Below are 72089 nucleotides of genomic sequence, written 5' to 3'. Positions count from 1 at the left end.
CTATTGTGAATACTGCTGCAATAAACATACAAGTGCAGGTATCTTTTTAATATAATGATTTTTTTTTTTTAGGGAGATACCTAGTAGTGGGATTGCTGGATTGAAGGGTAGTTCTATTTTTAGTTCTTTGAGAAATCTCCATATTGTTTTCCATGGAGGCTGTACTAATTTACATTCCCACAAGCAGTGTGTAAGTGTTCCCTTTTCTCCATGTCCCCACCAACATCTGTTATATTTTGACTTTTTAAAATACTCATTCTGACTGATGTAAGACAGTATCTCGTTGTGGTTTTAATTTGCATTTCTCTGGTGATTAGTAATGTTGAGCAATTTTTTAGGATGCTTGTTGGCCATTTGTATGTCTTCTTTTGAAAAAATCTATTTATGTCTTTTCCCCACATTTTAATGGGGCTATTTGTTGGTTTTTGAGTTGTTTTAGTTCCTTGTGAATTCTAAATATCCATCCTCTGTCAGATGCATAGGTTTCAAATATTTTCCCCCATCCTGCAGGTTGTCTGTCTACTCTGTTGATTTTTTCTTTTGCTCCTTCTACTCAATCTTTTGTCCTTGTTTTGATACATTTTTATTGTGATATGCTTAGAAACATAGGAACTTTGTTCATTTAAGGGAAAATAATATAATATCAGCAATAGGTTAATACCTGGAATTACAGGATAAGATATTGCCAATATTTCTAAATTCTTATGTTAAAAATAAACCTTTCCGGCCAATAAAAGCATAATATTTTTAATTACTACAATGCAAAAATTAAACATGTTTGCTTTTCCTTTTTTTAATTCTAAGATACAGTAACTGTGGTGGATTGTCACAGTAGTGGCCCCCAGTGGATCTTGCTTTTCTGTATTCCTGCACAAGTATAGTTTGCCTTTACTGACTCTGGGCTTTGTCCATGTGTCTTACTTTGGTTAGTGAAACATCAGCAAATGTAAAACAAGAAGAAACTTGAAGAGCATTTCCTGATTACAGCTTGATTACTTGAAAGGCCTTTTAGAGAAGCCAGGTATTACAAGAGAAAGATGACCCAGATATTAGTGTGAGGCACCATAGACCATAGAGCTCCACTTGAGCCATCAAGTAACTGCAGCCATATGGTTGTCCCAAGTAAGATCAACAGAAAGCCACCCAGCTGAGCCCAGCCAAATTTAATAAGCCACAGTATTGAAAGTAAATAACATGGTTGTCATTAAACTAATACATTTTGGAATTGGAATTGATTTTTTAAATCCATCTTCAAGTTCACCAGCTCTCCTCTGTCATAATCATTCAGCTCTTAATCTCATGTACTAAACTATTTTATTTCAGACTTTTTTTAGTTAGCAAATTACAATTGGATTCTTTAAAATTTTTTTCTATTTGTTGAGGTTTCCTATTTTTAAATTAATTACAGTCATTTTTACCTTTACTCATAATAACTCATAAATAGTCCATTTCAGATAATTCAAAATTCAGGGTAATCTTAGGGTCAGGCCCAGTTTATTGTCTTTTCTCTTGATAATCATCCATACATTTATCTCTCATGTTGCATAAATTTGGTTTGTATTATAATCATTGAAATACTATGTGGTGGGGACTCTAGATTCGCAGAGTTATCCAAAAAGTGATGATGATATTTTACTTTAGTGCACAATAAGTTTAGTTAGACTCAAAGTGCTCATTGCCTCTTGTCTGTGGTGGTAACAGCTCAAATATTATTTTAAATGGCTTCCAATCTACTTGATACACATGTAGTTCAAGGACTAGGGTAGAGTATATGCACAAAGTTTCTGGTTTTCTTTAACTGGGTCTCTACTTTCTACTTTTCTCTTACTCCCTGTTGGTCCTAGTTACTTTGGTTTTGAAATCCTGATCTCAATGTTTTAAAATACATACCCAGAAGTGGGATTGCTGAATCATATGATAGTTCTATTTTTAATTTTTTGAGAAACTTCTATACTGGTTTTCATAATGTCTATAACAATTTACATTATCATCAACAGCATGTGCAAGGATCCCCCCTTCTCCACATCCTCACCAACAACTGTTATCTTTCATCTTTTTGGTAATAGACATATTGACAAGTGTGAGGTGATATCTCTAAGTGGTTTCAATTACATTTCCCAGATCATTAGTGAAGCAGAGCACCTTTGCATACATTTGTTAGTCATATGTATGTCTTCTTTTGGGAAAAAAATGTCTTTTCAGGTCCTTTTCCAATTTTGTAGCCAGATTATTAGTTTTCTGTTTTGTTTTGTTTTCCTATTGAGTTGTATGAATTCCTTGTTTAAAAGTAATGAAACTATTTCAAACACTTAATTGCTGCTTACCTGACTGTTTTTAATCTTCCTCCAACCTCTCATCTCTTTTACTACTGCCTTCATAATGCTTACGATATTTTACTACAACTAAAAATGTAATTGTTCTTTACCCATAAAACATTTTTTTTTCCTCTCACATGACATTCAAAGCTAGTCATATTTTGGAATCATCTTCCATTTCCCCAGTTTTCTTTCTTGCACAAATCTCCATAACTTATTTTAAATAAATTTATTATTTTTTCAACATTCCTATTTATATAACATCACTTTATAAAGCTGATAATAGAAAAAAGCACAAATATAGTGCAACTAAATTAATGCAGGATGAAATGAAAATCAAAGAAATAAAATAAATGAAGAAAAAGCGAAGGGAGGAGCCAAGATGGCCGAATAGGAACAGCTCCGGTCTACAGCTCCCAGCGTGAGCGACGCAGAAGACGGGTGATTTCTGCATTTCCATCTGAGGTACTGTGTTCATCTCACTAGGGAGTGCCAGACAGTGGGCGCAGGTCAGTGGGTGAGTGCACCGTGCACCAGCCGAAGCAGGGGCGAGGCATTGCCTAACTCAGGAAGCGCAAGGGGTCAGGGAGTTCCCTTTCCAGGGGTGACAGATGGCACCTGGAAAATCAGGCCACTCCCACCCAAATACTGTGCTTTTCCCACGGGCTTAGGAAACGGTGCTCCAGGAGATTACAGCCCGCACCTGGCTCAGAGGGTCCCTACGCCCACGGAGTCTCACTGATTGCTAGCACAGCAGTCTGAGATCAAACAGCAAGGCAGCAGCGAGGCTGGGGGAGGGGCACCCGCCATTGCCCAGGCTCGCTTAGGTAAACAAAGCAGCCTGGAAGCTTTAACTGGGTGGAGCCTACCACAGCTCAAGGAGGCCTGCCTGCCTCTATAGACTCCACCTCTGGGGGCAGGGCACAGAAAAACAAAAAGACAGCAGTAACCTCTGCAGACTTAAATGTCCCTGTCTGACAGCTTTGAGGAGAGCAGTGGTTCTCCCAGAACGCAGCTGGAGATCTGAGAACAGGCAGACTGCCTCCTCAAGTGGGTCCCTGACCCCTGAGCCCCGAGCAGCCTAACCGGGAGGCACCCCCCAGCAGGGACAGACTGACACCTCACACGGCCGGCCGGGTACTCCAACAGACCTACAGCTGAGGGTCCTGTCTGTTAGAAGGAAAACTAACAGAAAGGACATCCACTCCAAAAACCCATCTGTACATCACCATCATCAAAGACCAAAAGTAGATAAAACCACAAAGATGGGGAAGAAACAGAGCAGAAAAACTGGAAACTCTAAAAAGCAGAGTGCCTCTCCTCCTCCAAAGGAACGCAGCTCCTCACCAGCAACGGAACAAAGCTGGAGGGAGAATGACTTTGACGAGCTGAGAGAAGAAGGCTTCAGATGATCAAATTACTCCAAGCTACGGGAGGATATTCAAACCAAAGGCAAAGAAGTTGAAAACTTTGAAAAAAATTTAGAAGAATGTATAACTAGAATAACCAATACAGAGAAGTGCTTAAAGGAGCTGATGGAGCTGAAAACCAAGGCTCTAGAACTACGTGAAGAATGCAGAAGCCACAGGAGCCGATGCGATCAAATGGAAGAAAGGGTATCAGCCCTGGAAGATGAAATGAATGAAATGAAGCGAGAAGGGAAGTTTAGAGAAAAAAGAATAAAAAGAAATGAGCAAAGCCTCCAAGAAATGTGGGACTATGTGAAAAGTCCAAAACTACATCTGATTGGTGTACCTGAAAGTGACGGGGAGAATGCAATCAAGTTGGAAAACACTCTGCAGGATATTATCCAGGAGAACTTCCACAATCTAGCAAGGCAGGCCAACATTCAAATTCAGGAAATACAGAGAATGCCACAAAGATACTCCTCGAGAAGAGCAACTCCAAGACACATAATTGTCAGATTTACCAAAGTTGAAATGAAGGAAAAAATGTTAAGGGCAGCCAGAGAGAAAGGTCGGGTTACCCTCAAAGGGAAGCCCATCAGACTAACAGCGGTTCTCTCGGCAGAAACTCTACAAGCCAGAAGAGAGTGGGGGCCAATATTCAACATTCTTAAAGAAAAGAATTTTCAACCCAGAATTTCATATCCAGCCAAACTAAACTTCATAAGTGAAGGAGAAATAAAATACTTTACAGACAAGCAAATGCTGAGAGATTTTGTCACCACCAGGCCTGCCCTAAAAGAGCTCCTGAAGGAAGCGCTAAACATGGAAAGGCATAACCGGTACCAGCCACTGCAAAATCATGCCAAAATGTAAAGACCATCGAGACTAGGAAGAGACTGCATCAACTAACGAGCAAAATAAACAGCTAACATCATAATGACAGGATCAAATTCACACATAACAATATTAACTTTAAATGTAAATGGACTAAATGTTCCAATTAAAAGACACAGACTGGCAAATTGGATAAAGACTCAAGACCCATCAGTGTGCTGTATTCAGGAAACTCATCTCACATGCAGAGACACACATAGGCTCAAAATAAAAGGATGGAGGAAGATCTACCAAGCAAATGGAGAACAAAAAAAGGCAGGGGTTGCAATCCTAGTCTCTGATAAAACAGACTTTAAACCAACAAAGATCAAAAGAGACAAAGAAGGCCATTACATAATGGTAAAGGGATTAATTCAACAAGAAGAGCTAACTATCCTAAATATATATGCACCCAATACAGGAGCACCCAGATTCATAAAGCAAGTCCTGAGTGACCTACAAAGAGACTTAGACTCCCACACAATAATAATGGGAGACTTTAACACCCCACTGTCAACATTAGACAGATCAACGAGACAGAAAGTCAACAAGGATACCCAGGAATTGAACTCAGCTCTGCACCAAGTGGACCTAATAGACATCTACAGAACTCTCCACCCCAAATCAACAGAATATACATTTTTTTCAGCACCACACCACACTTATTCCAAAATTGACCACATACTTGGAAGTAAAGCTCTCCTTAGTAAATGTAAAAGAACAGAAATTATAACAAACTATCTCTCATATCACAGTACAATCAAGCTAGAACTCAGGATTAAGAATCTCACTCAAAACCGCTCAACTACATGGAAACTGAACAACCTGCTCCTGAACGACTACTGGGTACATAACAAAATGAAGGCAGAAATAAAGATGTTCTTTGAAACCAACGAGAACCAAGACACAACATACCAGAATCTCTGGGATGCATTCAAAGCAGTGTGTAGAGGGAAATTTATAGCACTAAATGCCCATAAGAGAAAGCAGGAAAGATCCAAAATTGACACCCTAACATTACAATTAAAAGAACTAGAAAAGCAAGAGCAAACACATTCAAAAGCTAGCAGAAGGCAAGAAATAACTAAAATCAGAGCAGAACTGAAGGAAATAGAGACACAAAAAACCCTTCAAAAAATTAATGAATCCAGGAGCTGGTTTTTTGAAAGGATCAACAAAATTGATAGACCGCTAGCAAGATTAATAAAGAAAAAAAGAGAGAAGAATCAAATAGATGCAATAAAAAATGATAAAGGGGATATCACCACCGATCCCACAGAAATACAAACTACCATCAGAGAATACTACAAACACCTCTACGCAAATAAACTAGAAAATCTAGAAGAAATGGATAAATTCCTCAACACATACACCCTCCCAAGACTAAACCAGGAAGAACTTGAATCTCTGAATAGACCAATAACAGGAGCTGAAATTGTGGCAATAATCAATAGCTTACCAACCAAAAAAAGTCCAGGACCAGATGGGTTCACAGCCGAATTCTACCAGAGGTACAAGGAGGAACTGATACTATTCCTTCTGAAACTATTCCAATCAATAGAAAAAGAGGGAATCCTCCCTAACTCATTTTATGAGGCCAGCATCATCCTGATACCAAAGCCAGGCAGAGACACAACCAAAAAAGAGAATTTTAGACCAATATCCTTGATGAACATTGATGCAAAAATCCTCAATAAAATACTGGCAAACCAAATCCAGCAGCACATCAAAAAGCTTATCCACCATGATCAAGTGGGGTTCATCCCTGGGATGCAAGTCTGGTTCAATATACGCAAATCAATAAATGTAATCCAGCATATAAACAGAACCAAAGACAAAAACCACATGATTATCTCAATAGATGCAGAAAAGGCCTTTGACAAAATTCAACAACCCTTCATGCTAAAAACTCTCAATAAATTAGGTATTGATGGGACGTATCTCAAAATAATAAGAGCTATCTATGACAAACTCACAGCCAATATCATACTGAATGGGCAAAAACTGGAAGCATTCCCTTTGAAAACTGGCACAAGACAGGGATGCCCTCTCTCACCACTTCTATTCAACAGAGTGTTGGAAGTTCTGGCCAGGGCAATTAGGCAGGAGAAGGAAATAAAGAGTATTCAATTAGGAAAAGAGGAAGTCAAATTGTCCCTGTTTGCAGACGATGTGATTGTATATCTAGAAAATCCCATTGTCTCAGCCCAAAATCTCCTTAAGCTGATAAGCAACTTCAGCAAAGTCTCAGGATACAAAATCAGTGTACAAAAATCACAAGCATTCTTATACACCAATAACAGACAAACAGAGAGCCAAATCATGAGTGAACTCCCATTCACAATTGCTTCAAAGAGAATAAAATACCTAGGAATCCAACTTACAAGGGATGTGAAGGACCTCTTCAAGGAGAACTACAAACCACTGCTCAAGGAAATAAAAGAGGATACAAACAAATGGAAGAACGTTCCATGCTCATGGGTAGGAAGAATCAATATCGTGAAAATGGCCATACTAACCAAGGTAATTTACAGATTCAATGCCATCCCCATCAAGCTACCAATGACTTTCTTCACAGAATTGGAAAAACTACTTTAAAGTTCATATGGAACCAAAAAAGAGCCCGCATCGCCAAGTCAATCCTAAGCCAAAAGAACAAAGCTGGAGGCATCACACTACCTGACTTCAAACTGTACTACAAGGCTACAGTAACCAAAACAGCATGGTACTGGTACCAAAACAGAGATATAGATCAATGGAACAGAACAGAGCCGTCAGAAATAGTGCCACATATCTACAACTATCTGATCTTTGACAAACCTGATAAAAACAAGAAATGGGCAAAGGATTCCCTATTTAATAAATGGTGCTGGGAAAACTGGCTAGCCATATGTAGAAAGCTGAAACTGGATCCTTTCCTTACACCTTATACAAAAATCAATTCAAGATGGATTAAAGACTTAAACGTTAGACATAAAACCATAAAAACCCTAGAAGAAAACCTAGGCATTACCATTCAGGACATAGGCATGGGCAAGGACTTCATGTCTAAAACACCAAAAGCAATGGCAACAAAAGCCAAAATTGACAAAAGGGATCTAATTAAACTAAAGAGCTTCTGCACAGCAAAGGAAACTACCATCAGAGTGAACAGGCAACCTACAAAATGGGAGAAAATTTTCGCAACCTACTCATCTGACAAAGGGCTAATATCCAGAATCTACAATGAACTCCAACAAATTTACAAGAAAAAAACAAACAAGCCCATCAAAAAGTGGGCGAAGGACATGAACAGACACTTCTCAAAAGAAGACATTTATGCAGCCAAAAAACACATGCAAAAATGCTCACCATCACTGGCCATCAGAGAAATGCAAATCAAAACCACAATGAGATACCATCTCACACTAGTTAGAATGGCAATCATTAAAAAGTCAGGAAACAACAGTTGCTGGAGAGGATGTGGAGAAATAGTAACAGTTTTACACTGTTGGTGGGACTGTAAACTAGTTCAACCCTTGTGGATGTCTGTGTGGCGATTCCTCAGGGATCTAGAACTAGAAATTCCATTTGACCCAGCCATCCCATTACTGGGTATATACCCAAAGGACTATAAATCATGCTGCTATAAAGACACATGCACACGTATGTTTATTGCGGCATTATTCACAATAGCAAAGACTTGGAACCAACCCAAATGTCCAACAATGATAGACTGGATTAAGAAAATGTGGCACATATACACCATGGAATACTATGCAGCCATAAAAAATGATGAGTTCATGTCCTTTGTAGGGACATGGATGAAACTGGAAGTCATCATTCTCAGTAAACTATCGCAAGAACAAAAAACCAAACACCGCGTATTCTCACTCATAGGTGGGAATTGAACAATAAGAACACATGGACACAGGAAGGGGAACATCACACTTCGGGGCCTGTTGTGGGGTGGGGGGAGGGGGGAGGGATAGCATTGGGAGATATACCTAATGCTAGATGACGAGTTAGTGGGTGCAGCGCACCAGCATGGCACATGTATACATATGTAACCAACCTGCACATTGCGCACATGTACCATAAAACCTAAAGTATAATAATAATAAAAATAAATAAATAAATAAAAAAGAAAAAGCTATGATAACCCAAATGTCCAACAATGATAGACTGGATTAAGAAAATGTGGCACATATACACCATGGAATACTATGCAGCCATAAAAAATGATGAGTTCATGTCCTTTGTAGGGACATGGATGAAATTGGATATCATCATTCTCAGTAAACTATCGCAAGAACAAAAAACCAAACACTGCATGTTCTCACTCATAGATGGGAATTGAACAATGAGAACACATGGACACAGGAAGGGGAACATCACACTCTGAGGACTGTTGTGGGATGGGGGGAGGGGGGAGGGATAGCATTGGGAGATATACCTAATGCTAAATGGCGAGTTAATGGGTGCAGCACACTAGCATGGCACATGTATACATATGTAACTAACCTGTACATTGTGCACATGTACCCTAAAACTTAAAGTATAATAATAATTAAAATAAATAAATAAATAAATAAATAAATAAAATAAAGGCCCTATCTCAAAAAAAAAAAAATCAGGGCTGAGGATAGATAATGTAATAGAATCCAAAATGTAACTCAGTTTTTTATCAAACATGCTAACAAAGGAAATATGATAGATCATACTTATTAGTTACTTATTAGTTACTAGTTGAAAGATTAAACTTTACATATACAATGATGACTTTTTTTCTCAAAACACTCTTTTTGCTTTCTTGAATTTGATTTTCAGAATTTTTACTTGGAGTCTCTCTCTCTCTTAAATCACTATTTATCAAGAACTAATCAATCCAGACCCTGCTGAAAATCTTCTCCCTGAAGCTTTACCCATTCCCATCAGGATAAATCTCTTCTTTCTTTTTCCAATTGTGTCTGTTTTTGCACTTATTCAACTGTTGTCATTTTTGGTAGTGTGTAGTGAATGCTTTTTTTGTCTTTGTTGTCATCCTTTGTAGGAATTCTCTTAGGGATAATCATAATGCTTTAGATAATATTGTTTTCATTGAATGCCCTCCCTTTAAATGTTAAAATCCTAAACGGATTCAAAACAATGAATATATGATTTATTTAAATTTTCCAAATCTTCAGGACCAGAGAAAATTAGAGAGAAAGAAGTCTTCAAATAAGTCAAATGGTGTGCAAAGACATTTCAGAGAAATTTTGTGTTCCTGAGATGGCATGCTATCTCTCTGAAGAATCATCTCCTACTAATCTGCAGACTCCTCTGTGGTGGTGGGGAGGAGGTGGAGAACAAAGGCCATCATGATCAGTACTGCCTAAAAATAGGCATATTTTGTGAAGGTCTAGTGACAAGTAATCCAAGATAATCATGCCAGCAATATTTTAAAAGACTAGTTTTCAGCTAGGGAGAAGGAGTAGTTGTTATGAGATTGCAGACACAAGATGTTAAAAAAAGAATATCTACCTAGAATAAGTCATATTTCTAAATCTACCTATGAAATTTTTCTAATCAAAACTCAAACTTCAGTGTCTGGGAAGATAATGATACATTGTTAGAAAATCCACAGAGCTTCTTGAGACGACAGACTCATCATCACTAGTTGATGTCTGACAAGGACTATTTGCATTTCCTGCCAATCTCCTACTCTGTTCCGTTTCATTCTTGGGAGGGTAGATCCTGGCTTAAAGAGATTGTGTAGAAGCTCCTTCTCTTCATCTACAGAGCTCCCTCCTATGCACTGCTACCAATATCATTTCCATCAGCCATGTATTAAGTATCTACAATGTGTAAGGCCCTTGGGATTCAAGAGACACTAACTGGTAATATACCAATAGGAAAGTCACCATTCATTATACCAATTAATGTTACAATTAGTAATTTATTCAGGAGTTTAGAGTGAGTAGGTCTTAGCTAGGTAGAAGGGGAGAAAACATTCTGAGTGAAAAAAGGGAATAAAGACTAAGTCAATATGCTGAACCCAATTTCATAGAATTAAATTGTCCATCTAGAGAAGTAAGGGAATACATCAATTAAAAACGATTAAAGGTAACATTTTACATAAACTTGGATTTTAGGTAAAGAGGTATAGATTTCATTCTGCAACAGGGGAATTATTAAATGTTTGAGGAAGGAGGTAGTATATAGAGTTGAAGTTAAAAATAAGGGAAGCCACAAATTTATTTATTTACCATGTATTTAACATAAACATGGCACCAAACTTCTAGAGATAGAAAAGTGAGTAGATTCACTACCTTCTATATGAACTTGGCATGGCAGAGAGTGATAAATTGTCACAAAACAGCTATAATACAGCATGTTTAGTGATACAGAAAAAAATATAAATATATTTTTTTCAATGCAGAGAAGTAGGAATGGTTTATTCTACTTCAAGGAAAGGAAAGCATTTATTCTACTTTAAGCAGGCGAGGCAATTATAAATAGGATTACTTTAGCCTAACCAAGAAGAGGATAAAGGCAATTTCAAGTGCAAAGAAAAGTGAGCTTAATGACACAGAATCCTAAATGGTTAGAAAATAGTAAGATGAGGCTGGGCACAGTGACTCATGCCTGTAATCCCAGCACTTTGAGAGGCTGAGGCAGGTAGATCACCTGAGGTCAGGAGTTCAAGACCAGCCTAGCCAACATGGTGAAACCTCATCTCTAAAAATAAATAAATAAATAAATAAATAAATAAATAAGGAAATACTGAGTAGGATGATATGATTGGAAGTGTATAAAAAGAGCTGAAACTCCCAGCACTGAAGCACAATTTTGCAATGTGTTGAAAGAGTTGAGGAGTTGAAGGGCTTGAAATTTTGGATATAAAGTAGTTGATTGCAGAGATTAAAAGCAGATGGTTGTGTCAACTCTACTCAAGTATAGAGTACAGTTAACCTACATATCTGTACAACTATAGTTGAATTAAGTCCAATTGAAATAAGAGTTCTTATTAGTTGTATACACTGTATGTGTCTGGCTCCTTGCTGAGCACTTTCAAATTATTTACATTCTGGGAAAGCCAGTTGACTGAAAGCTACTTCATTCTTTTTACAAAAATGTATTGAAGACTTGCTATATGTTAGGCTGTCTTAACAGCAGCGCAGGAAAAAAATTCCCTTTCACAAGTGATGCCTCCATACTGGATGGTACCATCTTCCTCACTCTAAGGGCTACACACGAGGTTTAGTGCAGGACAGTCAACTATGCACCTCTAGACAAAGACCACCTGGAAGACACCTGGAATCAACAAAATGGGTTCCTTATTTCTTGCAGTGAGAGAGACTCCACATCATGGAATACCTTGGAGCATCTCAGCGAGAGAGCGAGCCTTTCTAAAAAAGGAGTTACTATCAGATTGGCCCTTGGGATTCAGATTGGAGTGCATTAGGTCATCTTGGAGACAGTTCAAGAAGCCAAGAATTGGTTGTAGATTAGATGCTGTCAGAAAACGGAAAATTCTATGGAAGAACATCTCAGTAAATATTACCTAGAAGAGAACAGACTACAACAAGGCTATAGCATAATCGTAAAGAGACAGCAGTTCCTCATATTGGCTGGGAGAGATTGATACTTGGTATTTTGGTGATTCGTACCATTAAGAGACCTTTTTGTTTGTACTCTGAAATTTTTGGTTGATTTTTGTTTTTACTCGGAAAAAAATTGTGATAGGGTCTTGTTTTGCGTCTTACTTCATCGTAGTTGCAGAGTGACCTTGTCTGATGTTGGTGTTTTGTTAAATAACTTATCTCCAAAAGGAGAACAACATGATATAGCTGTTAGCACCAGGCCAGCTCCTAACAACACGAAGACTTATTTTTCCTGGATGTCAGAGGCTGCTCTCTCTTTCTCAGAATTTACTGTCAAGTTAAGATCTAATGTAATCATCCCCAAACTCCTGTCTCCTGATCACACAGGAAATAGCTCGCTTTTCTAACCTTGTTTAATTTCAGGCCTGGTATTGCTACTTTTCTGTGTCAAATTCTGTTTTCAATGGTATTGGTTGCCTTCTAGATGTATATTTATATGGTTTGGATCTGTGTCCCCACTCAAATCTCATGTTGAAATGTAATCCCCAGTGTTGGAGGAGGGACCTGGTGGGAGGTGATTGGCTCATGCGGGCGGGCTTCTCATAAATGGTTTAGCACCATCCTTTTGATGCTGTTCTTGTGATAGTGAATGAGTTCTCAGAAGATCTGATTGTTTAAAAGTATGTGGCACCTCCCTTTCTCTCCTCCTGCTCTGGCCATGTAAAAGTGCCTGCTCCCCCTTAGCCGTCTGCCATGGTTATAAGTTTCCTGAGGCTGCCCAAGAAGCTGAGCAGATGCTGCCATGTTTGTTGTATAGCCTATAAATCTGTGAGCTAATTAAACCTCTTTTCTTTATAAATTACTGAGTCTCAGATATTTCTTTATAGCAATGTGAGAACAGACTAATACATTGTCAACAAAAAGAGTAATAGTAATAATGGTATTAGTATTTGTTCTCATCTAGCTGACTGCAAGACTTTTCTGGTTATTTTAGAAAAACCTAATTCTTCTTTATAGTTTCAATTCCTCTCCACTGATAATTGAAACTATTGTTATTTTATTTTCAGGCATTGTCTTTGCAATTTCTTACTTGCAATTTGTCTTCCTAAGAAGATATTTGTTTAATCCTCAATGGCAAAAAGCATGTATTTTTAAATCAATTTTTCTTCCTGCATTAGCCCTGTACAGCCCATGCTGAAATCACACAAACCTCTGCAGCTCCAAGGCTACCCTCCCACCTGGACTGTTGGTGATATGAGGTTTAGGACCTCCTGCTGTGTGAGATGTCTGCACTAAATTGGCTATGCTGCCACACAGAGTCCTCTCACTCCTTTACCCCCTAGACTTTAATGGCAAAAACACAGAGCACATGTTCAACCAGTAGGGCTTCCCATTTAGCTGCTTCCCATCCCTCTAGCTTTTTTTTCCCCTACTTACCTTTCTTCTTCACTCACACTAGAGAAAACCATGGATCCCCACATTATTTTTTTCTGAGAAGAAAAATTCATATTCTGGGCATGCTTGGAAGACTGTCTTAAAGAGCTGACTCTTTTTTAGCATTTATATTTCTGTTTTATTTTTTTTTTCAAAAATTATCTGGTTCTCACACACTTATAGATGCCGTATTGCTGTAAAATGCTGTTGTGTTCTTAGCAGATGATCCCTTCTAATAATCTGCACTTTCCTGAACACTTTCTTGCCTGAATACATGTCAGTTTATATTGGAATTTGCTCCACTGAGTAATGGCAGTTGAATTGGTGTATATTGGTTTTGGTCGGGTCTTTTTGGGTTGTTTTTGTTGTTGTTTTCTGGAGAGACAGGGTTTTGCCATGTTTCCCAGGCTGATATGGAACTCCTGGGCTAAAGTAATCCACCCACTTCTGCCTCCCGAAGTGCGGAGATTACACAGTGAGCCACTGTGCCCAGCCCCAAATATTTTTTAAATGGAAAACCAAATGAGCTTGTGTTTAGATATTTTGTAGAATATTGGAGCATGTGAACACACAGACGGACACACACACACACACACACACACATACACACACACAGAGAGAGACAGAAGCCTCACAAGTTACATGGCAATAACTCAATATTATGTGTGATTTGGTGAATTGTGGTGCTAGCCTACTGTGTCTTTCTGAAGCCAGGCAGATCATGTGCGTGATCTCAGATATTCTCAAAGTCCTTAATTCCTTGAGGCATGTAGAAATGATTAAAAATTGTGTGATGGTTCTAAACATCCCTGTGATATTTGTCACAGATTCTCACGTTGTTTATATTGTGACTAGCTGTTTCAGTACACACTGTTTCAGTTCTTTTAAATCATCTTTTTTTGCCTCCTGCCTGGAGTATATTATGTAGTAAATGAGTATATTTGTTATTTTAAAATATGCTGATTTGCAGTTGTGAACACAACTGCTCTGGAGATTAGTTGATGCTCTGTTTGCAGAAAAAAAGTACAAAAGAGAAATCATATTGCTAAAAATATTTAAAAGCCTCAGTTTATATCTGTCCACTTTTCTGTTTGTTTGTATTTTCTCTAACTGTCTATTAACACCACTCCCCTGGAACAAGCATGTTGGCTATTTTCTTACAGACGAACTCTATGAACCCTGAGGATTTATTAACCATAAAGCAAAACAAAAAGAAAACATGCTGCCTAGATGAGAAACTGCTAAATTGGCTATAAAACTATTCAGAAAAACCCAATCTAACACCAGGGGCTCAGAAAACACAAACAAGGAAGCTCATGGTTCTATTTCCCTGTCTCATTTCACATTGAAAATTGCTTCATAAAAGACATTGGTAGCAGGTTAGGAATGTAAAAAATACTTTTTCTACCTTTTGAGACCGAAAATAGTCTTGCCTTCTTTATTACAAGAGATTCAAGTTTCATGATTTATGTTTCTGTTTTCTTAATTCTGCCTTATAAAAGATGCTGAACACCAGAAAAAAGGAAATGACCATCCTGGCATATGATACTTATAATGTCCCTGCTGAGCTTCATGTCCATACTGAGTGCAGTATTACAGTGTAGTCAAGGGTGTGCAATATATTTTTTAGCCTAAGTGTAGCATACACCAGTGGACAGAGATTGGAAAGGAAACCAAATTATCATGGTGACTAAAGGTAGAAAAGGCTTTCTTTGGCACAAGGAAATGTCAAAAGCAAATAGTAAATATATGGAAAAAAAAAAAGAACACTCAAGTTCCAAAGTACTGTGGCTCTCTGGTCACAAGATGTCCTTTCTATATACATCAATGAGGAATACAGTTTTTTTTTTCTTTTCTTGAAGGTTTAGACAGACAATCCTAAAAGGGAACAGACAAAAGAATTTTTTAAAAGAATGAGCAATTTTTATTATGTAATATTGTGTAAAATGTTGAAATATATATATAACATATAATTCAAAGATCAAATATATTTTTAAAACAAAAGTGAAAAGCTTTTTAAAAATTCAAAGATACAATTTAAATTAGAAAAACTATTTTAAAGATTAAAACCATTGAAAATTTGATTTTATATATAAATAAGCTATGAAATAAACTTTAAAGCTAAAGAAAGAAAATATAAAAGCTAAAAATTAGAAAAAATATATACAGATCACCTATTGGCATTAGTGTTTATTAGAGTTTAACTATTCATTTTTGTGTGTTTTGTTACTTCTTATTTAATTAAGATGTGTTTCTCTCATTAAAAGATACTTGTAACTTTGCATCAACATTTTCAGCATATACTGCTTTTGTTTTCAGATCACATTTGGGACCTTATTTGCTATGTCTCTTGTCTATGAGATTCCTATTTTCATCTTTTTCTTACATTTGCAGTCAGCACAGCTGTAAAATCTGAGGTCACCGTCTCCACACAAGACCTCTCTCACTTCCGACTTCAACCATAAGTTTAGTGGTGCCCCAAACCACCCTCAGTTCTGGTAATTCACTAGAAGTTTTCATGGATCTCATTGAAAGCTATTCTATTCATGGCTATCATATATTACAGAGATAGGATATGTTACCAGCCAAGAGAAGAGAGAGACACAGAGGACAAGGTACAGGAGAGCTCCAAATGCAAAGTTCTAGTGGCCAGAGTTTTTTGTTAGGGATTTATTGTATTGGCATAATTGATTGATTGATTATTCAACTCAGCAACTAGGTTACTGATACTGCTTGACCCAAAGCCCCTGCACTCTAATCACATGGCTAATCTTTCTGACATGGCCAGCTCTACCCTGAGACTGTTGGGTATGGCCAACAGTATCCTCAGACCCAGTGTGGCAAGCCCCCACCCTATCTGATACAAAGATATACGTATCAGATATAATATACATTACTTTCCAGAAGCCAAGGGCAAAAGCCTGACCTCCTCCTCTTTGGCACACTGACAAGGCCAAACTTTTTTTTTTTTTAATAAGAGATAGCATCTCACTTTGTTGCCCAGGCTATAGTACAGTGGCGCAATCATAGTCACTACAGCCTCAAACTCCTGGTCTCAAGACATCCTCCCACCTCAGCCTCCTGAGTAGCTGGAACCACAGGTGCACATTACCTCACCCACCTAATTTTAAAATTATTATTTTAAAAACAGAATCTCACTACATTGCCCAGGCTGGTCTCGAACTACTGGTTTCAGATAATCCTCCCACATAAGCCTCCCAAGTAGCTGGGATTATAGGCGCAAGCCACTGTGCTGGGCTCCAAGGCCAAACTTTTAACTAAACCAGCCAATGCTCTCTTACAGCCAAGCAGCATATGTCCAACATTTACAAAAACTAGTATGTTCTGGGGGCAGGAGGATTTTACCTCATTTTTCCAATACATTTGACCATCAGTACTGGTGTTATCATCTTACCAACACCACCAGTGTTATATCATGTCACAGTGTGGTTGATGTGACCTGAAAAATGAGATAGTGGTGTATTACCAGAGTCCCGCTCAGTCATCAATAATTAGTCCAGTCCATCATCACATAGAACCAAAATGTCCCAGACAGATTTCACTTAGTTTTGTTAGCTTTCTTTTGAACTTGTCAGATTGTGAGAACAGATATGATCTTGGGAACACGTGGCTTCCTCCTTTCAGGCATCTGGTATCATTGAGCTAAGAGATAACATTATCTCTTGCTCTGAGTGGCAATGTAATATTGGATTTCCCTTGGTGCATAATTCTTTTATTAATTCCTTTACCCTCAACTAGTGTTCCTCCTTCTCTCCACTTAATCATTTTATCCAAACTTTTTCACTCTTTAGAAGGAATGTTAAGTTTGACTACTGTGCTAGTCCATACTTCCAACAGCATTATTAGTCTACCAAGTGCCCCCCGCCAGTTCAGTCCATTTCCATTTAAATAGGGGAGGGCTATAGACATACAGAACCAGTGAGCTTTATTAACCACTGGGCAATCGACTGCATTTACTGTCAACTCCAATATTTCCAAATGGGGTGAAGACACAATTCACCCCATCAGGCCTTTACAAATTCTGACTTAAGGGTTTAACAATATAGTTATACTCTCTTTCTTAGAGATATTCCTGATTCTTGGACCTATAATTGCAGTCCTGGCCTTGAGACCACTAAATCAGGAAAGAAAAGGGAAAGTTGAGGTGATGTGGGGAAAAGAGGAAAAAGAATAGTCATACCAGCATTCCTTTCTACCCACTCCTTCCTAAATCCTCCAGTTAAGTGGAGGAATCTATCTTTCAGAAATGTTCCCTTGGCTGCTCTCATGTTAAGTGTAAGCATAGGCTCACGAAAGGAGGTTAGCCACCCCTCCTTGCCTCATCTCCCTTTCTTTTAGACAACAAATGTTCCACTTGTCTCTTTCAAGTCTATAACAAACTCTTACCCTAAGGAGGATAGCTCTCTATGCGCTGTTGGACATTATGGGCTGAAAAGTGTACTTCTTAGTCTGAAAAAATGTGACTCAAGGGGTCCAAATTGGTGCAATATTTTCTGCTCTGGTGCTTTTATAGTACTTTGACAATTTCTGTCTACCACTGGCTATGACAAGCCCAGTCTACACTAAGCTCCTGCCAGGACACATCTGTAGCCTCCCAGGGCTACCAATATCAGTCCCAGTTGCCAGCTATGTGTGATGCCTTCCACCCAGGGAACTTCCCCATAGCCATTTGCAGTCTTTGTCTCTCCAAATGGCAAACAGTATAATTTTATAGGCATTTTATTTGTTAGAGTGTGGGAGAGAAGTATGTCTAGATTCAGCTCATTTCAGCATTGCTATGGACCCCCAATGTCCACTCATTTAGTGGACCAAGATGTCCACCTCCAGCGAGCACATCAGAATATCTACTAACTGGTCCTAATCATCTTCCAGTCTTGGAAGGAAGTTCTTCTGATGGGCATTGACATGTCTAATCCACCCTCTAAATTCCTACAGTGATTTCCACAGTGCCAAGCTCCATGCGAGCTTCTATTTAATAGGCCCATTTCCCCTTGTCTTACCATACTACCCATGACTTGGTAAAAAGCAAACACAGGGACAAATAGCATACAATTCTGCCCCCTGATCTGATTTGCTTTTACCTTCCTCTACCAGAGCAGTGGCCTTTCAAACAGGATACTGTCCATTCACTTTGGAGCTACTCGTCCATATACCAAGTGGCTTTTTGTTGGTCAGTTGAGAACTGGTCATGGAGCACTGAACAAATAGCAATAAGCTCTGGCAGCTCTTCAGTTGGTTCCAAAGTCATCCCCAGGACAATGGAGGCTGCATGCTCATGAGTACCTCCTTGCACTCCTCTGGTAGCATGTTCCTGTACAAACCATTTCCATTTGTCATAGAATTCTTCTTGGCATTGTCTTATCCATTAGAATGCTTCTCTGACATCAACCAAGACATTATATGTATTTCAAGTTTCAAGATTAGTTCATGTCCTTCAGTTATAGGAGCAACTCAATTAAAGGCCAATAGCAAGCTCTTCATTGTCTCTCATTTGGAAATGTTCAGGTTCAAATTCTGACAGTATTCAGAAGCTACAATACAAAATGTCAATAGTTTCTATTTACATTAAAATTATTTTTATTTCTCTTATTAAGTCAAACTTCTTTTTTTGCAGAAATGTTTCACTGGAATTTTTGCAGATTTTGAGTCAGCTGCCTTGGACTATAACTGTTAAGAATACACAGTATAAATCTCAGATTTCAGTCCAATTATGTTACCTGATCAAATAGGTCTCATGGGACTTATTTAAATTAAAGTAATCATGCAGCTTTAAGCAGCTATGTGTAGCATTTTAGGGATCCAATGTACTCAGCAGAGTTTTTATAAATTAAAGATATTGTATAGCTTTAAGGAGCTATGTATAGCACTTTAGGCATCCAATGAACTCAACAGAGTTTTTAAAGTCTTAGTGTATTCTGGCAGGAAGTAGGCAGCATCCTCCATATTCTTTTGTGGTGACAACCTAGAAGGCTGTGAGTACTGTCCATGCATAGATAATGTTAAGGTTACTTAACCTCCCTTCTTTCATAAAGCCAGGCTCTAGAATGTAAAAATTCATTCTACATCCAGATTTTCCTGGTCCTATGAGATGTCCTGATTGTTAAGGATGAGCAAAGATTGACAGACTCAATTTTGAGACCTCAAGAGATTGTCACCCACACTATAAAATCTACAGCAAGTGTGGTCTCCATTATAAAGAAAATAAATTAAAATTTATGTTTATAAATCACATCTCTACCAAGATACTGTGTATCAGTTTTCCAAGGACTGATCAAGCATTCAATCTAGAATAAAGATCTAAGCCAGGAGAGCTGCTAAATCAACCCTAAGTAGAAATGACAGGTTTCAACATCTACTAAGAAATGCTAATTAGTTAATTACTAATTATATTTTGAAGAAAACTACTGATTTAGTTAGTACTAAAATTATCACTTATGTAACCATAGATAGTAGGTGAGTAGCTAGATAATTGATAGGTAAATAGATGATAGATATGTAAGTATAATAGTAAATGTGTGGTTATATTTCTTACAACTTTTCTCCCCTTGAAAATGCTATAAGATATGGAACATTTTTTATCAAGCCTGATGTTGGGAAGCTGGACCCTTGCCTGAGAAATGATGAAATACAAGAATAAAAATGTTAGGAGACTCTCTCACAAAGCAGTCCATGGAATAACACAAAGAAAATCCAGGTCTTCAGATTCCTCTCCAGGGTTAATGAGAGTTGCCTGGTTTTATTTTTCACCATGCAATCATTTTTTATGTCCCAAGAGGTGGAATATCAGAGCTTAATTTAAGGCTCTCATGTCTGGATGCAAGACTCGGCTTGAAATCAAAGCCAGCTCTACCATTCATTCACGGTAATGTCTTTTAAAAATTATTTAATAACCCCATTCCTCATTTTCCTCACTTGCAAAATAAGTGTATTAATAACAATTACCTCATTTGGCAGTTGTATTCACTTAGTTAGTATAGGATAATTTTTATATTCCTAACACAAAATAAGTATTATATTTGTAAAGTAATGCTATTAATGGAAGATTTACTATTAACTATTGACTATGCTCTATCAATACTGTTGACTATTGATTATGCTCAAGTCATGTTATAATTCCCTAAAGGTCATCTATAAATACATAACACAATTCCGAGTACTTCTTTATTGTAGCTTTATTGTAGCTCTCGTCCTAGTTTTAGTTAAATTAGTAATTTTAAAATTACTCTCAGTTGTTTCAGATACTATATAAGTTCCAACAGGGTAATGATTGTGTGTGTGTGTGTGCGTGTATGTGTGTGTGCTCATAGCAATACAACAGTGAGTAGTACAGTAGTTGAATAAAATAGATGCTTAATAAATCTTTGTGCTTAATAATTTACAGTTGAGGAATTGCAGGTTAAATGAGCTAAGTGACTTTCCTAAGGTCAAAGTTAATGATAAGTTAAGCTACATTTAGAAGCCAGGGCAAAGTTATAACAGACACTATCATCAGAGCTAATTTCATGCTTCTGTAGCTTGTGTAGTTGTACAGAGCCCCACACTAAGAAGCGGCCTGCACTTGGCTTAAAACTCAACTGTTGCTGCCTTGAAATTCCTAACACAGTAATTTTTGAGTAAGAGATCCGATATTTTGTTTTGCCCTGGGCCTTGCAAATTATGTGTCTGGCCTTGACCATCATGCAGTCTCCTGACTCAGCCCTCAAAACAGATTTGAGGATACTGGATTGAGAAATGCCTGCTCAGATTAATGCAGACTTTGGCCTACTCCACAAAATCAGCAAGACAAAAGGCTTCCTTTCCCTCCTGTCAGCTCTTCCCAGGGCCATAAGCATTCCTCTTTAGAGTGTTGGCAGGAAAAAATTGGGCAGAATGACAATTGCATTGCACTTGAAGGAATTACATTAGCAACCCCAACTCCAATGTGAATTGAGAGCACAATTGCTCTCATCAGACACCTGAGGTCATACGTGAAATTGTAACAGTCAGATAATAAATAACGTCATCCTGCACATAAAACTCAGAGTGACCTTCAGAAATTGTGGCACCCTCCAGTCTCTAAGTCTCTCTCCCCGCTAGCATAAAAATACTCTCTGGTGTCCTAGGGCCCCCTTCCACAAAACTTCACCAGGATTTGTCCATTTTGGAGAGTACCCCACACTCCAGGTTTCTGCTAGCTCCCTCCCACTGGTGTGATATCCTACCTTGTTTTAACCTGAATTGACTCTCCCTTAGCTGAGAAAGCCAGACAAACTCCATTTTGGCTCCTTCACTTACAGCCCCTTACCCACTTCCCCTTCCACAAGGACTTAACTTGTGCAAGCTGACTCCCAGCATATCCAAGAATACAATTACTGATAAGATACTGTGGCAAGCTATATCCGCAGTCCCCAGGAATTCGCCCTGTTGATAGTACCCACAGCGCCCATGTTTGTGTACAGCTGATAGCACCCAAAGACCCCACGTCTATCACCTTGTGATGGATATAAAGCTGCTGCTCCTGGAACTGTTTGTTTTTCTGTAACCATTTATCTTTTTAACTTTTTTTGCCTGTTTTGCTTCTGTAAGATTGCTTCAGCTAGGCTCCCTCTCCCCTTTCTAAAACAAAGCATAAAAGAAAATCTAGCCCCTTCTTCAGGGCCGAGAGAATTTTGAGCACTAGCCGTCTCTCGGTCGCCAGCAAATAAAGGACCCCTGAATTAGTCTCAAAGTGTGGCGTTTCTCTATAACTCGCTCAGTTACAACACTGGTACATCAAAATATTCTCCAACTGCTACTGAAAGTCTGAGAGTTACTGAGTAACTGAGAAGGTAAACTGATAGACTAGTTAAGATTCAAGTGTTCATAGTTGGAGACAAACCTGGCCTTAAAAGAGAAGCACAAATAACTGGCTGCATCCCCTTCTATTTCTGCCCATGTGATGTGTCAATTCCTGGGCCACAGACACTCTGGTCAACACGCCCACCCCAAATTTCTCTCTCAGAGATTGACTGACTGATATTTTCACAACTGGAAGTCTTTACAGGGCCCATAATATGAACCCCAAGTAAAATACAAATTATCAGAGCAAAAGGGCAGGCTAAGTTACACACCACTGCAGTCTCTTGCACTCCAGTGTAAGTTTATCAGATGTTTTCTGTAATCTAAATTTTGTAATGATTGCAGTGCTATAAGGAGCAGAGGAAAGGACAGGAAGGAAGAATTGAGCTCGCAATGCTTCCCTAGCAATTTAATTAAGTCTTTTCAGTTAGATCATTCCTCTTCTCTGAATATCTATTGCAAATGTCCTATAATTTCCTTGTATCACACACCCCTCCACCATGGCTTCCTCTCCTTCATTTTCAGCAGAAGATTGTGTTTCCCCATTACCCCCCGACCCAACCCAGGGAAAAGATAAGCTAACAGGCAGGTCTTCCTGTCACCAAATATACAGATCTACATTCAACTTCATCCTCCCAATCCAATGAAGACTTCATCTAATGTCTCTTCAGTATAAGTGCATGCTTCCTCCCTGGAACCTTCATACAGGTAATTAAATATTTCGAGCTTTTCTTTTTAAAAACGAAGTACTCATGGTGGCAACTATACCCTCACATCATAATATATGATCCTTTTTTTTTCAAATTAAATGAAAATAAAACCGCAATTTATTAAAATTTGTGGGATAATAGAAAATCCCAAATAATCTATGGGGGTGGGCACCACTCCTGGAACTAATGAGAATATATATAGCAAGGTTACAGGGTACAATGTCGATACACAAAAAAATTGATTTCCTATATGCCAGCAATGAACAATTAGAATTTCAAATTTTAGGAAAGCAATATTATTTTCAACAGCAACAAAACAATGAAATACTTAGGAATAAATATAACAAAATCTATACTGGACCCAAATCTAGAAAACTACAAAACACAGATTAAAGAAATCAAAGAAATCTATATGATCCTAAGGCCACTCTGTCTATTAAAATTAAGCACTCTAAAGATATATTTCCACCCACTTTGTCCACTTTCTGCCTTCCCACTGACCAGGTCCATTTTAACCTCCACCACTGGCTCTGCCCCATCTTCCACAGCATGGCTTCAGTAAGGTGGCCTCCATGCCAGTCAATATGATGGACACTTTCCAGTTTCCATTTAACCTGATTTTTGGGCACATTTTGACCTTGACTAGCAGACTCCACTTCTTGACATATTTTCTTCTTTTTTTTTCCTTACATTACTCTGGCCAGTGTCTGAGTCCCTTTTTCTAATTCTGCCTCCTTTACACTAAAGCGTTTGGAATTTTTCAGGGCTCAGCCCTAAGCATTATTCTCTTCTTATTTTATTTTTTCTGAGTAACTTTAGCACATATGCTCCTATGATTTTATTTACCTTCTTTTCTTTCTTTTTTTTTTTTTTTTTTTTTGAGACAGAGTCTCGCCCCGTTGCCCAAACTGGAATACACTGGCACGATCTCAGCTCAATTCAACCTCCGCCTCCTGGGTTCAAGCGATTCCTCATTCTCCTGCCTCATTATCTGGATATCTCCCCTCGAGTATCTGGGATTACAGATGCCCACCACCATGCCCGGCTAATTTTTGTATTTTCAGTAGAGCAGGGTTTCACCATGTTGGCCAGCCTGGTCTTGAACTCCTGACCTCAGGTGATCTGCCTGCCTCCGCCTCCCAAAGTGCTGGGATTACAGGCATGAGCCACTGCGCCTGGCCCAAATATTTCTTTTCAGAACAAACCTATCTTCTACATCCCAGGCTCATATGTAACTTTATAGATGTGTCCACTGAGAAGTCTCCAGAAACCTGAAACTCAGCGTCTAAAACTAACTTCTTTCCACGAATATCTGTTCCTCTTTTCCCTGCAGAATCACTTATTTCAGTAAATAATGCCACCGTTCACTTCATGGCTCATGCCAGAAAATATAAAAGTGACTCTTAACTCTTCCCACTCCTTCAACCCTCACTTCTAATCTATCACTAAATCATGGTGACTCTGACTTCCAAATAACTCTCAACGAGATTATACTATTTCTGTATTCACCATCGCCACCTTAGACTGTGACACCATCATTTTCACTTTGCCTATGGCAATAGCCTCTAACCAGCATCACACCCCTGCGATTTTATCCCTCCAACCCAATCTTTACTTACAAGTCAGCTACATCCTTTTCAAATGCTAATCTCCAACACTTCTCAATTTAGAACCTAACCTAATTTACCAGTATCCTGTTACTTTCGGTAATGGTCTGAAACCACAGTCCAGGCTGTAACTCCTTGCATAATACAGACTCAGTGCCTGCCTCAACTTGTGCCATTGTGGCCCTCAGTGCTCCAGAGGGTGAAACCTTGCAGATCACCTGCTGCTCTTCACTTTAGGGACTTTGCCATGCTCTTCTATTTGCTAAAACAAACAAACAGACAAACAAAACTCTTCATCCTAACTTTCACCTGGCCAGCAGATCACCTGCTGCTCTTCACCTTAGGGACTTTGTCATGCTCTTCTATTTGCTAAAACAGACAAACAAAACTCTTCATCCTAACCTTCACCTGGCCACATCGTATACATCCTAAAGAATGACACTTAAATATCACATCTGATAAGCCTACCTAGTTCTTCCTATAGGACTCATGCTATATATATTTACAATACCTTGTACTTCTCCCTTTATTACTTGCCACAGTTTTAATCATTTGCATAACATCGACCCCACTTACTATCCTTAGACAAAAGCTCCAAGAGACAAAGATTATGTCCATCTCGTTTATTTTTGACAGACTTTTACTTAGCCTTACATCATACACAAGGAAGAAATTTACTAAATATGTGTTAAGTGAATGAATGCATAAATGGAAACTGCAATTATTAAAACTCTACTCTTGGCCGGGCACAGTGGCTCACCCCTGTAATCCCAGCACTTTGGGAGGCTGAGATGGGTGGATCACCTGAAGTCAGGAGTTCAAGAGCAGTCTGGCCAACATGGTGAAACTCCATCTCTACTAAAAATACAAAAATTAGCTGGGTGTGGTGGCACATGCCTGTAATACTAGCTACTTGGGAGGCCGAGGCAGGAGAATCCCTTGAACCCAGGAGGCAGAGGTTGCAGCGAGCTGAGATCACGCCACTGCACTCCAGTCTGGGCAACAGAGTGAGACTTTGTCTCAAAAAATAAATAAAATAAAATCCCACTTTTGAATTTTGTAAGGTAAGACCACATGGTTGGCTTCAGACTGAGAGTTCAGCTCCTGGAAATAGCAGAGGAAGGATTACGTATGCCTAGGAGAAATGAAATATCTGGTTTTATAAAATTTTGTCAACTTAGAAATGGCCCTAGTTTCACACTTTAAATGTACATAGCTGTGCCGAGGGATCTCTCCAAAGACATGACTGTAATAAGTCTACAAGGCTCAGGCAGCCTCTGTGATGGCAAGTGTTTTGTTTCTAGGATGAATGGGTTTGCATTACTTTTATGCATGCCATGAAATTAAATCCCAAGACCTCACAAGCTCAGAATTCACCCTGTCAAATCACACACTGAGGAGGCTGAGCTTTCTTATCCACAATCCTTTCACTTATGATACACATTGCAGTTAGTTATATATATATTTTTCCATTAATTTGCTATTACATTTCTTTTCTCTGTTTTGTTTTTCACTCTTTTCCTTTGAAATTGGAGACAACATCACTTCCAAAGTGTACTAGTAATAAAAGAGCTTTTATTTTAAAAAGTAGAAACATTTCATTTCATGAAATTAGATGTTTATAGCATTGACTTCTCCTTTATACTTATTATACTATTTTCCTTCAGCTCTTTCTTAGAGGATTAATTATACATGGTATGGGGAATTTGCAAGTTTAACTGCATCAACCTGTTATCTGTGGTGTAATGATGGCAAAAAATGATAGGGAAATATGTTATTTTATAGTATTGCTTTGCCTCCAAAAAAGGAGAAGGATATGCAACATATTTCTTGGTCCTATATATAAAATGTCTCTGTTCCCAAATCAGTAAACTATAAATTAATGAAAATATGGGACTAAATTATGTGTGCTTATTAATTTAGATCACAATGCTTGTGTCCAAGAAAGTGCTAATTACTATTCTTGGCAGACGTAAATACTCAGATTATTGTCATGGAACAGAACACAGCAACATAGCTTATTAACAGCATTTTTCCAATTTTTTTTCTATATCCTTGCTTATTTCTCCTTTTATTTAGTGGAATTTTGCTTGTTTATGGTCATTTGTTTGACCATAACTATTGTTTGTTTTATAGTTATACTTATAAAAACTCAGGCAAAAATATCCCTTTCTCTGGTTACTTGTATCAGTGGTTCTGATCTTCTTACAAATACTTTAAAAAATTAGTGTTGACATTGACCCATTCAAAGTCTATAACACTGTCTTGCTTTTTTCTCATTTCTAGAAAGAATTGAGAAGCCACACGTAGTCTCAATTATGCAGGCATCTGTCTGCTTCCTCCAAGGAAGATTGAGACATCTTAAGATAATTTTCTACAGCATTGAAAGCACTTAGCATTTAATTATATATTTTGTTGCATTTTTCTTTGATTTCATAGCAGAAAATTGAACTATAGACAAGAGAAGGCAATTTATAAAAGGAACACGGAAAAAAATTGTATATATTGAATTGATGACTTCCCCAGTAATGAAGAATTATTAAGATAAATTTTATATCATTTTAAGCTATATATTGACAAATCTTAATGCAAATTATAAGGAAAGAACTTAGATAAAAGATAGGGATTCTGGAAATGTTTGGAGAAAGCATCATACTTTCTCTTCATTCTAAACAAGAATACCTCTGGCTCACCAGAGCTATTCTTGTAGCTCTGGCTACAAGAAATGGCTGAGAAAGGCAGTAGATTCCCAGATCGGACAGAAGTCTTTAGCTCTGCAGGTTGAGGAATCCTTAGGAAGAAACTTGTGAAGGGCTTTCCTGCCATGGGCTTGGTGAGATCGTGGTAAGGGAGCCTCTGAAAAAAGATTGTGGGGATATTGGAAAGGACTTGGTCTACAGAAATATGTGAACTGCTGGGGAATTGGGAAAACATTGAACCTGAGTGTGTGTGTGCGTGGGGGCGGGGGGGGGGGGGGTGGTGCACGCGCACATGCGTGCATGGGCCTTGTTTCCTTGGCCTTCGAAATACAAGTCAGAGCAGAAAAGTTGAATTGAGTTATCCCTACTCCAGAGGCTAAGAGAGTAGGAGAAATCCAGTTCACAGTCAGGAATTTTCCTCCTGCCCTCTTACTGCTATAGGTTTAGCCACAGAAGAAGATGGTGATTTAACTTCCGTTTCCTCTGAGAGTTCTTCCACTTAGGATGCTTCAGCAACCAAAGGTGATTCCTAAAGAGATCACAGGAAAACGTCATAATCACACATACTTGGAATCCAAGCAGCCAGCAAGGGGAGGTTAAATAGAGCCATCACGAGGCAAAAACCAATCAACAAATTCACCAGCCAACAAATAATCAACCAACTCACCAACCAACAAATAATCTCTGATGGAGACAGCTGAGGTTTCAAACAGTAATATATGACAACAATATGGTAAAAAAAAAAAAAAAAAAAAAAAAAAACAACTGCAATGATTGCAGCTCAGTACAAAATAAGACTTTCTAGAATAAAAATTTAATCTAATTTTTAAAAATCTATTTTTATTCATTTAGGGGTACAAGTACAGTTGTGTTACATGTATATATTGCATAGTGGTGAAGTGTGGGCTTTTAGCGTACCCATCACCAGAACCATATCTATTATACCCAATAGGTGGAAAATTCAGTAGGTGAGTTGAAATATGGAATGATTATTGTTAAGACTAAAACTAGTGGCCTGAAAAGGTGAACGAAAGAATATTATCTCAAAGTACAAACCAAAAATATGAAAAAAGAGAAAATTTGAAGGGAAAGCTATGAAATCTGGAGGATCCATTTCAGAAACTTAGCATCTAAGTCACAAGAGTTTTAGAAGGTGAAAAGGAAACGTTTTGTACAAAGGAAACTGTGATGGGAGATACACAATAACTATCTTAACAGCTGAAGGATACTTCCATTATCTGGAGAAAGATTGGCTTCTAGAGAATGGAAAACTGCATTAAGCTTCTTGAAGTAGTAATGAGAAAGATATATGCTAACAAGATTCTTGACCTCTTAAGGATAAAGAGAAAAATATATGGAAACTTCCAGATAGAAAATGTGAGCTCCTAAAAATAATTCAAATGGAATCAGACATGTTTTTGAACTATTGAAAAGTAAATGACAGTAAATTCCACTTGCAGATTGCTGAGTGAAAAGGATAATATCAAAAAAAGTATAACTATTAAAAGAAAGATATGTATGTGTGGTTAGATGTTGATTTCAACTAAACCACTTGAGAAAGCACATCAGTGAAAAGACAGGTAATTCATAGCTGAGAATTCAAGCTATCAGTAATTGAAGAAAATGGATTGCAATGAAAAGGAGATTATTATGATAGTCTAGAACAAATTGAACTATCTTGGGGAGACTTAAGAGTTGGGTTAAGGTGGAGGAGAAGATGTAAAATTATTTCACAGATCTCATCAACAGTAGAGAAGTTGAGGTGGAGTAAGAATATTGTAAGGCATCATCTTATTGTATGGGGTTAAATTGTGGTTTATAAGGAACATCTTGGTGGTTCTCCATTGCACAAATAGGCAGCATTGTGTTTTCACATAATAACAGAGAACTGTGTGTATGATTACAAATGATGGGGAAAGTAATTTCACTACTAAAGGAATGAAATAATAGAAGAGAACATACTAATTTAAAAGGGGAAAATGGAGTCATTGGCAACCACTAGAATGTAAATTCTAGAAGGGCAGATATTTTTGCCTTATTTGTTCTCTGATATATCTTAAGATTCTGGAAAATCTTGGCACATAGAGGAGACTCAATACACTTTTTTTAATGAAAAAGGGAAACTACAAATTAAGCCATGAAATAAGATCAAATGAATAAAATTAAGTATACTGTTTATTAAATTCCAATGATATATGTGTATATGTACACACACACACACACACACACACACACACACACACGAGACAAATAGATTGATTATAACTGTTAACCCAGCATTCCATACCCAGGAGAAACAAAATTATTTTTATTTTTATATAATACAAGGTAAAATATAATATTTTCAGATAAAATAACACCAAGGAAACTTTTCCTGAAATATGCACTACAAGAAGTGCCAAACTAAGTTCTTTAGAGTGAAGGGAAATATTGCCAAATGAAAACTCAGATCTTCAAGAAGTAATGAAAAGTATCAGAAATGATAAATATCTGGCATAAATTGTTATAGGCATTGTTACTATTCAGGTAGGCAAATTGATCAGTCTTTCCCTTATTATTTCTTCTATTTTTAGTTTTAGTTTTTAAGTAGATTCCATTACACAAAGATGTTTTAATATTAACTACACTTGCATCCTAAATTTTTGTGTCCATTTTGGTAAGTTGTGTTTTTCAGGGAGTTTATTTCTTTCATCTGCATTGTTGAATTTGCTGGCACACAATTGTTTTATAATATTCCTTTATTAACCTTTTATAATGCATGTAGTTACGTCCCTCTTTCTTTAGTATTGTTAATCTGTGTTTTTGTCTTTTTATTGATGTTTGGCTGGAAATTTATCAAGTTTATCAATTTATGTAAGAACCTACATTTAGTTTTGTTCATGTTGCTATTATTTGTCTATTTTATGTTTAATTTTAGTTGTTCTTATTTTTTTATTTCCTGTCTTTGATTGAATCTGTTTTGTTTCTTCTTGAGGTGGAAGCTTAGATAAATTATTTTAAACATTATCCTTTCTTAAATATGTGCATTTAAATCTATATATTTGTTTTAAGCACTGGCTTAACTTCATCCGATATATTCTAAAGTGGTTTGCCTTTTCTATTTTTCAATTCAAAATATTTAATAATTTTCATTGTGAATAAAACAATAGCTTTATTAAGATATATTTTACTCATAATAAAATTAATCTTTTTTGGTATAAAATGCCCAGAAGTACAATCATCATTAAATCTAATTTTAGAAGATTTTCATCACCCCAAAAGAAATCTTGTCCCAATTAGCAGTCATTTCCTATTCCTTCTTTCCTGCAAACCCTGGAAACTGCTAATCTCTTTCTGTTTCTATGGATTTGTCTATTCTGGACATTTTATATTAATGTAATCATACAATATGCACTGTTTTGTGACTGGCTTCTTTCACTTAGCACAATGTTTTTGAGGTTCATTCATGTTGTAGCATCTATCAGTACTTCATTTTTACTGCCAAATAATATTGCATTGTATATAGATAGCTCATATTTTCTTTATTCTTCAGCTGGAAGACATTTGGGGATTTCCTTTCTTGACTACCATAAATAATGCCGCTATGAACATGTATACACAGTTTTTTTGTGTGTGTGTTGGCCCACAGGGTTTTAGAAGTGTGTTGCCTAATTTACAAGCATCTGGGATATTTTTTGATTATCTTTTAGCTATTGATTTCTAGTTTAATTTCATTGTGATCAGAGATCAGATTATAGAAAACTTAAATATTTAAAATTTATTAAGTCTTAGCTCATTTTTTATTACTCTATGTGTGCCTGAAATTAATGTTTATTCTGTTATCTTTGAGAGTAGGGTTCTATAAGCATCAGTTAGTCGAAATTCGTTAATAGAGATGTCAAAATCTTTTACATATGTATATAATTTTTGCCTACTTATAGCAATTACTCCAACAGAATCAACTTTTTTCTCCAATTATTATTAGAGATTTATTTATATGCTTTTCTATTTTCTCAATTAATTTTTTGTTTTAGTATTTTTAGGCTATGTCACTAAATGTATAAAAACTTTTATTATCATATCTCCTTTATAGATTGACCTTTTTGATATTATAAAATGATCATTTTGAGTAATAGTCTTTATCCTGAAGTGTACTTTATCTGATACTAACATAGTCACACTGGCTTTCTTGTTATTAGATTTCCCCTACGATTAGTTTTTGCATGTTTTTTTTCCATGTTTTTACTTTCAACATATCTCCCTCTTTCTAGTTAAAGTGCATGTCTTGTAAACAGACTTTTTACAAGGCTGTTAACTCTTTTTCTTTTCAATGCAACCTGACAATCTCTACCTTCTAACTGAAATGTTTATCTACATGCACATATTGGTAATATATTGCTGTCTAACAAATTATCACAAACTAGTAGCTTAAGACAACACACATTTGTTATCTGTGTATGAGGAGTTTGTGTATGGCTTAGTCTGGTCTTCTGCTGAGGGCTTTACAAGGTTGTAGTCAAGGTGTCAGCAATGTTGCGTTCTCACCTGGAGGCTCAACTGGGAAAGAATCCACTTCTAAGCTTTCTCAAGGTGTTTGCAGAATTTGTTTGCTTGTAGTTACAGGAATGAGGGTTGTGGCTTTTTGTTGGTTGTTGATTGGAGGTTGCTCTAGCTCCTAGAGGTTTCTACTGGCTCCTTAACAAGTGAGCCTCCCAATATGGTCACTTGGTCTTCAAGCCTAGCTAGGGAGAGAGAGTCTGTAGAGCAAGTGTGCTAACAATAACAAGGTGGGTTTTTGTGTAACATAACATAATCATGGAAGTGGAACCTCATCGTCTTTGCGTATTAATTAGATGCAATTTATAGGTCTCCCACACTCAAGAAAGGGGTGGGAGGATCATACCAGGGCATGAACACCAGAAAGCAGGGAACATAGAGGTCATCAGAGAATCTACTATCACGTTAATGTAGTTACTGCAGTGACTTATTTACATCAACCAACTCACAACTCGTTTTCTCTTCCATATGTTCTTTCTTCTTTTCTTTGTCTTTTTCTATCTTTTTAGAATTTATTGGAAACTTTTCATATTTCATTTTATTTTCTCTATCGCATTGTTAGCTCTATTTCCTTGAATTCTTTTTTCAGAGATTATTTATGCTAGATATTAAAATATGTATTCTCTGTGGCTAGCAGCAGGGCTCACCAATTCATGCCTGGACATAATATAGGACTTGGGCACTCCAGCTAGCTCTTTTGGGTTGGAATCCATAACTTTTTGGTGTGTTTCAGTGGGAAGTATAAAGCAAGTATCTTGATTTCTAAACCCAGGAATTTTAGAATTGACCCCTACGTTCAAAGAATTTTGGAGCTTTATAAGACCTTCAGCAGTGGTGATCTCAAACCAATTATGATCTCCAAACTCCCTTCTCAGGTAACTGTTGGGAGCGATGGCATCCCAGTTTGTCCCTGGAATGGCTGGAAAGGGTACGAACTTGTGAATAGATCACTTAAAAAATTGTATTATTTGCTTATTAGCCCTGTATCTCTTTAAATTTCGTTTGTTTACAATGATGTGCTCTATTGGCCACAAATTCTTAGTTTGATGCTTCCCGACAGTGCCTTCAGTAGATTATTTTACAATCTATCCATCAATATATATCTTATAAATATATATTATATATATTGAATCCTGAGTTCATCACAGTATACCTTGAATTGATAGTTTACCATTTTACAAATAATGTAAGAAGTGCACAAAAGCCATCCTCCATTTCACCCCTCTCACTCTTTCTGTGAAGATTGGCATATATTTTTCTTCTAGTTATATTATAAGCCATACAATATTTTCCTACTATATTTTCTTTCTTTATTTCTCTTTCTTTCTTTCTCTTTTTTTTTTTTTTTGAGATGGAGTTTCCCTCTTGTTGCCCAGGCTGGAGTGCAGTGGCGCAATCTTGGCTCACTACAACCTCCGCCTCCGGGGTTCAAGCGATTCTCCTGCCTCAGCCTCCCAAGTAGGTGGGATTACATGCATGCACCACCACGCCTGGCTAATTTTTTGTATTTAATAGAGACAGGGTTTCACCATTTCGGTCAGGCTGGTCTCGAACTCCTGATCTCAGTTAATCCACCCACCTTGGCCTCCCAAAGTGCTGGGATTACAGGCATGCTGTATTTTCTTAAAAGAATCAATCATCTCTTAATGAAATTCTTAGAAAGCATTTTTACATGTATTTATTATTACTTTGGCTCTTCATTTCTTCTTTCAAAATTATTCTTCTGGAATCATCTCTCTTCAGACCTAACTTTGTTTAGTATTTATTATAGTGCACATTTCATGATGATGAGTTATTTCACCTTTTTCTGAAATATATTTTTTCACTTTTAGTTTCAGAAGATAATTTCACTGGTTATAGAATTCTAGTTATATGCTTCCTTTTCAGCACTTTAAAAACTTTATGCTATTGTCTCCTATGTTTTGTAATTTCTGATGATAAATATTCTTATTTTTGTTTCATTGAATGGAATTACCCTATTGTATCTGGCTAGTTTAAATATGTTGTCTTTATCTTTGGTTTTCAGCAGCTTGACTACAATGTAGTGAATTGTAGGGTTTTAAAATGTTTATTTGTTCTCCTGTCTCTGTGTCCTGATGTATTTTGTTAATTTTGTGAAATCTTCAGCTATTATTTCCTAAATATTGCCTCTGGACTATTCTTTTTTTGTCTCATTTTGGAACTCCCATAGAGCAAATATTAAAACACTTGATATTGTTCAACAAACTTCAGACTGTTTCTGTTTTTCCCTTTTCTATTTTTTTTCCCATTGTGTTTCATATTGGATAATTTGTGCTATGCTTTACTTAAATTCACTGACTCTTTCCTCTGCTGATGCATTCTGTTTTTAAGCCCACAGGCTGAATTGTTGCTCTCTACTTTATGATTTTTAAAATCTCCTTTTGGTTCATTTTTATGTTACTTCTCTCTGCTGAAAGTCCTCGGTTCATGCTTGTTATCTAACTTTTAGATGGGTTATTTTAAAGTTCTTTTCTGGTAATTTCAATAGCTGAGCCTTCTATACATCTCCTTATATGGGTGGTTTCTTTTTATGACTATAGGTTACATTTCCTTGCTTGTTCACCTGCCCGATAAACATTTTATTTTGTGGCAGACATTACACATTTTAAAAACCAGTAGAGACAGAAATAAATACTTTTTACCCCCATAGGCACCTATATTGAGGAACTTTTCTTTTGAATCTTAGCTGGAATTGAGCTGGGCGGGAACTGGGACACAGCTTTAATATTTTCTCTTTTCCTCTGATTTGAGCTATCGTGACTGTGAGGTCAGGATCCTTCCTCCCAAAGAGTTCTTCATCCCATGCTCCATGAAAATACAAGATGTCTTTCTGCTTTCTGGCCTCATCACTAGCAGCCACTTACTGTCATTGGTAGAATTAACTTTGCTTATGGGATGTTTTCACCCACACAGTCCTTAAAAGTTTGACTATACATATACATATACATATACATATACATATACATATACATATACATATATTTCTAGTCTTAGAAAAGTCTCCCTAACTATGGCAGCTGGTTTTATACCAATATTGGACCACTGCCCCATGGTACAAAAATTGCTATTGGTCTTTGCTTACCTAGAAGAAGCGCACATGTTTCTGGAATTTATATGCTCATCTATCTTTATGCTTGCACTGATAGCATATTGCTCAGTGATTGTGGTTTTAAGATAGTTTTAAATAACCAGTAGGCCATATTTCTTCTTTTTAAGATTACGTATATTAGTTAGTTTCATAGTCTACTTTTTTGGGGGGTATGATTATCTTATCCATATTATATTAAGCATATAATAATATAAAATGGCATTCTAATAATATTGAGTTATTCTGTCTAGGAATATAGCATTCTGTATTTGAATATTTTTGATTTCCAGTGTAGACAAACATCACGTGATATATATGGTTGTACTAGTACTTGATGAGAATTACTACAGCACAACTGTAAAGGACACGGACTCTGGAATAAGACTTAAGGGATCAAATCCCACCTCTACTTCCTTGCTACTCAATTTTGGATCATAGTAAGTCCTTCCTTCACATCACTGATAGGTTCTTGGAAACTGCAACTTTAACCAAACAATGTACACCCCATCCTCAAATAACATTGTTTCCTTTCGTGTTTTTTGTTATGACATAGATGAGAAAAACCATTGGTTGCATTATACCTCATTTCACCTAAAGTTGCAGTTTCTGAGAGCCTATCACTGACATGAAGTGAGGTCTTACTATAGTTAATGAATTCTAAGTTCCTCAAGTGTAAAATGTGCAGAATAATAGCACCCACTTCATACACAACCTGACTGTGAAGACTGAGTTCCTGCATCAACAGCACATATGATAGCACCAGGCACACAGTGAATGGTCCGGCGAACATTTGTTTTTATCATTATTACACTTTTTTCCAGTGCATCATCATCAAGAAAATGAATCTTTTTTTAGGTAGCTTTTGAGGAAAAGAAATGAACCTTCACTTCCAAAGTCCTCAGCTAATGTCTATTGGGTCTCATTGGCCCAAATTGAGTTATATATTTTTCCCTGAACGTGATATGTTGGTTATGATCTGATCTTTCTCATACCTGTAGTAAATAGTGGAGTTAGCTTAACTACAAGTCTTAAGTTTCCTCTACTTGCCCCAGGAAAATTTTTATAATTGTGCTTGTATTTACATATTTATGTCATCTACCTAGAAGGTGCATGTGTTTTTATGTTTTCTTACTAGATGTCTTTTTTTTTGAAAGGGAGTCTTGCTCTGTTGCCCAGGCTGGAGTGCAGTAGTGCCATCTCGGCTCACTGCAAACTCCACCTTCTGGGCTCAAGAAATTCTCCTGCCTCAGCCTCCTGAGTAGCTGGGATTAGAGGAGCCCGCCACCAGGCCCGGCTAATTTCTGTATTTTTAGTAGAGACTAGTAGAGATGAGGTTTCACCATGTTGGCCAGGCTGCTCCCAAACTCCTGACCTCAGGTGATCTGTCGGGCTCAGCCTCCAAAGTGCTAGGATTACAGGCATGACCCACCATACCCGGCTTTTATCTTTTTTTTTTTTTTTTTTTTTTTACAGCCATTGATATCTTATTTTCAGAATTGTATTCTGAAGATCTCATACATATAAAATGAGGAGGCCTTGTATTATGACATTCTGAATTGCTAAAATACTTAAAATATTAACAATTCAGTTTCTATTGAGATAATACTATTATTGAATGAGTTACTTTCAGTGGCTATCTCATCCAGATTCTGACAATGATCTTGCTGCCTCATGCTTTCTCCCTATGGACTAAATCTGCTTCATAAAAATGCATGTTCCCTACATAAAAGAACTAGATAGGTTACGTTATCAAACATAATACTACCCATTATAGTTATTTATTTGAATCTCAATATAAAGTGCTATAATAAATCTTTTTAACAGTGCTTTTAAAAATATTTTATTTTTAATTAACAAGTAATAATTATATACAGTGTTAGATACAATATGCTTTACATTGCACAGTGATTGAATCAGGCCACCTCACATCATTTCTTTGTGTTGAGAACACTTAAAATTTACTTTTACCAATTTTGAAACATATATCTAATAGTTTTTCTAATTTTATAAAAGGCACCACTCATCTGTCCTTTGTACATTGATGAATTATATGAAAAACAAAGAAGCAAGCTAAATATGATGAGACTGGCAATAAGAATGATGGAGTTTATATCTCTAGTTATTTTTCTTCATCAAGCTGGTATGGTATCAAAACTCATCTCGCAGCAGAGGTCACAGAATAAAATTAGTTTATTGCACTGAATTCAAAGAAGCCAATTCCAACCAACATTTTAAGTTTATTATACATCCAAGTTAATGGTCACTTCATTTTCTTAAATGGTCATCTTGTTCTGTTTATCTTAGTCTTACTGCTGTGAACTGATGTTTGCTCTAACATCTCGCTGACTATTCTTCCTTCTTTGAATCACTTTATTCTTCGATCCCAATACTCTTCCTTAGAACTTGGTATACTAGAATGTAAGAGCAAACTGTCTGAATGTAGTGAAAGGAGACAAGACTTGAGCTGTTTTTTGAAGCAGTTCAGCTGCTGACTCACCCTACAGTAAGAGTCAACAGTAAGAGTGTGAGAATATTGCCTAGAAAGTAACAATATAATTCACTCTTCTGAAGTATTGTAAGGTGGAATTAACTCTCTCTCTCTCCCTCTCTCTGTGTGTGTATGTGTGTGTGTGAAAATTACAAGTAGCTTCTAGATAAAAAAGCAAGAGGCTTCCAGAACACTGTCACTGAGAATTTGTCTTTTCTATAGTATATGTTATAGTGAAAATGACTATAAAGTAGAAACTTTTAATAATAAAAATAAACTTTATAGGCTGCAATTATAATTTAGAATGTCAATATGAAATACATTTTTATTAACTGTGACTTTTTATAACACAAGATATATTTCTGATGTGGCATTTAACTAAGAAAAGCAAAACATTTTAGTGTCATTTTATCCCTCCAATGAAAGACACAAATTACACTCAGGAAGACATGGAATTTTTAAAAGTAGTTAAGTGGGTGTTTGTCTTCATGAATTTCAAATACTAGTAAATCAAACTGTGCCTCCATTCATATTATTGCATATCTTTCATCAAAGCAGCAGTTTAAAAATTTTTAGTTTTTTATTTGTAAATGTTTTTCAATCAAACACAAGAAATTAATTATCAATTTGTGTTTTCTCTTTTTTTCTTCATTATTCTGGCTAAACATGCATCAATTTTATTGATGTTATCAAAGAACCAACTTAAAAAAAATTGTCGCTGATTTAATGTTTTTAGTTTCATTGATTTCTGTCCTAATTCTTACTATTTCTTTTCTTCAGCTTGCTTTAGGCTTATATTGCTCTTCATTCTCTAGTTTTCTAAGGTGGGCACTAGACTATTGATTTTAGGTTTTTCTTCTTTTCTAGCATATGCATTCAATGCTGTATATTTCTATGTAAGCACCGCTGCTCACAATGTTAAATTACACAATTGTAAGTATGGCATGTCTATTAGTTCTGATTCACAAATTGGAGTTTTCCAAATTGAAGCCTTCTCTCCTGTTGTGCAGTGTGTCTATTACCTGTTAAAATCCTTAGTCCCTACATTCATCATTTAGAATCATAAAATCTTAGATATATAAAGATACAGTCCTTCCTATAAATATATTCCAGTGATTAATACCCAGAGAAGTAAAATTACTTGCAGGGAGTTATCCAGTGACTCCATCCCCTCTTACAGCGATTTCTATTGAGGACAATTGACTCGTAATCATCCAGTAGACAGTGAGCTTCATTTAGAACCCAGTCTAGAGGTTGCCAACTTCACAGTACCCAGAAGCTGTATGGAGCTTAGTTACAATTTTAAAATGTATGGCGCTCAGGTAACTACAAAATGCCAGCCAAGCCAGTGATATAAGTGAGGATGGAGATAATGATACTGAATGAAAGAATGAATTTTCTAACTCATCATTCTGATGTCATTTCTTCATAGCGGAGCATAAAATAAATACAAATACATTAAATTGTACAGTGGACTAATGGATGTGGTGAGTTTCTTTTTGCCTTATTTATCTCCTGGAACTTACCTCCATGCATGTACTAATTAAATGTCCTAACTGAGAGCAGGGTTCTAAGATCTATCATGAAAGCATTGCCAAAAAGAAGACTAGGTGCTTGGGGCCCTGGAGACAGCCAAAAAGACAAGTCAAGGAAACTGGATGGCAGAAGGGAATACTGAATGCAAATTTCTTCCAACTGATTTTAAAATAAACTTCTATTAATTTTATCTATTATCTGTTTAAAACTTGGTAAAGGATAGAATGACGAAACATTTTTATGAACCATGACATTTAAACACTTATTTATACAACTTTCTGAAATACTGTATTTTCATTTACAGATCAGTCCCACAATTTCACAAACAAATGTGTTATTCATTTGCTAACAACAGTAATTAAAGTATATCATATCACACTGATCGAACTTGAAAGTGCCTTATGTAACAGGACATTTTATAAAATATCTTATCTCATTGCATTGGTGGAAAAATTCTTCAAGAATGTATAAAATGTACCTTTTTATCCTAATGCATTATACAATTTAATAAAAGGATATAAAATATCTCCAATAGTTTAACTTTTTCACATATATATCTTTCAATTCTTGTGCAGAAATTCAATCACTATCTTAAGGGAGCACTATGTAGTGTTTACGTGGATTATTTCAGATACTTATGACTTTCAAGTGAAAAGAGAATCCCAAACTATAGAAAAGGTGGTTTTCAAAGCATAACAACGATGAGAATGGTAAGATCACTGATACTGTAAATGCAACTATAATTCTTTTTTTCACAGGACTATTTTCATAATAGTAGAATATCAAGTAATCTCTATTAGGATTCAAAAGGATTCGAGAAATAAATGTTTGGTCCAAAACAAGAATATTTTAAAACATATTATAAATTATAGTCAGCAAAAATACAAAGTTAGTGTAAAATTAATGTAATGGAGACATAACCCTTTATGTTAAAAGTGAGCAGTTGCTTCTAATTGTGCTTCTGGTTTCCATAAATTGTAACCTCCATCAACCCAACAGAAATACTACTTAACAAAGAGTTTAATTCCTTCTTTCCTTCTCTGTGTGGATTTGGGAAATCAGTCTTATTTTCCCGGACATCACCCCTCCCTTTATAAAATGATAACAATAATAGTTTCTTAGTGAGGATTGTTAGAGACAGTGTCAATGCACCACTTAGCATAAGACCTGGTACTTTGCCAGTAATAAAAAATTGGTGGTCATCATAATTAATGCCATCATTTTTATACACACGTGGAGAAGAGACAAGACCAAGGGGGTCAGAAATAGACACAACTAGGTTCAAATTCTTCTGTGCCTCCTATTATTTTTGTGGTCTTGTAAAAATTAGTTAATTTCTCTCCGTCTACATTTTCTTATTAATAAATGATGGGCTAATGACCGCCTCTTACAGTGCTGGGTGAGGGTTAAATGAGATTAAAAGTGCAGACCACCTAGTAACAATTAGGTTAATAGGAGAAACTAACACATGTTTTCTTTCTTTATTTTCCCCAGAACTATTTAACAATATACATACTGATCCAGTGTGGAATTATTAAGGAAAATACATTGAAATAGGCGGCATTCTTGTCAAAGATATATATGGATGGCTAGATGGATAGATAGGTAAGTAGAGAGAAAGATTTCACTATTTGCATATAATTGCACCTTGCTTTTAGGACAAACTGCTACAGGAAAACATGTATTTATAAAAGTCCAAAAATGACAAAATTATCAAAGAAATATTTTGCAAAGAGAATAAAAACTATGAATGTACTCCCTGCTTGATGTTCAACAGCTCTTACTACACATTTTAAAGTCAAAGATGGCATGTGGTTTCCTATCTGAAATTGACAGTCACCCTGTTTTCCTTCATTGACCTCTTTTTATATAATGAGTTTGATACCTTTAAATAGATCACAAGCACTTATCCAGTTCACTCCATAGACAGGTAGCAACAAGAGAAACATTATATTTAACCTTTGCTGCTCAGTAAACTTTGAAATTTTCTTTTATCTTGAATATAGTATCTAATAAAGTGGGTGGTGTTATTAATGCCAACATTTCTTTTTTTTAACACTCATTACTCTCACTTTAAATACTTTCATGCCACATTTATATTTTTATGTTGTAATCTGCTATGGAAAATGCCTTCACTGAGGTATTTTTGTATATTTACAACTTACGAGGTAGAATATGATTTTAAAAGACAACAAAATACAGTGTTGGGAATTGCAGAAAAATTAGTATTTTTGGTTTTGTAGTTTTGAAGTCTCAATGCCAACTGTAGATATAGCATTCTCTGACTCCAGATTTTTAGGCAAAAAGAAAAAAAAAAAAAATGCAATCAAGTTGTGCTTGGCAAAGCATTTTAAATCCATCTTCTACCTCTCTTGCCTAGCCAGAGGTCTCTCAAGAACCACTCAGATTGTTCTTTAGTGGCACGGAGAAGATTGTGAGATGGCAAATGCTATATTATTGTATCAAATAAATATCAAGATTAGTGATCTGCACTAGTAATGATCTGGATCGCTGGAGAACTCCATTGCAGCCTAAGAGGCAAGCCAATTAAAAAAAATAATTGGTTTCCCATCCCACTACCAGTTAGGGAGACTCCACACTTTACAGAATTAAGAGGCAAAGAAGACAATGGAGAGGCAATGGGTTGTTACAGAGCTAATAACCCACGTCCACTTACAAAGTCACCAGAAGGAGCTTCAGCATCACCATCACATATGTTGACAGCCATGAACAAGAAATAGATTATTTAAATAAATGTTATCTACCCAGGAGTTAATCCAGATTGCACTATAAATTCATCCCACAAATAAGCTTGCTTACATGCATGCATGCAAATTTTAAGTGTAAAATTCATTGAAACTTTGTTGATAATAGTAACCTAGTCAAACACTTTTAATAAGCTGTATAATCCACCAATGGTTGACTAGTGAAATCAGAATACACCATAAATAGAATTTTATATAACTACTAAAAAGAGCTTCATATATATATATATATATATATTTATTTATAATTATATACATACACACACACACCCCAAGATAAATTTAAAGATTTTTTAAGGAGAGAAAAAAGTATAGAACTTTGCAGAGAAAACAAAGATTAACAAATATAGGCATTTACTTTATTTAAAAAGACACCTCTAAAAATTAGTAACAATGGTCACTTCTCAGGAGGAGTTAAGGTCAGAGTACATGGTGTTTGACTGTTTTTGTTAATTTTGAATTTTTACTCATGCAAAAGGCCCATTTCCTGATGGAATTCATATTCATGAATGAATCCAACATTCATGTCAAAAGATGTTACCAAAATTGCAGTACCATTTATCTATAAAGTTATTTTGAGCACTGAATATTTATTATATTTTCTTACAAATATATCAAAATAAATATTCACCAAAAGAAATATTAACAAATAGGCTCTTTGTGCTTGTATAATCTTCTTTCTCTTTTTCTTCTTCTTCCTTTTGTTCTTCTCCTTGTCCTTCTCCTGTTTAAACCTCATTTAAAATTAGGAATTTAATTGTGGTGTGTGGAATAGTTACACTATCTTCTTTGGAAAATAAGAAAAGTAAAACAGCAAGAAAATGCCCATCGAGGATAGAAACAAAATTTGAGAGAAAGTTTTCAAATAATTTTTAAGATGGCTAAATTTGAGGGCATTTGCTTGTACCACCAAAAGAATTCTTTAGTTTGCTGACGAACTCTGCAAAATTGAACTCAATTAGCAGTGTTAAGAAACCCTCACAGAATGCCTTTCATTAAAATTGCATCAGAGTGTAAAAGCATCTTCAGAGAATTCTGCACTTTATCAGTTCTTCTGGGAGGATTTGAAACAAAAAAGCTGTTTTATGAGGCAGGATGATGTATTATAGTAGCTAGGAGTGTGGCCTCTAGAGTCATGCTCCCTGGGTTCAAATTCCAGCACAGCCACTTCTCTCTACAGAGCTTTGGACAATTTCTCAAATGTTCTGCACCTGTTTCCTCATCTGTCACAGTCAGATAATAATAGTAGATTCCTTGCAAAGTTGTGAGGATCAAGTGATTAATATAATGCACCTAAGCCACGCCTAGAAGATAATGTTTTGTAAGCATTGATTATTCATGTCTTGGTATTATTATTTTTATCTGCCAATAAAAATACTTGCTGAATTATCATGTGGATGTCATTCTAACATGCAGACATAGCAAGTAAAAAACCATCAGTTTATCATCATTAAACCTGTGTTTTATTCTGACTCTATCACCTATTGGGTATGTGACCTTGAGAATGTCACTTCTTGTCTCCTGGGGTGATTAAGACACTAAGTCTGACTTCTCCACTGAAAAATGGGGTTCACTCATTTGATTGTCTTGAAAATCAAATGAAATTTTCTTAGAAAGTAAATACCAATGCTGAAATGTTATATACACGTGAAATTAGTAATGACAGAGAAAGTATAACAGTAGAAATAAAAATAAGAGTAAGAAGAGTAATTTATGTTAATCATAGAAAAAAGGAATAAACAAAAAATAAAAGAAAAATACTATTTTATAACTCTTAATGTTCACATTGAGTCCTATTTTTGCAAGTATTTTAAAACTTTGCGTATGCTTTATATCATATATTTTGAAAAACTGCATAAATGGTATCTTGCTATATATAACCTTTTGCAAACTTCTTTTATTATTATCATGACAGTTCTTCAGGCTTATTAATACACATAGGACTGGTTCATTTATTTTAAATTGCAAATAAAATTCCATTATATTAACAAACTATTTATTTCTGACCTTGCTGAGGGACAGAATTTATTTTGCTGTTACAAATTGTACTTCAATGAATATGTTCATACAAATATCTTTTGCACATGTGTATAAATTTTATCATGAATACATTCTGAGAAATAGAATTGCTGGATTTCACGGCATATGTATCTACACTTTTGTTAAATTTTGTCAAATTTCTCTCTGAAGTGATCATCTGTCTTATTGAGTATAGCAAGCAGAAATATTTGAAAACTCTATATTTTCCCCTGTATATTTATCCTTAAATGGAAGGTCACTATCAAGGGCACAGAGTAGAATATTGTATCTACCACCCTTCACTGTCCATTTGAATTTTGGCAAATTTCTCTTTTAGACTTACATTCTGAGTATTCGTTGACTGTCATAGACTCAAGCCCAATTCCAGCTTCCACATCTCTCAAAACTCTTACTGAACTGACATTTTATTAAAGATGAATTAACAATACTGATTATAAATTCCCTGAATTTATAACTTAGTAGTCTAAGCCAGCATTTCTCGAATCTGTTGGCCTCAAGACATGTTTACACTCTAAAATTTACTGAAGACCCCAAATAGTTTTTATTCATGTAGTTTATTTCTTTGATATCTGTATTGTATTATGATATTGGAAATTAAAGCAGAAATTTTAAAAAATATGTATGTATCAATTCATTCTTAAATAGGAAAGATAAATCAATTATATGCTAACACGAGTAATATACTTTTATAGATAAAATAATTATGTTTTCCAAAACAAGATTTAATGAGAAGCCTGGTTTTCTCCTTTGCAAATGTCTTTAATGTCTGTCTTAATGGAAGAGAGTTACATTCTCATATCTGCTTCTGAATTCAATTCGCTATGCTATGTTGTTTTCATTGAAGTGTATGAAGGAAATCTGCCCTCACAAAGACGTCTAACTGGAAAAAGATGAAGTCTTTTAATAGTGTTTGCAAATAATTGTAGATCTTCTTCTTTGAAAGTACATCAAAACTCAACAAGCATGGTTTCTTAAAGGTTAACTTCAAAATGGAATCTGAATCTCTATCATAAATTGTACATTGTGCGTTACATTAAAATCTATTCTTATCTTGTGCTCAGAATGTATTTTTCACCTATTTATTATTGTGTAGCACATTTTTTTTTTTTTTTTTTTTGAGACGGAATCTTGCTTTGTCGCCCAGGCTGGAGTGTAATGGCGTGATCTTGGCTCACTGCAAGCTCTGCCTCCCGGGTTCACACCATTCTCCTGCCTCAGCCTCCCAAGTAGCTGGGACTACAGGTGCCCACCACCACGCCCAGCTAATTTTTTTTGTATTTTTAGTAGAGACGGGGTTTCACCGTTTTGGCCAGATGGTCTCGATTTCCTGACCTCGTGATCCACCCGCCTCACCTCCCAAAGTGCTGGGATTACAGGCGTGAGCCACCGCATGCTGCCTGTGTAGCACTATTATGCGGTAAGGAGTTAATACAGCAGACCTGATTTGCTCCTGTTAAAAAGGCTTACTTTCAGGGTTGGGCCTTGGTTGGCATCTGAGAACTTGGCTTTTGGAATGTTCCCTACATTAATAAAACCGTTTTGCCCATCTGGGGCACTGAACAACTGCTTTCCTTTAGGCAGTTTGGAGTTTTAGTAGCAGTAGCTGGTCATTGTGCCTACGTGTCCAGCTTCCAGTGAAAACTCTGAACTCTGAGTCTCAACTAGGCTTCCCTGGGCAGAAACACTGCACATATTTTGCTGCATTTCAGTGCTAGAGAAAGAAGTGATTTCTCTGTGAACTCTCCTAGAAGAATGAGAACTTCTGAAGCCTGTCTTTGGATTACTCCAAACCACCCGACGTGGTTTTTTTTTGTCGTTGCCAATTGCTATTATAAGCTACGGTCTGGCTTTGAGATCTGAGTCCCTAAAATAATGATGCATCAGTCATTTGGAAATATTCAGTGAGATATTCAGATCTCCTAAAAGTTGGCATATTTCATCATAGAACATCAAGAAAAAATCACTATTGTTAACATCTCCATCAGTCTCTTCAGAAAACTGTTCATGTAGAGAAGCCATCAGTTTCATAGTTGCCAATAAACATTTTACAAGGTTCTAAGTTTTACTGGAAAGTTCAAATTTTCCATTGGCAATAAATACTATCATTTTTACCCTTGACAACTACCTTTGGTTTGTTTTCTAGAAAATTTCTGCTGGATATCCAAGCCTGAATAAACCTAATTTGTCTCTGTGTTATTTTTTTCAGGTGAAAATCATGCTCCATGAAAGAAGGGTTAGTTCAGCCTGCAACTCAAACAAGTACAGATATTCTTCCATGGAATGATCATCATACTTGGATTGTGATAAAAATGCTTTAGACAAACTTCTCATTTCATCCTTGGAGTATTAAAAATATGTATGTTTAAGGCTTGAAACTTAACACTGTGTTTTAATGTTTCAGTAAGGTGATTCTTAAATAAAATTGGCATTTTTAAAAAAGCGCCTGAAGTTTCATGTTGAAGAAATGAATGGCAACTAGTACAGTTACCACTAAACACCGCCTCAACTAAGATTTAAATTTCAACAAAGTGATATTATTATTAAAATGATTTTGACTTCATAGATCCTGGAAGCATTTCAGGGAGCCCCAATGGTGGACCACACTTTGGGAACCACTGTTCTAAGCTCTGTTCCATTTTGCACTGTTTACTGATTGAAATGTACTGATGGGGGTGGAGTGGTGATTAGGGTTACAGTGTTAATGCTACACATCTCAAAAAGAAACTTTTATATAACAAAAAATAAATTCTCGATTTGCTTGGTGTTTCAGATCTTATAACTCTAAGTGAGGATGATGATAAAATAAATGAATACATTTTCATTCTTTCTTGTCAGGTTGTCGAATTCTCTTCCAAAGGAATGAAAATCTCAAATATAAGCTTGAGGCTGGGGGTGATGGCTCACACCTGTAATCCCAGTATTTTGGGAGGCCGAGGTGGGAGGATTGCTTGAGCCCAGGAATTCAAGATCAGCATGGACAACATGGAAAGACTCCCATTTCTAAATATATATACATACATATACATATATATACACAAATATATATATGTGTGTGTGTATATATATATATATATATGTATATTTTAAATTAGCTAGTTATGGTGGTGTGCTCCTGTGGTCACAGCTACTCAGGAGGCTGAGGCAGGAGGTTCGCCTAAGCCAGGGAGGTCAAGGCTGCAGTAAGCTGTGATCATGCCACTACACTCTATCCTGGGTGACAGAGCCAGACCCTGGCTTACATATATATATATATATATATATTTATATACATCTCAAAAAAAATATATATACACGCATATATATATATATATATATATATATATATATATATGTAAGCTTGATTGTGTTTCTCCTCCCAGACCCATCAGCAATAAGTCGAAATAGGCCCAGTGCCTGGAATATGGTTGTTTTAATCCTTTGTCTGAAGTGTGTATTTTTGCCTTTCTTGCATATCATTAATAATATATAAATAAGAAAGAGAAAGAATACATGTAAAGGCCTATGTTTGTTAGTGAGCTACTTTAAAGTATGAATAACATTAGCAGATGAAATATGCACAATGTTTAGAATCTTTTTAACTTCAGATAAGAGTTTTATTATTTAATTTTTTATAAAACAGGCTGATAATTATGATTTCCATAAACTTCTGGCTTTTTTAGAAAAGCAAAAACAGCCAAACAAAATAAAAACATCAATGAGCTATTTGAAACTTGCCGAGAGAGTTTTATGGGAAAGATTGAACATGAGAATTACCCCTGCGCACAGTACAGCATTTCACTGAAAATGAGATCCACTTATTCTCCTCACTCTCTCTTCTCACCCTCACAGTCAGCTCTCCTCTTTATCTAATTGTCCTCCAGTGAAAGCATTTTCCTTAGAAGATCTTGCCTCTCAATTTCCCTCTCCTACTTATAGAGATCAACTGTGCTCCTTCCTTGTCTCTCGTTAGCAAGTCTACTCACCTAGCCACCATTTACCACAACTGATAAGGCAAAAGTGATAAACTGAGGAAAAAATGTGTTTGTCTTATAAATAAAAGATTGTTCAGTCAAAAAACAGGATGGGATTGGTTACATGTAATGAAAATTATTTTTATCACATATGCACATTAAAAATAAGGCAATTTGTCACATACACTGCTGAAGGACTTTAAGTAAACAATGCTGGAAATGGAAAGGAAATGATGCTGGTGATGGAAAGGAGATGGTGCTGCTGATCGAAAGAAGATGGTGCTGCTGAAGGAAAGGAGATGGTGCTGGAGATGATGGAAAGGAGATGGTGCTGGTAATGATGGAAAGGAGATGACACTGGTGATGATGGAAAGGAGATGATGCTGGTGATGATGGAAAGGAGATGATGCTGGTGATGATGGAAAGGAGATGGTGCTGCTGATGATGGAAAGGAGATGGTGCTGGTGATGGAAAGGAGATGGTGCTGGTGGTGGAAAGGAGATGATACTGATTTTGGAAAGGAGATGCTGCTGATGATGGAAAGGAGATGATGCTGATAATGGAAAGGAGATCGTGCTAATGGAAAGGAGATGCTGCAGATAATGGAAAGGAGATGGTGCTGATGATGGAAAGGAGGTGGTGCTGATGATGGAAAGGAGATGGTGCTGCTGATGGAAAGGAGATGGTGCTGCTGATGGAAAGGAGATGGTGCTGATGATGGAAAGGAGATGGTGCTGCTGATGGAAAGGAGATGGTGCTGGTGATGGAAAGGAGATGATGCTGGAGATGGAAAAGAGATGGTGCTGCTGACGGAAAGGAGATAGTGCTGGTGTTGGAAAGGAGATGATACTGATAATGGAAAGGAGATGGTGCTGATGATGGAAAGGAGATGGTGCTGATGGAAAGGAGATGGTGTTGGTGATGGAAAGGAGATAGTGCTGGTGATGGAAAGGAGATGATACTGACAATGGAAAGGAGATGGTGCTGATGTTGGAAAGGAGATGGTGCTGATGATGGAAAGGAGATGGTGCTGATGATGGAAAGGAGATGGTGCTGGTGATGGAAAAGAGATGATGTTGATGATGGAAAGGAGATGATGCTGCTGATGGAAAGGATATGGTGCTGGAGATGGAAAGGAGATGATGCTGATGATGGAAGGGAGATAGTGCTGGTGATGGAAAAGAGATGATGCTGGAGATGGAAAAGAGATGGTGCTGCTAATGGAAAGGAGACAGTGCTGGTGTTGGAAAGGAGATGATACTGATAATGGAAAGGAGATGGTGCTGATGATAAAATGGAGATGGTGCTGGTGATGGAAAGGAGATGGTGTTGTTGATGGAAAGGAGGCATATATGGAAGCATGAATGGACACCCACCTCATTGCCAAGTTATTCCTCTGATTTCTATTAGCATTCTTTATGGTTTAGTGCCCTAGTCAAGTGATAGATCATCCTCTTCTTAATATAGTCTTTATACAGATTTTCTCTCCTATCTCAAGCCGATGGAAATTATTTTATTTTGCCTTATGCATTACATCCCTTTTGTGCTCATTATGCATTGAAGAGCTGGAACCACTAATAGTGGTAGCAATTTCTTCTCCTAATGTTTCTTTCTCATGTAGAAAGGTATAGTTTCAAATTTAACTTGAATCACAAGAGATCAAGTGCTCTGAAATTTTATTGAAGATGCATCCAGACAAGTCAAAATCATTTTAACATTTGTTAAAATAATATATATCGTATTCCTGAGTGTAGTTTTTGAATTGACTTTCGTATTTCTAAAAATGTAATTGGCCTGGTGTGGTGGCTCATGCCTATAATCCCAGCACTTTGGGAGGCTGAGGCAGGTGGATCACGAGGTCAGGAGATCAAGACCATCCTGGCTAACATGGTGAAACCCCATCTCTACTAAAAATACAAAAAATTAGCTGGATGTGGTGGCGGGTGCCTGTAGTTCCAGCTACTTGGGAGGCTGAGGCAGCAGAATGGCGTGAATCCGGGAGGCAGACTTGCAGTGAGCAGAGATCGCACCATTGCACTCTAGCCTGGGCGACAGAGCGAGACTCCATATAAAAAAAAAAAAAATTAACTGGGCATGGTTGGCACATGCCTATAACCTCAGCCTACTCGGGAGGCTGAGGCAGGAGAATCACTTGAACCCGGGAGGCAGAGTTTGTGGTGAGCCGAGATCATGGCATTGCACTCCAGCCTGGACAACAAGAGTGAAAATCTGTCTCAAAAAAAAATGTAATTAATTTGCTCCCTAATAATTGCTTCTAAATATACCTAGGATACTTTTTATAAGTGTGGAGAAAGTCAACATTAGTGCCAGGGTCTTACTCTACAGAAAATGATTCCTCAAAACAAACCAGAGATAAAAATAGAAATACACGACCAAATACCATTCACTGAAGATGCGATGAGTGTATCAGAGAAAAGGCTAGTGTTGTTTAATGCATTATACTGTTGCTCTGCTTATTAGAATCATGTTGGTTTCTTAATGGATGTAATATTTTGTGATTATTTTGTGACCCTTTCAATAAAATAAGTCATGAATCCCTTTGAGACATAACTTTCTACTGAAACACTCTTTTATTTAAAAAAAAAAAAATGCTTTAACTTGAATCATCTCACTTTATCATGCCTTTTGTTAAGAGATTTTAATCATCTGTAGGTCTGATAAATTTATGATGCTAAAAATAATCTAGTGAATATGAAGAATGCAAAATAAGTAAAGATAATTACAAGTTATTAAAATCCATGAAGAACACATGTGTTATTAAAGCAGATGAAACTTGAATTAAAGCTCAACAAGTAAACCAAATATAATAATATTCAAAAATAAACAATGGTAGTTTCCCTTTTTCCTAGATATAAAATCTTCTGCTAATGCTATCTTCTGTTCCAAGATAGCCCATTAATTCTTGATTAAAATGGAACCAATCAAAATCTACCACTACCTCTTAGTTCCAAAAGCTATTTTCCTTTTTATGTAACTGGATTCTGTATACCTGGAAGATATACTGATGGATTTCGTATACATAGTAATACATGTACTGGGGAGTTCTACCAGGAAGCATCAAACTCATCAATGTATCTGATTTTGGAGCCTATGCAAAAGAAACTCCTTCGAGGTGAATCTACCTAACAATATCTTTTCTTTTCTTTTTTTTTTTTTAATAGGATGCAACTGTCACAATGGGTTTCAAGATGGATCATTTTTATAACAAAAACTTCTTTTTAGTGAGTACTGATTTTCATTTTCAGGTTTTGTTGCTAGCTCTATAGAATGACAAAAAAAGAAAAACATGCCTATTAGACATCACATTAGAGTATGATGGTCAGGATCCCAGCAAGAGAAAAATGTCACATTTAAATGGGTTCATTGATACGAACTTAATTAAGAAACCACAGTATTTACTAAAATGGATATAGAGCCAAGAGAACCAAAAAGGGATGGTGAATCCAAAAGGTGGTAATACCACCCCTGAATGGGCAAGAGGGGAGAGTAGGTACCAGCTGCAATTGTAGGAGATGTTGAGAGTTACCACCCAACAGGAGGTATGTTCTTTAGAGAAGCACAGCCAACCCACAGGAAGAGAGCACTGGAAATGGATAACTCAGCCTTTCTCTTCTCATATCCTACAAACTCCCACCAATACCTCTGATTAGCTGAACATATTAAAAAGTTAAAAGAGAGCCTATTGATACAGTCTATAAAAGTCAGCAGGGGGCCAAAATTCAAGTATGTATCTGGGAGTTCAAAACTATATTTTACATAAATATTTTTAAATTACAAGAATTTTTGTCCCCAAAAATCCTTTCATATATTTTTATTTGTCAATGACATTTTGAGGATAGATAGATCAGCAATGAGGCCTTACTATACTTCTAAAAATGTTCTTTTTGAAACATATTTACCAAATGATCCTTGGCTATCTAAAAAAAACATAAAGACTGTCTGTTTAAGCAAACGCTCTTAACAATGGCCACTTTAAAAAAAAAATCCTACTTATTTGGTAAAGTGCACACAAGGCACAGAAGGAAGTAACCCTGTCAGAATGGAAAGCAATATTCAAATGGCCCTTCTCTCCCAAAGCTATTATAACTAAAACCAGGCCATTTTATTGCCTTTAGCTTATTTACAACACATCATAATTTGGTAAGCTAGGAATTAATTATTAGTTTTACTTATTTGACCTTGGGAGAAATATTTAGTAATATTAAACATAGCTGCAGACAGATCTTGCTAAGATCACTCCATTTTATCTAATTTATTCGTAATCTAAACCAAAACTTACTCGAGAACTGAACTTAAATATACTTAGCATGACCTTCATCTTATATGTATAAAATTTGACATAAAATTAACGGTTTATTATCAAAAAAAAGGTATACAATTACTTTAATGTGTGAACTAAGAAAAGGGCAAAAGAGTCATTTGATATTAAGGTTATGTACATTTCTTGAAATACATCCTTCAAATACCATTTATGTTTAAAGACTTATTTAATACCTAAGTCTTTTCATACTCATTCTTAAGTAGGAAATGTAAATTGGTCCAGCCATTCAAGAGAATAATTAAATATTACTTATAAAATGTCATAAAATAGGCATTACCTTTATCTAACTATTTTCACTTCCAGGGATTATCCTAAGAAAATAATCAGACTTTTTAACGAAGTTTTATGTACAGGTGTTTTAACACATAGAGAAAAATGGATGCGAAGAAGTTATTAAAGAAATAATACAAGAGAATTTTCAACAGCTGAAAGTAATCTCAAATGGTCAAATTGAAAGAAATGCTGAACAGGATGAACAACAAAGATCATGACGCACACCAAAACATGATGAATTTTCACAGCTTCATGAATGAAAATTTTAAAAAGTTTCCAAAGAGGAAAATGTGCTGTCACCCACAGAAGAATGAGTTCACACTTCTCACTAGAAAGCACCAAAATGCCTTAAAAGAATGGATGAGTAATTTGGAAAGTATAGGGAAAGGTAACTCTCAATCCATTATTATATAAAAATACCTAAAGTTTGAGGTAATATGAGTATAATTGGAAGAAAGCATGGGAAATGCCTTTTCTTTACTTTCTGACACTCAAAACCTTGAATACAACTACAGGGAGGAAAAAGAATAGAAATCATGCTTTGACTTTAAACTGGAAATAAATAAGAAATTCAGAAGTGTTCGGAATTATTTGGAAATGAGATCAGTCTGTCGTCATATACGATAGCAATTTATAAAGGAAGTTAAAAACTGTAAGAAGTTTTTTTTTTTTTTGCACCCCTAAGTATGTGGGTTGGGACATTCATAGCTATTATTATGATCATTACTAACAGCAATTATTTCTGAGTGCTTATTATCTACTAGGAACTTTGTTTTATCCTCTACATATAAAATCATACTGAGTACTCATAAATTGGATGGGATGTAGGTATTATTATCTTCAGTTTTGCAATGACAAACTAAGGCTTGGGAACTATGAGTAACTTTCCCAAAGTCATACATTTTGCAAGTGGTAAAGTTAAATTACAACCAGATTTTCCTGACTTATTTAAACACATTGTCTTAAACATTATTTTAAAATCTTACAATGATCCAACTAATTATCCTTAGCAAACAATACACAGACCTTCCTTGACCTCTCAACAATTCAGTGCTTGCTTTACTATTAACATTTTTTTGTTGTTGACAGAAATAATTAAAATATTTTCAATCCTGTATCTCCAGGACCTTCTTGGTATTATCCTTTCAAATTCCCTCCCAGAAGCTACATGACTCATCTGTTCAAAATCTCCTCTTCCATGAAACCTAGAGGAGAGAAAGCCTATTTTCAATTAGTCCTAGCATTCCCTGTTCTCTGCTGATAAGACTCTACTGAATAAGTACCTGTGTAGGGGCATTCAGCATTGGCTTAATTCATACCCAAGAGCACCTTACACTGCCAAAAGCTTCCAAAAAATTCTAGAAAAGTGCCTGAAGGAAAATTTTAAGTACTAGTGGAAAAATCATAAAAGGATAGTTCAGGGAAAGAGAAATAATTGTTATTTTCTACTATAAAAGCAAACATTGAACTTCATGGAGTTCGACATGTGTCTAAAATTGATTGTGGGTCACTCCTGGCTTTCATCTTGATGAACCATTTATCTTCTGTGAGAATTTAGAATACTTTACCTTCCCACTTTTATTCACCTTCCTGCACTCCAACCACATCTTCAGCATAGTGTCCTAGACTCTAGCAGGATTCTAGAGCCTGTAAGAATGTTCTTTAAACTGCAGAAGTCATATGCCAGAAGTATTTCGAAGCTCGGTTCTATTGTTCATTTTAATGTAGTCTGGATGTCTCAGTACTAAGTCTACAGCTGAAGGTTGCTTATTCATTGTCCACCTTATCTATTTTTAATGTAGGAGATGTAAAGATTTTTTCTATGCATAAATAAGCTAATATTATAAACAAATGCAAGTGCTTGTAATTGTATGTAACTGATATGGGAGTTAAAAAGAAATTATTTAGGCAGATAATGAGGGTCAGGAAGTCCTCAGTAAGGTTTTCCTTTCAATGAAGAGCAGCACCAAAACCATTTTCTTTTCTAACAAAGAGCAGCCTGTAAAATCAAGCTGCAGACATAGATAAGTGAACAGGAAGCTTGCACGGATGAATGCCGGCAGCTGTGCCAGCAGGAAAGGGGCTACCTGGAAGCTAGGCATGTTCAACATGGTGGCTCCATCTTCCCTTCTCTTTACCAAACCACATGTACGATAAGGAGAAGACAACATGGCACTGGCCAAGTAAAGACTATATTTGCATAATAGAAGATTAGGATGGGGCAGCCAGGTTCCTCATGCATTATGCAAACATCACACCTAATCCAACCAATCCTTGGGCCCTGTGTAAATCAGACACTGCTTCCTCAAAGCAGCCTATAAAATCCAGTGCACTTTACTGTGGGCCAGGAGTCCAACTCAGGCACCCCCCTCTCTCGCAGGATAGAGAGCTATTCTTCTTTCTCTTTCTTTCGCTTTTTTTTTTTTTTTTTAGACTGAGTCTTGCTCTGTCACCAGGTGAGAGAGCAGTGCTGCAATCTCTGCTCACTGCAACCTCTGCCTCCCAGGTTCAAGCTAGTCTCCTGCCTCAGCCTTCTGACTAGCTGGAACTACAGGCACACGCCACCACACCCAGCTAATTTTTGTATTTTTTTTTGTTTTTGATTTTGTTTTTTGGGAGAGATGGGGTCCCACCATGTTGGCCAGGATGGTCTCCATCTCTTGACCTCATGATCCACCCACCTTGGCCTCCCAAAGTTTTGGGATTACAGGCATGAGCCACTGCACCCCGCCTCTTTTGCCTATTAAACCTCTGCTCCTAAACCCACTTCTTGTGTGTCCATGTACTTGATTTTCTTGGCGTGAGATGACAAACCTTGAGTATTTACCCCAGACAAAGACGCAGCTTCAAAACAAAGAGAGAATCAGTAATTTTTACAGTTTAGTTAATTCCGTATTTAAACTTTCAAAGCACATGTCAAACACAATAATCTTGATGTTTCAATGGCCCTCTATTTGTTTTCTTCAGTTATGAAGACCAAGGAGCACTTTACAATGTTTTTTACTGCTTCTATTTTGTTTACTTTTTTTTTTTTTTTTGACAGAGACTCGCTCTTTCGTCCAGACCGGAGTACAATGGCACAATCTCAGCTCACTGCAACCACCATGGCCTAGGTTGAAGCAATTCTCCTGACTCAGCCTCCTGAGTAGCTGGGACTACAGGTGCACACCACCACATCCAGCTAATTTTTGTATTTTTAGTAGAGACAGGGTTTCACCATGTTGGTCAGGCTGGTCTCGAACTCCTGACCTCAGGTGATCCGCCTCCCAAATCTCGGCCTCCAAAGTGGTGTTTTGTTTACTTTTATATTTTCTACAACATTTACAGTCACTAAATGGCAAACAAATTAAACTTTCTTTCACTTGGGCAGAAACGGTTTGATCCAAGACATTTTCTTGTCAGATTTTGTCAGAAAAAAATGTCAACTTTGTTTCTAACTTAACTTCTGCAGTATCTTGTAATCATCTGCTAAAGTACCTGCAGTGATGTTCCAAAACAACGTTTGGAATTTCCTGGAAGTCTCTCATGTGTGCTCTGAAATGAGACCAGTAAGCTGTCTGCTCCCCATTCCTTGTTCCTCTGGCCTTCATCCATGTTTTCCAGCTTGATTATCTCTGTAGAGTATCACTGTAGCCTTCAGGAGCTTCCCAGTCATCCAGCAGCCTTACCTCTGCTGAAAGTATTACCATTTTTGCTGATCTGTTAGTTTGCAACTATTTATGTAGTATCTACCGAGTATCCAGGACTGGTGTAGAGGTTGGAGATGATAGCAAATGCCCTCACCCTAGTGGAGCTTACATTTTAGTGAAACAATGATGGGGAAATATAATTATAAACAACGCATTACCTACCCCCAGAAAATCTCTCTACAAAAGTAAAAGAGAAATAAAACTTTTATTATTGGAGAAGCATTAAATCAAAATGTGATGCACTTCACAGCTAATCTGTTAAGAGACTGCGAAGACAGAAAGAAATCTCATTCTTTTAGGGAGTTAAGCAGATACAATCACTTACATGCGTGATATCAAGGTAAACAATAACTATTTCTCAAGTAAGAGGACTTGACAGCATCATTTGTTGTATATAGTCTAACCTAAATTTACTTGGCAATTGGGGTAGCCACCTGTGTTTGTCAATTGTCTTTAAAATAAAATAATTATTTTCTCATGTTTCTATAACCTGTGGTAGGTTTGCAACTTGGAGCCAAACCCCAGCTGAAGTTAGAATCCTATCTTCCCAGAAAACTGGGAGACAGACACACCATCTTCCTTGATGATTATATTTCAAAGAGATGGCTCCCAGAGCCTTAAGAAACATTCTCGTGGTATAATTGGCAAGGGCATTATTCAGCTTTTAAAAAGATTTACATACATTTTAGGAGGCAGAGAAAGAGCTTCCAACTGCAAGTGTTTTAAAGTAAAAGCTTCAAGAAAAGAAAGAGGAGAAGTATCTTTCCTCATTTTCAAGAAATCAAACTAAGCCTTTTATCTTAAATTTGTATCTTAACTTTAAAAGGACAGAGACCATCAACAAGTGGATAAGAAATGAATAAATAAAGAAATAAACATATTTTATAATAAAATTCAAAACAGAATGTTCTATAAGGAAAATAAAATAAGTTAATGCATTCAGGGAGTACTTTAGGTAGAATATGAAGTGTGCACTGTCTAAGAAAGTGATGTTTGACTTGAGATGTGAGAAGACAATATGAAAATTCCAAGCAGAGAAAGGAGTGAGTACCAAGGCCTTGAAAGAGGATCAAGACTGAGTTGTTCAACAGACATAAATTGGCAGGAATGACTGGGGTATAATAAAATTTGGGGAGAATAGAGAAAGATGGAGGTGAAGAGGAAAACTGGGGCAAGATCGTTAAGACTTTGTAGGCTAGAGAATGGAGTTTATATTTTATTACGGTTGCATGGAAGTATTTCAAGCAGTGAAATAACATAATCTAATTTATTCATTAGAAAGATGTTCAGCTTCTGTGTGGCAGATGAACTATTTAAAATTGGTGATGATCATTGTGGAAGCATATTGGGCAATGTGTGGAGGTAGAGCAACAAGTTAAGAAGCAGGTTTGAGACTCCAAACAATAGCTAAGTTTGCTAGGACTAGGTTTGCAGTAGTACAGATGCTGAGCAGAGTAATAGGTTTGCAATATAATTAGAATAAAAGAAAAGTCACTGAGGAATGGGATGCATCCTGCATCATGTGGGATATGAGGGTAAGAATGGAATTAAGCATGATTTCAAAATTTCTGGTCTTAGAAAGATGGTAGTGGTGCCATCTATTAAAATGGTATAGACTTGTAAAGTAGATTTGGGAGAAGAGAAGAACCATGGCTGGCCTATTGGGCATTCAAGCAGCAATATTCAGTGGCAAAGAGTCTGGAGCTATGGGGGGGTGTGCATCTGCATTTCCTGCTCTGTGTCATCTGTGGCTTAATAGCCCCACTGAACATTGCCAACTCTGTTGGCCACCTGTGCACTCTAGGTACCAGGGTGACAGGATATTCCATTGCCTAGTGGATAGTGAAAATTTTTACTATTTTTGCGCTTACCTTTTAATTATCAGGTTCCAAAGCAGTGTTTTTATGTGCCTCATTGTGTCCATAAATCTTGATTACAACATATAAGCCAAGTTCAGTTTCACCCTTCCTGATCGCTGAGCTTCTGCCAGAATCAAGCTTGTGTTACCATCTTTTTTTTTACTTCTTTCACATTGGTTTTTACACCAGCCACAGCCTGGCTTAGCTTGATCTCTGTCTTGGAGATCACAGGGCAGAAAGCAAGATGTGGGCAGGACTGTGATTCTTTATGGAAGTTCTGGGGATGAGTTTGTTTCCAAGGATTTGAATCATTCTAGTTGCTGCCAGAATTCAGCCCTATGGGGTTGTAGGACTGAGGTCAGTCTCCTTGCTGGCTGTCAGCTTAGAGGCATTCTCAACTTCTAGAGGCAGTTCACATTTCTCAGCTTGTGGCTCCCTTTCTCCATCTTCAAAGCCAGTAATTGTTACAGTAAGTAGTCAGGTAGAAAGGAGCAGGGCAGGAGAAGGCCCCTGCCAACAGGAATGTCAGGCAACCATTAGGTGATGGGCAAGTGGTTGGTAAACTGTCCCTCTAAAATAATAACTGGTCACAGCCAGTATCAGGGAAAGGCAATCTCCCAATAGACAGACAAAACCTGAAACTGGTGATCAGCAGCCTCCCAATAAGATGTCAGGAGTTGGGCAAGTGGGCTTGAGCATGCGCACTAAGAGGAAAAATGGTGGAGTTTAAATGGTGTATGACCTTCCTCTAGGAAAGGAAAAACACCTCAAGTGAGCATAAGCACAACTCCAGTAAACACACTGTGCATGCAGCCCTTCCCAGGTGCTGACAGGCTACTGCATATGCAGACAACCCACCCTAAGGGAAGAATCAGAGGAGAAGAGAAGCAAACCGCCAGAAGCATGCCAACATAGGAGACATCAAGTCAAAGGTCAAACTGGGCACTTGACTCTCTCAAGTCTCCCTCTCGGCCCTCTTTCAAGTGTACCTTACTTCCTTTCATTTCTGCTCTAAAACTTTTACATAAACTTTCACTTCTGCTCTAAAACTTGCCTTGGTCTCTCCTTCTGCGTTATGGCCCTTGGTTGAATTTTCATCTCTTTTTGAAGAGGCAAAACTTGAGGTTGCTGCAGACGCTTACGGATTCACTGCTGCTAATATAATGAGGCCTTTTCCTGTTCTGATATCTCCGATACCTCCTTTGGCTTCACCTTTCCTCTGCTTGTCTCTGCTGACTTCTTGATCTTCAGCCAGCTAGAATGCATTCTCTGCTTTTAAGGTAGCATGTGATTAGATAAGGTGCACCTGGATAATCCAAGCCACTCTTCCTATTTTAAGAACTCTTACAAAGTAACCTGAATTACTGCATAATCTGCATAATCCTTTCAAGGGGACTAGATTCATGTTTAATTGCATAACTAGAGGATGTAAATCTCAGGGAGAAATCTTTAGAATGCTACTTACCCAGTTCCTCAGCCTTAAAGAATCTTTTTTTGAGCTGACACACCAGTTCATTAGTCTTACACAGATGAGTTTTAATCCCAGTAGCTGACAGCTCAACCCCAAATTGGTACAGCTGCTATAATAATGTTCATTTATTTATTTAACAAGTACATATTGAGCTCATTATATTTTGAGCACTAGAGATACAGCAGGAAACAAGTTAAACAGATCTTCTTTTGGCACATACATGCTAAAGATACATGCTGATGGGCTGGGTGCAGTGGCTCACGCCTGTAATCCCAGCACTTTGGGAGGCTAAGGTGGGTGGATCACGAGGTCAGGATATCGAGACCATCCTGGCTAACATGATGAAACCCCGTCTCTACTAAAAATACAAAAAAAAAAATTAGCCGGGTGTGGTGGCAGGCACCTGTAGTCTCAGCTACTTGGGAGGCTGAGGCGGGAGAATGGCGTGAACCCGGAAGGTGGAGCTTGCAGGGAGCCGAGATCACGCCACTGCACTCCAGCCTGGGCGACAGAGCAAGACTCTATCTCAAAAAAAAGAAAAGAAAAAGAAAAGAAAAGAAAAAAAAAGATACATGCTGATGGATGTTATTTTGATGTCTTAATGAGACTGGTAGTCTAAAAATTGGGAAAATTTAAGTAAGCATCAGAAATTCCAGGTTACTTTTAGATCATTAGTCTGAACATGACCAAATCAATGTGTTGGCCATTCTTGCCTCTCATCTCTCTTTGCTATTATCTCATCAGTAATAGCAGAAACAAAAATCTCCCTCTCTACAATCTTCTTTTTTTTACACTTAAAGTCTACAACATAGAGTTTATTCATTTGCAGAATAACTAAGACTAGAAAATACTATGTACTCCAAAGGAATTTGGCTCTTCAGATATGTAACAGGCACCTAGAAAGCTTATTCGGCAAACAGCAACTACATATAAGAGTCTCAAAGATAAAGATTAGCAGATTCAGAACGGAATTATTGGTCTGTGGGGTCATACTTGGACTACAGATAAATCTAAAAGAAGGAAATTTTAAAGAGCAAAGAGCTACTTGGGGAGGAGTAAGCAAAGAAAGAAATTTTGTTCTGACTTGCTCAGTTGTGAGGGCCCTGGTTTGAGTCTGGAATTAAAGCACATTTCCTGAAGTGGCTATTCTTAGTTCATCCTATTCTCCATTTGACCCTCAACTGTTATCCTTTTGTATCCAAGTAGTACCATAAGCCTCTCACAAGACTGACATGTAAATGAAAAATGTGTGAGTAAATCCATTATCCTATCTCAAAGGGCAAAGAGGTTAAGAACAAATGGAGACCCTACTTCACTGCCTACAGCCTCAGTAAGGTTGATTTGTCTATATAATTTATTTTGTTAAGATTTTTATTTTGTTAAGTTCCTTAAAATCACTCATCTTACCAATAACAGTTATACAGAAGGGGGCCCAATAAGTCATGAGAACAGATTGATTAATCTGATTTAGATTGGTTGTGTAGTTTTGTGTTGTTAATGCTGCAAATATTAGGCATAATTTAATTTATAGTAAAGAGGAGAGGAAAGTGGAGGGGTGGGTTCCAAAGAGGTGAAATGTCTTGAGGTTCTGGAGGCATATTGCTTTAACAGTGAATGTCTGGGATGTCTTTGCTGACTCTGAAATGTAAAGGTTGGCAGAATGTCATAGTTTTGTCAATTCTAACTGTGCAGTCATCTTTTGAAATGATGGGCTGTTGACAACAGAGTTAGAAATCCCAAAGAACTTTCCTACACCCCTTCACCCCAGTCCTTCAAAATCTTTTTGAAATGAAGACAAGTACCAAAGTCTGATAAAAGCAACTGTCAACTCATTTGAGCAAACATTTATCCCCTCTCTATTAAATCCCAAGTACTAATGCAAAATTATATTAAAGCCGCAGATCATTCCAGAGAATTAGGGGGAGAGTCTGCACTGAAAAATGGAAATAATACCTAATGACAACTGCCCTATTTCTGGATGTTCACATCAACACTGCCTCTCCTTCCATGTTTCTTTAGAAGCCAAACAATCCCTCTAGAAATTTCAGCAGTATCCAGATTTTATAAGAGGCAAGAGAATTCCAGGGGTGAACATAATGTTAACACTTGTTAATGGTGGACCAGCATGTGTGCTTATTGTATTTTCATTTCTTAAATACATGGGTTTATTTGTAAATGGGTGGAAGAGAGGTATGCTATTCTTCGTCATTAGCATTCAGTAGAATATGTAATTATTAGCTGGAGTTCTCTCCCTACCCCCACTCCACGATAAAGTCTTGCAATCATTCATATACTATTGATTCACAATTTAAGCTCAGGGAAAATCTTGTGTTCCCAGATTAAAATAAAATCTCTCTCTCTCTCTCTCTCACACACACACACACACACACATACACACACACACACACACGCACACAATGATTTGTCTATTTCCATTTCTCTCTGTTTTTCTTTTGCTTCACTATTTATACAAGTCGATAAAAACAAGCTAATCTAATTACTCTGTGAGAAATAGCCAGGCATAAAAAAGACAAATACTCTATGATCTCACTTTATGTGGAATCTAAGAAACTGGAGCTCATAGAAGCAGAGAGTAGAATTGTGGTTTCCAGGAGATGGGGACTGGGGAATTGGGGGAAATGTTGCTCAGAGGTTACAAAGTTTCAGTTAGACAGTGAACGAAGTCTGGAGTTGTATTGTGCAGGATGACTACAGTTAATAATAACATATTGCAGACTCAAAAATTGCTAAGAGAGTCGATCTTCAATATTCTTTCCACACACACACACACAAAGGATAACTATTTTAGGTGATGAATATGCTAATTAACTTGATTGTGGTACTAATTTCACAATGTATACATAGATCAAGACATTGCATTGTACACTACAAACTCATGCAATTTTTATTTGTAAATATACCTCAATAAATCTGGGGGACAAAAGGAAGCAGGTTGTATAACATACACAAACATAGTGCAGGTTATCCCCTGGTGATTTTACTTAGACTGCACTGAGATGAGCTCATAACTTCTTTGGGAAGAGATAAACAAGCAAAACAAGAGCAACAAGGAAAGGCTGGTTGTTTGGTGTGTGTGGGTGGGTTATTTTTTTTTCTCCCAATGCTGAACACTCCTTCAGCAGTGGAGACAGATGTAGAATGACAGATGTGAGACCGATGAGTCTCTCTGTAATGCCTGCTCTTGTGCTAAACTATCTGAACACACATCACTCACAGAGGGTGAAGCACACTCACAGAGGGTGAAGCACACTCACCAGCTTTACTCACTTGCAGAAGAAAGAGACATATTCTAATATCCATTTTTCCTCTTCTTAGCACCTGTATAAAACCTTAAGGATAAGAATTTACCAGCTCATGCTTACCAAGCCAAAAGAAAGCATTCCACCCCAAAGCTCAGGCAAGGAATTTGGCACAACCTCAAGACCTTTGCCTGCAGTTCAAAATGCAAGATAATAACAAATAACTTTTCATGATAATCTAATTCATATTGGGCTTATGCCTTTATCTTGTATTTATTGACTCCTGACTCTACACAATTTAGTGAACATCTGACTCTGCACTTGTTCCCTAAGATAAACAAAACAAAATGTGCTCCCCTCCAGCAGGATAAACCCCACTGGAGGAAACACACATGCACACCAATGACTGGAATCCAAGCCATGATCTGAGAATTGCTAAGGTAAAGTGTAACACTCTAAGAGGATGAAGAAGTTTTTATGACTTAAATCTGGGAAGGCCAGAGCATATTTCATGAAACAAGAGGCAGCAAGTTTGAGCCTTTTTTAAATAGACAGACTCATAAGATTCGAAAGACTAGAAAGAAGGCATTCCTAACCTAAGATAAGTGATAACCAACATTCAGAGCTGTTAAAAGCACATCTAGTATTAGGAAATGACGTGTGTCAGTTAGTGTGAGGGTTAATTTTACATATCAACTTAGCTGGGCCACAGTACCTAAATATTTGGTCAGACACCAGTTTAAATATTGCTGTGAAGGAATTTTTTAGTTCAGATGAATCTTTAAATCAGTAGACTTGGAGTAAAGCTGATGACCCCCAATATTGTGGGTGGGCCTTATCCAACCAGTTGAAAATCTTAAGAGAAAAAAATGAAGTTTCCCTGAGGAAGAAGCAATTCTGCGAGCAGACTGCTTTTAGACTTAGAGCTTCAACATCAATTCTTCCCCTGGGTCTTCAACCTGCCATTCTACCTCGCAGATTTTTGACTTGTCAGCCTTGACAATCACATAAGCCAATTCCTTAAAGTAAATCAGTCACTCTTTCTTTCTCTCTATCTTGCTGCGCACACACACACACACACACACACACACACACACATACATACTCTTTTATCTGGAGAACTGTAATCCAATTAGAAAGTCTTAAAGTGGGAAAGGGGAACTGTGGACAGTGGGTAGGAAAGGGAGAGAGTATACCAGACCTCTATCATGTATGGCCTGGGATTGCAGTGTAAGAAGCCTACTGTTTATTGTTCAACATAGTAAAGCCAACCGGAGATTTTTTGAACAGGAGATTTTGTGTGTGTGTGTGTGTGTGTGTGATGAACACCATTGCTATTGTAAGAAATGATTTTTAAAGGGGCTGATGGAAACTAGAAAGATGAGTAAGAGTATGGTTATTAATTGGTAGTTAGCAATATTTTCATTGGTTATGGGCCTGGAACAGTATTGACCAGTTGGGAAGAAAAGTTAGCATTGGAATTTCCAAAATTTGGGGGTCTCTGGTAATACCTTGTGGATCAGAGTCATTTGATGGCAGACATCAGTGGTATGTAGGGATTTTGGATTACATCAAAGGGACCTACTGTGAATGCATGACTAACTTTGGCAGTCCCAATATTGGAGTCCAGATGTTTATGATTTTGATTGCTCTAACTTACCTAACAGTAGTAATTCAACATCCTGAAATTTTCATCTAGATCTTTTTCACTGGGCCTAAAAAAAAAAAACCACAGAACCAGAGGCAGCTTCTATTTGCCGCTCCCCACTCCCCAACTTAATTCCCACTTATCTTTCATCCAGCTTTCTCACTTACCAACTCCTGCTCAAAGGCTCACATAGAGAAACCAAACTGACCACTGCACAGTTTGAAAAGGCTCTTGTGTGTACCAAGGCTACTACCTCTGGATGTTGCCAATTTAGAATCCTTGTGATGCCAATGCAACATGAGGGTCCAGGAATCAAGGGGCGGAAGTGGAAGTGGCACCACTCACCATCACCCCTCGTGATCCACTAGCAACATTTTTGCTTCCTGTTCCTGCAACATTACGTTCTGCTGGCCTAGAGATCTTAGTTCCAGAGGGAGGAACGCTGCCACGAGAAGATACAACAATTCCATTAAACTGGAAGTTAAGATTGCCACCTGGACACTTTGGGCTCCTCTTACCTTCAAGTGAACAGACTAAGAAGGGAGTTACAGTGTTGGCTGGGGTGATTGGCATGGACTATCAAGATGAAGTAGGTCTACTAATCCACAGTGGAGGTAAGGAAGAGTATGCGTGGAATATAGGAGATCCCTTAGGACATCTCTTAGTATTACCATGTCCTGTGATTAAGGTCAATGGGAAACTACAACAGCCCAATCCAGGCAGACTACAAATGGCCCAGACCCTTCAGGAATAAAGGTTCCAGTTACTTCACCAGACAAAAACAGAAAACAAAAAACAAAAACACTACCTGCTGAGGTGCTTGCTCATGCCTCAGTCAAGTAGCTGGGACTACAGGCATGCTCCACCATGCTCAGCTAATTTTTGTATTTTCAGTGGAGATGGGGTCTTACCATGTTGGCCAGGCTGAACCTCAGGTGATCCACCCACCTCAGCCTCCCAAAGTGCAGGAATTACAGCTGTGAGCCACCACGCCTGGCCACTTGACTTCATTCTTAATTTTTATTTTTAGCAAATTAAACATGAACATAGCTTAAAAATTCAAGTAGTTGAATAAGGCTTTTAATGAAAAAATCATTATCTGCCTTACTCTTCATAGCCCCAGAGATATACTCCACAACAGTCAATAACTTTAAACTTAAATTCCAGCTGTTTGCTATGGCATGTAACTCCCTGTTTTTAAATAATCTGCCTTTAGATTTGTTATTATTTTAGATTTAAATATTGACTCAACTCTACTATGTAAGATTACAATTTAGGTTTTTATACCCTTGCCATATATGTTGTTTGGATGAGTATTTGGTTTACATTAATGACAGCATGTTTAGTGATTCTTTGCCTCTTCTCTTTTTATATGAGGCTCTGAACTGATAACAAGAGATGGCAGTTATCCACAGTCAAACAAGCACCTGTTCTCGAGATCTGATAGTCTTATAGGGTGTCTCAGGTAGACACTGTGGTCTAAAAAGTCTCATTAGAATATGGGGATACCTGTTTTACACTATTGTTCTTAGGGTGCTCTAATATTTGGGAATCTACTCTGTGTCTTTCACTCATCAGCTTTCTGCAAGTTATACAGTGGGGTCCTAGGCAACAATCAGAAGCAATGGAGAAAGGAGACGTTGTCTCCCTACCCCCAGTCAACTGTAGATGACATCAGGATGAATAATGAGTACGAGGGGAGTCAAAGGAACTTGAAATGAGTGTGAGAAGAAAGGAGATATATGAGTATAAGTAGTAATAATAATCATCATCATCATAGTAATAATAACGTTAACTTCTGTCATTGTTTTGGTTGTTTCTACACGTTGAGATGCTCTGGCCACAATACAAGGAATCAGCACTGGGTTTGTGAAGTCCCTTTGCAAAAATATCTAATAAGAATAATAACAAAAACAAAAATAAAATCTAGAACCAGATAATTAACAACAAATTTTGATATTGAAGATTTATTTGGATAATTCAGTTACATCTGCCTGAGGAAAATAATGTAACCTTTTGAAATATCAGTAACAAATCTCATGTGATGAAGTAGGAAAAACAGAGATGTAACCACTAATTAAAAACTATTCCGGCCGGGTGCAGTGGCTCACGCCTGTAATCCCAACACTTTGGGAGGCCGAGGTGGGTGACTCACGACAGGAGTTCAAGACCAGCCTGATCAACACGATGAAACCCCGTCTCTACTAAAAATACAAAAATTAGCCAGGTGTGGTGGCATGTGCCTGTAATCACAGCCACTCAGGAGGCTGAGGCAGGGGAATCACTTGAACCCAGGAGGCAGAGGTAACAGTGAGCCGAGATCATGCCACTGCACTCCAGCCTGGGTGACAGAGCCAGACTCTGTCTCAAAAAAGAAAAAAAAAAAAACTATTCCAGCAAGACTGTTTTGAGTTGTTCAATGGTGACAACATCATACTGTATGTTACTCAATCAGCATGAGACAGTAGGAAACCCTAGCTGACTGTCTACAAGGCATGAGGTGCAGGTGAGAACTGAAGGCACAAAATAGTCATTGAGCTTATTGGTTGCCAAGCTTTTGTGATTCTATCTGTACTACTATTAATGTTTTATCAAATGGTCACAAACTGTGTATTATTTTTATATGTTATTTTCTTTATAAAAAGTATTACTTTTTATAAAGAGTATTTTCTATATCAGATTATTAAATAATTACTGGTGGAGAAGAGACTGAAGACCAATGTTACAAATAATTAAAAAAAAAAAAAATTCAAAAGTGGTGAAGGGAGAGCCAAGGCAAGATGCTCTACTAGACAGAGCCAGGAAAAACATCTGCCACCAAGGGACAAGGACTTCAGGAAGACTGGTGCATCTCCCAGGAGATATTCAGAGTGAAAGCATTGAGAGTGGACAGATGGAAGATACAGACACTGGGCTGAAAGGGGAGGAAGCTGGGAATCCTGCATGGGGCAACCACGCACTGAGACTCATTCCTGACCCCCAACAATTCTGGGGAAAGGGGTGAGTTGAGCAGGCAAGGAGTGACCTGCTCTTGCCTCAGACATCTAGAATCCTAGCAGCAGGGGAACTCATGACTCTCACGGACACTTGAGGCTGGCAGAGAAAGCTGCTTAGAGAGGTGGTAGCGGCAGTACTTCAGCCTGTGTAGAGCCCACAGAGTTTGGTGTTGGAACATTTGCAGTGGAGCACAGTCAGGGATGTTCACCCTCCAAGGCTCCCCATGCTCCCTTAGATGACTTTAGTCTTAGGAAAACTGTCATACCTGAACAGAGAAGGAAAATCTTGGATGTGAGATGGTGCCAGTTTGACCTGAGCACTCCCCTGCATGCTGGCTTCTCCTGGGTCCCCAGCCTGACTGTACCTGTTTGTGGTACAGCCTCAGATGCCCAAGTAGGGTGCCTCCAGGGGACCTGCATCGTATCTCCTACACTAGCAGACTGCGCCTGACCATTGGAGAGCTCCAGCAGAGTGGTCCCCGCTGACACACACAAGCCCATCCACACCCTAATCCTATGGCAACCTCCCCCATGCCACTTTGCTGGCACACACTTGCCCATGTCCACCTACCCCATTGCTTTGCTGAAACATGAGCATGCAGGTGGACCTCGCCTCCCCTTACCTGCCAGCACGTGTGTGTGCACGCACCCCAACATGCTTCTGTTGCCAGTGTGAGTACACCCCACTCCTAGCCATGCCACCATTGCCAATGTGAATGCATGCATATAGAGGTCAGCAGCCCTTCTCACCCTCTGTGCTGCCACTGCTGTGAATGCCTGCATAGAGGCCAGCAACCCTGTGCCCACCAGTGCCCCACCCCAGCCTATGAGCGGGCACCCCACCATGCTGCTGCTACTGGCACAAACAAACAAGCACAGATCCCACTGCCACTGCCTGATGCAATGCTTTGGCTGGCCCTACTTATTAGAGTGTTATGGTCAGCAGTCCTGGAACACCTCAGCCCCTCCAATGCACAGCTTCCTAACCTCAAGGGGCCAGAGAACAAAGCTGGATGTCCAATACCAGTCCCCCAGAGTTAGATCATGCAACTTAGGGGTGCCAACCTGTGCCTTGGCCTCCTAAAATCTTCCACAAATGAAGCCAGTCAACTAAACCCACCTTATACCACAATGAAACCCCCAAGAGCATTGAAGATTAAAGCCAAAAAATCTCATTCAAAGGATAGCAACATCAAAGAGTGAAGGAGCATGAGATCACAAAGATGAGGAACAACAAAGCAAGAACTCTGGCAACTCAAAAAGCCAGAGTGTCTTCTTACCTCTAAACAACTGCACTAGTTGCCCAGCAATGATCCTTAACCAATCTGAAATAGCAGAAATAGAATTCAAAATATGAATAGGAATGAAGATCATCAAGATTCAGGAGAAAATTGAAATCAAATTAATGGATTTTAAGGAATACAATAATATAATACAGGAGATGAAAGATGAACTGATCATTTTTAGAATCAACTATAAACTCATCTGATAGAGCCAAAAAACTCACTTCAGAAATTTCAGAATATAATTGCAAGAATTAATATCAGAATGGATCAAGCTGAGGAAACAATCTCATAGCTCAAGACTGGTTATCTGAAATAACTCAGTCAGACAAAAATAAAGAACAATGTTTAAAATAACAAATGTTGAAAATAGCAAAACCTCTGAGAAATATGGGATTATGTAAAGACACCAAATCTATGACTCACTGGTGTCCCTGAAAGAGAAGGAGTGAAAACAAGCAACTTGGAAAACATATCTCAGGAGATTGTCTATGAAAATTACCCCAACCTCTTTAGAGAGGCCAACATTTAAATTCAGGAGATGCAAAGAACTCCTGTGAAATGCTACACAAGAAGACCATCTCCAAGACACATAGTCATTAGATTCTGCAAGAAAAAAATATTAAAGGTAACTAGAGAGAAAGATCAGGTTACCTAAAAAGGGAACCTCAACAGGCTAGCAGTGAACCTTTCAGGAGAAATGCTACAAGCCAGAAGAGATCAGGTGCCTATATTCAGCATTCTTAAAGAAAGGAATTTTCAACCAAGAATTTTATATCCAGCAAAATTAAGCTTTATAAGCAAGGGAGAAACAAGAACTTTTAAAGACAAGCAAATGCAAAGGAAGTTTGTTAGCACTTGACCTGCCTCACAAAAGGTCCTGAAAGGAGTCCTAAATATGGAAAAGAAAGACCATTACTGGCCACTACAAAAACACACTCAAGTACATAGACCAGTGACACTATAAAGCCACCACACAAACAAATCTGCATAATAACAAGCTAACAACACAATGACAGGATCATATCCATACATATTAACACTAACTTTAAATGTAAATGGGCCAAATGCCACAATTAAAAGGCACATATTGACAACTGGATAAAGAAGCAAGACCCAATGTTAGTTATGCTGTTTACAAAAGACCCATTTCACATGCAGTGACACCCGTAGATTCAATGTAAAGGGATGGAGGAAAATCTACCAAGAAAATAGAAAACAGAATAAAAGTAGGAGCTACTATTCTAATTTCAGACAAAAAAAACTGACTTTAAAAAAACAAGTCAAAAAGACAAAGAAGGGCATTACATAATGGTAAAAGGCTCCATTCAACAATAAGGCCTAACTATCCTAGATATAAATGCCCAAGAAACAGGAGCACCCAGACTCATAAAGCAAATTATTAGAGACCTACAAAGTGCCTCATATAACCATGCAATGATATTGGGAGACTTCAACACCCCACTGACAGTATTAGACAGAGTATTGAGGCAGAAAACTAACAAAAGATATTCAGGATCCAAACTTGACACTTGACCAAATGAATGTAATAGATATCTACAGAACTCTCCACCCAGAACAATGGAATATACATTCTCATCTGCATATGGCACATACTCTAAAATCAACCACACATTCAGACATAAAACAATCCTCAGCAAATTCCAAAAAGCAAAAATCACTGGTATTGCACTCTTGGATCACAGTGCAATAAAAATACAAATCAATACTAAGAAAATAGCTCAAAACTATACAATTTCATATAAATTAACCTGTTCCTGAATGACAATTGGGTAAATAATGAAATTCAGAGAGAAATCAAAAAATTCTTTGAAATTAATGAGAACAAAGATATAACATGCCAGAATCTCTGGGACACAGCTAAATCAATGTTAAGAGGGAAGTTCATAGCACTAAATGCTAAAAGTATAAAAATGAGACAGGTCTCAAAATAACATCCTGACATCAAAGCTAGAGGAACTAGAGAAACAAGAGCAAACCAATAACAAAACAAACAGAGGACAGGAAATAACAAAAATTAGAGAGAAACTGAAGGAAATTGAGACACACAAAAAAAAACCATATAGAAGATCAATGAATCTAGGGGTTGGTTTTTTGAAAAAATAAAAAAGATTAAAAGATACATAGACCAATAGCTAGACCAAAAGAGAGAGAGAGAGAAAGAGACAAAGGAGGTATGACAACTGACCCCGACAAAAAAAAAAAGAAAGCTCTCAGAGACTACTATGAACACTCTATGCATGCAAGCTAGAAAACCTAGAAGAAATTGATAAATTCTTGGAAACATACAGTTACCTCAGACTGAACCAGGAAGAAATTAAATTTCTGAACACACCAATAATGAATTCCAAAATAGAATCAGTAATAAAAGGTCTACTAATCAGAAAAAGCCCAGGACCAGATGATTTCACAACTGAATTCTACCAGATGTATAGAAGAGCTGGTACTACTCATACTGAAATGATTCCAAAAAGAAATGAGGAGGAGGGACTCCTCATTAACTCATTCTATGATCCCAGCATCATCCTGCTACCAAAACCTGGCAGAAACACAACAAAAAAAGAAAACTTCAGACCAATATCCTTGATTAACTTAGATGAAAAAAATCCTCAACAAAATACTGGTAAACTGAATCCAGCAACACATCAAAAAGTTAACCCATCACATTCAGGTAGGCTTTCTATCTGGTATGCCAGTTTGGTTCAGCATACACAAATCAAAATGTAATTCATTACGTCAACACAACTTAAAACAAAAACCACATGATCATCTCAATATATGCAGAAAAGGCTTTTAATAAAATTCACTGTCATGTCATGTTAAAAACCATCAACAAACTAACCATTGAAGGAACATACTTCAAAATAATAAGAGCCATCCATGACAAACTCACAGCCAACATGGTACATAGTGGAAAAAGCTGGAAGCATTCCCCTTGAAAATCAGAACAAGACAAGGATGCCCACTCTCACCACTCCTCTTCAACATAGTACTGGAAGTCCTGACCAAAGCAGTTAGGCAAGAGAAAGAAATAAAAGGCATCTGAATAGGATGAGTGGAATCTAGACTATTCTTGTTTGCAGCTAATATGATTCCATACCTAAAATACCCATAGTCTCTGTCCCAAAACTCTGAGACCTGATAAACCACTTCGGCAAAATTTCAGGATATAAAATCAATGCACAAAAATCAGTAGCATTCCTATACACCAACAACATCCCAGTGGAGAGCCATAACAAAAATACACTTCTATTTATAAAACAGCTTGGTACCATTACAGAAACAGGCATATAAACCAATTGAACAGAATAGAGAGCCCAGAAATAATGCTACTCACCTACAACCATCTGATTTTTGACAAAGTCAACGAAAG

General features: G+C 37.2%; 1 long non-coding RNA gene across 7 annotated transcripts; it reads left to right on the top strand.

Moving 5' to 3' along the window:
- Window positions 1-27936: 27936 nt before the first annotated feature.
- Window positions 27937-53074, top strand: LOC112132385 (uncharacterized). Of its 7 annotated transcripts, XR_008523050.2 has the most exons (8): window positions 27975-28183; window positions 38451-38516; window positions 39016-39070; window positions 39695-39829; window positions 40614-40724; window positions 46131-46280; window positions 51057-51116; window positions 52570-53074. It is a non-coding gene; the product is annotated as an uncharacterized LOC112132385 (long non-coding RNA). The 7 variants fall into 7 exon arrangements; XR_008523048.2 differs by lacking the exons at window positions 51057-51116; window positions 52570-53074 and adding an exon at window positions 28669-28827 and having other exon boundaries at window positions 27937-28183; window positions 46131-46363; XR_008523046.2 differs by lacking the exons at window positions 51057-51116; window positions 52570-53074 and adding an exon at window positions 35386-35532 and having other exon boundaries at window positions 46131-46363.
- Window positions 53075-72089: the final 19015 nt, after the last annotated feature.

The sequence above is a fragment of the Pongo abelii genome, chromosome 11, assembly GCF_028885655.2.
Source record: "Pongo abelii isolate AG06213 chromosome 11, NHGRI_mPonAbe1-v2.0_pri, whole genome shotgun sequence".
Lineage (NCBI taxonomy): Eukaryota > Metazoa > Chordata > Mammalia > Primates > Hominidae > Pongo > Pongo abelii.
This window is presented reverse-complemented; position numbering and strand designations above follow the sequence as displayed.